At 46.5% G+C, this 71,333-nt stretch overlaps 2 protein-coding genes across 3 annotated transcripts; both read left to right on the top strand.

Annotated features, from left to right (window-relative positions):
* The first annotated feature begins 3,791 nt into the window (after positions 1-3,791).
* arglu1a (arginine and glutamate rich 1a) lies at positions 3,792-11,791 on the top strand. The gene is made up of 4 exons (XM_076746563.1): positions 3,792-4,360; positions 6,262-6,487; positions 9,412-9,495; positions 10,206-11,791. Exons 1-4 carry the CDS (start codon positions 4,029-4,031, stop codon positions 10,368-10,370), a joined length of 807 nt encoding a protein of 268 aa, XP_076602678.1. The 5' UTR covers positions 3,792-4,028; the 3' UTR covers positions 10,371-11,791.
* Positions 11,792-15,128: 3,337 nt separating this feature from the next.
* efnb2a (ephrin-B2a) lies at positions 15,129-42,184 on the top strand. Of its 2 annotated transcripts, XM_076746932.1 has the most exons (6): positions 15,152-15,243; positions 15,368-15,984; positions 25,873-26,156; positions 34,547-34,639; positions 36,065-36,175; positions 38,092-42,184. In XM_076746932.1, exons 2-6 carry the CDS (start codon positions 15,872-15,874, stop codon positions 38,496-38,498), a joined length of 1,008 nt encoding a protein of 335 aa, XP_076603047.1. In that variant the 5' UTR covers positions 15,152-15,243; positions 15,368-15,871; the 3' UTR covers positions 38,499-42,184. The 2 variants fall into 2 exon arrangements, with proteins under 2 accessions (XP_076603046.1, XP_076603047.1); XM_076746931.1 differs by having other exon boundaries at positions 15,129-15,984.
* The last annotated feature ends 29,149 nt before the right edge of the window (positions 42,185-71,333 follow it).

Raw genomic sequence — 71,333 nt, 5'->3', positions numbered from 1 at the left:
ATTCATGAATGCTTTTTGAGTTTGAAATGATCTTGACTGGTAAGATTATTGAGGTTTATCTCAGTCTGGATGTTAATGGGATCAGCAGAAGCTCCCTCTGGAGTAGCAGCACATACACCTCCTTTGTTTCCACTGCCGCATGTAAACAGGAAGTGGTGTAATCCCATTTAATAGTTCATGATGAATTTAGTGACTTTCTAAATACCTAAATTACAACACCTAGTTTAAGTAGAACAGCTGTTTCATCGACGCTCGCTGTTCTGCCCGTCAGACACGTTCACTGCAGAGCTGCAGGATCGTCCAGAAACTGTCAAATGTCACATCAGTGACATGCGTCACACCTTTCCATGGCTGACATGTTCCTTCATTTCCATTTAACACACAGTTTAGTTTATTTTAACTCGATCCAACCTGGACTCAAAATCTGTATTCATCTGCAGCTGAAGATTTTTGCAAAACTTCATTATTTCCGTTAACATTTGCTAACATCAGTTACATCTGTGCAAATATCCTGCTCAATGTTACATATTTTTACTGTTCTTATGCATATGTTTTACTGTGTTATGGTACAAAAACTCTGTATTTTATTATCCATATCTTTCTAATGTGCAATTTAAAATTTTCCATCGTGAAACTGAGCCGTCCCACACGAAGCAGCGTTATTTTTATATTCATTTTGTCTATAATGTACACAAATATATTTGTTTTTATTTAGTATCCTTGTTATTGTCCCTTTGTTCTTCTTCTATGTCTCCTTTTTATTCTTGCTGTCTGTAACAGCTAAATTTCCTTTGTGTGGGATCAATGAAGTTTTATCTTATCTTAAAAAAGACAGAACAGATGCAGTAGTTCCTCCTGTTTGATTAGCGTTACACTCTACTTTACTGTACTACACTGTGTACTCTAAACACAGAAGAGTGAATGGATGAACGGATGATCACGACACCACAGTCTGAGAAGTGATGCGTGAAGTCCGCAGTCACAGTAAACCCGTTTTCTGACTTTCAAACAACACGTCACCTGTTAGCTTGTCACATAATGACTGTGAAACATAGGAGAAGCGTTTGGGTCCTGGAGGACTCTGAGCCGCTTTGGGCCTCAGCAGACAGGAAGGACCCGAGCCACGTCCGTCCCTCTCAGCTGTGGAGACCTCGATGGAGGACGGGCCTCACATCATGCGTCCAAATCATCACTGTGGCTACAACTTCTCCCACCAAAGCGAAGGCTGGTGCTCCTGTGACACACGCCTTTAAGCCTTGACTGACATGTGATTATCAGTGACATATCCAAACTGTTTCTGCTCTGCACGGCGTCCTTTCAAACGCGGATTAGAGAAATACGAAACTTTCTCTTTGGGCTCTTTGAAACCCTCTCCAACCCCATCTTCCCCATGCATGTGACTGCCTCTCCTTCAACAGTCACCCCATACCACCCAGGAGCGAAGCAGACAAACTCTGCAAATTCTTTCATTTACACATCCCCTGCTTCTCCAGTTCGGCTGCTTTTTTCCCAGCGGAGCCGCACTGGAACTCTTTTCCTCTCCACCTCCATGAAACATTTTCTATTATTCATCAAAAGGGGCTCTAAGCACCTCTCCCTTCCCGTTACACGAGTGAAAAACAAGACATCTCTGGCTCTTTAATGCTGATTCCTCTCATCTCCGGGAACAGAATTTGTGGATCATTAAAATAAAACACAACCGCAGTTACAGAAAATTGATTCTTTGGCTTCGAGCACAGGAACCAGAGAAGGGGGGAGGCAGACGGGGGAAGCTGTTCCTGGACGGATGAACTGAGACTTGCCCTCAATTTCTGGCACTAAAATCACATCATTTCTCTCTTTGCTTTAATTCTGATGAAATTTGTATTTCTGCGGTGGTGCTCACACGCAGCCTGACAATACAGGCTCTTGGATGAACGCACATGTTACTCAACACAAGGGCCTTTTCATCTGCGCGAGCATTAAAGTGACTCATCTGACAACCGTTATCAGTTCACACGAACTAAAAGTATTCTTGATCTACAATGGAAGCCGCACAAAGCGTGACTCCGTGTGAACAAATCATCCCTTTCTACTAAAATTAGACGCTGAAAGCTGCAGGTAATTAGAAAAAACTAGATGACAAAAAAAAAAAAATCCTTCTGAAGTTGGAGCACTTTCATTTTTAGCTTGAGCGGTGTGACCTTTTTAAGCTGATTCACTGGGCTTTTGAGTTATGTGTTTTTAAATATAGTAATGCCAGTTTATTTCGAGCGCAGCAGCACTCAGGGGAGACTTATCACAATGGCCTCATTTTACCAGAGTGGGACGGCAATCTTTTAGTGCAGGACTGTGTCATTGTCAAGTTGCGTTTTTTTTTTCTTCCTCGTTCTGTCTGTTGGTTGGTTATCTGATGTTCTTGTCGCTATATTTACAAGCTCTGATAAAAGCATCATTTTAGCCCCTGATAATGCATGAAAACAGCATTTAAAAATGGACGCAGGAAAGATTAAATATAGGTCAAAAAGGCGGAGAAATTTAAATCAGTGCTGTCAGTAAAGGAGCTTCCAAGGTTCATTTAAGTCAATAGTTTAAGCGGGGAACTATTTTACTGTTAAAGACAACAGGAAGTGACAGAGTTATTTGTTCATTTTAAGATGTTCGTGTTTCCTGTAAATGTTTTTCTCTTCATTTTGTCAAAGGCATTCATACTTATACAGTATAAAATAAATTAGAAATCATTTTGGATGATTTGCATGGCAAGATTAATTTAGGAAGGTGTTTTTGCTCTACTTCTGGTGTGTGTTTGGCTTTGGATGTCAAAATAATTTACTCTTAACACATCTATGACACACTCTGCAGGACTAACTCAAGAACTTTCCCAAAAGTTATTGAATTGTGTTGAACTGGAGGGTTTAGACACAGTGTAGACTGACTGAAGAGGACGAGGCCGGCATACAGTTACTGTATTTTATGTTACTTCAGTAAAAAGAAGATTACAAATGGATGACATTATACACGGTCTGATGCTGTTTACTTAACACTGAAAAGGTTTATGTGAGCTTCATAGCAGCCAAACTGAGCAAGTACAGCGGAAAGAGTGTCCCGAGTGGCACAGTGATGGAAGAAGTACTCATATCTTTTGCTTGAGCAGTAACACCACAGTGTAGAAATACTACAAGGAAAAGTCCTGCATTCAAAATTTGACTTCACTAAATGTAGATATCAGCATAAAAATCGACTTAAAGTACAAAAACTGAAGTTATATATTGTGCATTATTCAATTTGAAAGTTCAAGTGCATGAATGAGTAATTTGTACACACTATGTATTAATTTGAGAGCATAAATTTGTCATGCAAACAAATCAGACTTTTTTCCCTCCATAATAGGCTCAACAGGATTAAAATACATTACAAAAAGCTAAAATTAAAATATAAACTATCACAAGCTGCATGGAAGGGAATGGCAATTCATCATATATATATATTAAAAAAATGACTTCACACTGCAACAATAGCAGCAGCTGGCTCAATTATTTGTAGTTGGACGCAGCAACACAAGTATTAGGCCAACCATTTAATTTTAGAACAAATGTAATATTGACACATTTTATTAGGGATTGATCCAAAAGCAGACTGCACACACACTTTGCCCAGCAGATTACTTAATGCCTATTTTCCAAACCATTTCTGTAAGGTAAAGGCAAGTTTGGGGACAGTACATTTGGACCATGGATACGAGTGGACGGATGCATGTGACCGGGATCCCGAAAACCGCCGGGAAACACCGAAAGCCGCGGTGCCTGCTGGGTAATTACAGAGTCGACAAACCGCCATCTTTCTTTAGCGAGTTAGTAGGGCAAAATAACAACCAGTTTGAAATGGTTATTTCTCCAAAATAGAACCATTGAAGCGATTCCACTTGTTCATTTATTGTAAATAACAAGTTAAAAGAAGAGCGAGTGGAACGGAACTCCAGATACTGTGCACATATCCGCCATAAGACACAGCAGTTTGGTGTAGGCGCTCGACTAGTGGTGGTGGTCAACATGGGCCGCTCTCGGAGCCGCAGCTCGTCCCGGTCCAAACACTCCAAAAGCAGCAAGCACAGCAAGAAACGGAGCCGGTCTCGGTCGCGGTCCAGAGACAGGGAGAGGTCCAAGAAGCGGTCCAAGTCCAGAGAATCGAAAAGGAACCGCCGCAGAGAATCTCGCTCTCGTTCACGGTCCACCACAGCTTCGTCCCGCAGAGACAGGGCAGCCTCGCCGCCGGAGCGCATCGACATCTTCGGCAGGACGCTAAGCAAGAGAAATGCCCTGGACGAGAAGCAGAAGAAGGAAGAGGAGGAAAGAAGGGCAGAAATGGAAAGACAAAGGAAGATGTAAGTATATTTTAATATAAGCCTCTGCACCTGTAACGTTATATAACCTTGCCCTGCAAGAGCGTGCTAAGCTAAGTGCTAGGCTAGCTGCATTCAATTGTATAGATAGCGTTAGCTCTTTGCATTAGCATGCTGATGCTAACAAGTGAGCCGCAAAGCATGCTAACGTCAGCCAGGCTCCACAGGGCCTTGTCTGCACGGGAGATAATTATCCCTGTCAGAGCAGACAGCAGCACCACAGGGACCAGTTCAGTTCAGCTGGATTCCTCCTCAAGTTTTATTTTAGTTATGAGGCCATTTGGATTTTGATATAATTGATACCTAAACATTGTTATCTTAAGATTCATATCATGCACAAATATCACAGTTGTGATGAGGGTGTGTTCTATATATTGTTTACAGACGTTGCAACCTATGAACAACAAAGTAATCATCCCTCAGTAATCCAAAGTAGATTTAGTCACTTAGTGAGCAACTATACTAAGCATTTGTGCAGCCACAGATGTAACCTCATAAAACAATAAAATGCATTAAGTTGAACACTGAAGGTGTTTTGGGTGCGCGTTTGCTTTAAGGTAGATATTAGAAATAAGATTGATGCGTGGATTGGTATGGAAATAATAGTTGGTAGCAGCCTGAAATAATAAATCATTATATTTGCTAAAAATTGATATCCAGTTTATATACTGTGCATGCAGGGAAGCATGTTTACAGTATCTGAGCCTTAACCTTTCAGCAGTGTGCTCCTGCTAATGTTAAACATTCATGTGTCTGACTAAACAGCTGCTGCAACAAGTTGCTGCCTCAGGATGTGCTGAGTGACGTGCAACTCTGTCACTACTCTGCACTGAAGCTCGTCAGTGGTTACCACACATAATGACCATGGGCTGCTTATTGTCTGCTGGCAGGTTCTGTTGGACAGGGAAGCTGCTATTGTGAAAGTGTGTGTGGTAGCCAGAGGCACAGAGACACCTGAGATCTGAGCCGCAGCCCCACACCTGGCCTCCTGAGTGCCTCTTTTTTTACTGCTTAATAGCCACAGGGCCACTTAACCAGGCATACAAATGTAAATATCACGACATGGAGACCTTGTAGATAAGGAAGGAGTTGGGTCTGGGTTGGGGAAGGTCTCCGGTTTCTCAGTGGCTGACAGGATGAAATCAAATACAGGGCGGGCAGGTTGTGTGTTTACAGTTGTGCCAGAATCAATGTGACAACACACCTCCCAGCTCTTAATAGCTTCCTTTTCAGAGTGCAGTTGGAGGGAAAAAAGAACAATTTAAAAGCATTTTCAATAGGCAACCAGGAGGACACCTGGACCCCCCCCCCCCTGCATTAACCCCTCAGTCTGCTGCTGTAGGTCAAATTTCTACACAACAACCAAAACATTTAGGATATTGACTAAGTTTCATGCTCGATCACACATATTGACCCAATTTGCTGTCCTGAGGACAGATGTGGCCTGGGCCCCTCTCCTACGCAGGGCCTGACAGGAGCTCCTGCACTCAGTGGGGAACGACCGCAGCGACCCGCAGCTTTGTGGCCCTGTGGTCGGCCCTGCTGCGTTAATTACAGTGACACTATGTGTAATGTAACTGACTGACAGATCACTGATGGAGCCCCATAATGAAGAAACAATGCTGCACAGGGCAGAGCTTAAAAGTGACAAATACTTCTTTTTTTGAGGTGTGGTAGCTTCTACTTACTGAGTAGGATATGGTTTTTAAAAGGTTAAACATTTCCAGAAATTATGTTTTTAACTCACTTTCTTTTCATATGTTTGTGTGAATGTATGAGAGCAGATCAGCTTTATGAAAAAATCATTCCACCCCTGATTTCCTGTAACACATCCCTCCTCTATGTCTTTCTTCCCTCCATTTTCTCCTTCCTCTGTCCTCCAGCCGGCAGCAGGAGATCGAAGAGAAGCTGATCGAGGAGGAGACCGCACGGCGAGTGGAGGAGCTGGTGGCCAAGCGGGTGGAGGAGGAGCTGGAGAAGCGGAAGGATGAGATAGAGCGGGAGGTGCTGCGACGTGTGGAGGAGGCGAAGCGCATCATGGAGCGGCAGCTGCTGGAGGAGCTGGAGAGGCAGCGGCAGGCTGAGTTGGCAGCGCAGAAGGCCAGAGAGGTAACGCTCGGTCGTTTGGAACGCAGCCCCTCCTTTCCCTACATACCTCCTCAACCCCTTACCCCCTTTCCCCATCTCCCTCACCAGTCACCTGCTCTGACTGGTGCCTTTCTGTGGGACATGGTGGAGGTAGAGGGACCTCCCGCCTCTCCCTGTTTACCTTTCAGAGAGTAATCCAGCCATGGTACAAGTTTCACTGCAGGGAGGGTAGATGCAGAGCCTGGAAGTGGCCGTGCTGCAGCTGAAGTTGTATTTTAAACATTACCATGAATTTCTCTGCGTATAAGTAAGAGCAACCACGCAGTTTGAGTCTGTTGACTCATCAAGCACTCCCTGGAGGTGTGTTTATCCACCGAGCTGTAGCTCCTTCCCAAGTAACAGAAAATATCAGAGTGTAAATATTTAATATGGTAATTTCTCACAGTTTCAAGTATGTCAGATAAAACCTGCAGGATCTCAAGTGCACACGAAATAAATCAAAATAAAGGAACTTCCTGCGCCTAAAATTGTTGCTCTCTCGTCACCACTTACCAGGTTTTGCACCGAGAAGTTAGAAGTGGAAGAATTTGGGTTTCTGACAGCAGGAATCTTGCTGAAACTCAAGTCAGTGTGGGCTTTAAAGGTGGTGATTGTTTCATGCTCAGAGGTGGAGGATGAATCGCCACAGTTAATCTCTCTGTCTCGAGACGCTTCCCCGACCTGCCAGTGAGAGTTTTGCCATGGCAGAGTTACAGAAATGGAGTGACTGCATTCTTTTTCATATTTTGTCCCTGGATCGGCTTGATCTTTTGCTTTGATATGTGTAAGCATCTCTGTTGATGTCTGTAATAAAGAGCTTTTTTTTTCTTTTTTATTTAGAGATGACACTTTTGTTTTACATTCACCGTCTCTGTGCATCACTGGCCATTTTTAAATGTTTGCCAAATGCCTAAAATTGACAACTCCTTTAAAGACGTAGTCATGCATCAGGTCAGCCAGGCTTGAGTTCAGGTTCAGCGCTGAAACGGCCTTTTTAATGCAGCTCTCAAAGGAAGCTGCTCGGCCTTCTTTAAAGTTAGCACTGTTAGCCCCTTTGCTTCTTCCTTTGCTTCTTTTCTTTTGCGTTTTAGAGAGGAAAGGTAGACAGCTGTCTGACAAGCCCTGTGCCCGACCTCCCCAGGCATCATTAAGAAAAGGAGGTTTGTTTTCACTACAGTAATACTGCATTGTGAATGAGAGGGGCAGCTAAAGCCTAGTGACCCTGACTCGCACAGGGAGCAGCCAGTGGCTCAGCACTAATAGGGTGAGAAATGTAGTCCGAGCACGCCTCCTTTACCTACTAGGACTTACTGGGTCTCCCCTCTCCTGCCCCTCTGTCTCTATGCTACCACTCTGCTCTTTCTAAATCTCCCGCTGTCAGTCGTAGACGCTGTTTACCGACAGAACCGTAGAACTAACAAACCGAGAGGTCGAGGTCAGCCTCAGTAAGCTTCAGCCAGGAGGCGCCGGTCCAGGCTGTACCGAGGGGAGATCTCCTGTCTCTGTTACTCTGATGTGTAGAAATGTTAATCACATTTGTTTGACTCACAGACAGTTTGTCCTGTACAGGTTTTCTTTACCCCCCTCCCCCCTTACCTTCTCTTTAACAAGCCTTGTTTTGAGACTCTTCTGCTCTGGGATACATAATGACGGACCGCTACGCTTCCTGTTTCCTGTTTGACACGGTTAACTATCTGTGGTCTAACCTCTATCTGTTACCATATATTTTTTAATACTCATTATTTTACACGTTTAAAGAACTTTTTCTCCCTGGAAAAAACAAACAAATGTACTGTGTTATGTACTCATGACTTGCTTCTCCTATAGGGTTGCTGCCAAGTTTGCTATTTTTTTGTAAAGACATTTGTGTTGTTTTTATTTTGGAAACACAACTCACCACCTTCCTAACTAGCACTTGACCTGAGCTGGCCTGCAGCCTTTCAGCTCACCTGTGACTTGTGTCCTGTACTGTAAGTGTACCGTGGTCCGGTCCTCCTCGATCACTCGCAGACACCGCTTTGTGCTGTGCTCTCCTTCGCTCTGCTATCGTCTCAATGGGGACTGAGCCGCTGTAAAGAGAAGGATAAACTTTAAAAAAGCGAACGTGAGCTGTGGCTGCAGGTTAAGCAATACAGAGATCAGAGTTATAAAGAGGAATGCCGTGGGCGCAGTATGGCAGAATCCCCCCATACCTACCCACCCACCCACCCCAGGAGCGCTTCTCTGTCTCTGCAGGGGCCACACAGTCCGGACGAGACAGTAAATATTCAACCGTTTAATGCCGAATGCTTTCACCAGTTGTGTAGGTACACAGGCAAGGAAAATGCGTAGGTATACGTGCATTGGTGAGCCAAAACTATTCCCTCCTTTATTTGTATCCATTTTTCTCTTGCTTATAATGATGTTAAAGAAACAGCAATTGTATTTTCTTCTAGATTGTTTTGTCTGTCATTTATATCTGTCTTCTATTGATGAGTGTGATGAGTGGGTTTCCCCCTTTTTTAATTCTTGTGCTTAAGTTTTAATGTCTGTCACAGTAATGCAGCGAGTGCCCTAGGTGTGGCTTAGCTTTTAATTTCTCTACCAGGGTGTTAGCGGCCGTAGCGGGAGGGAACAGCATAGCGGGTTCATTTTCCCCCCACAGTTTCTTTAAGGCTTTTTGCCCCCCCTTTGAATTTTTAAGACAATTCAGGCTGACTGCAAAGAATGCCACAGTGTGGTCATGTGCGAGAGGCTGAACAAACTTCTCTGTGGTGTAATGAGTTAGCTGTGTATGTGTGTGTGTGCTGGTGGCGAGTGTGTGTGACAATTAGAGGGCAAGCGTGTGTGTGTGTGTGTGTGTACATAAAGTGCTTTGTGGCTGTCGCCTGTTCGTGCGCTAACATGGAACCGTGTCGCCCGTCTAGGAGGAAGAAAAATCTAAGCGGGAGGAGCTGGAAAAAATCCTGGAGGAGAATAACCGCAAGATCGCCGAGGCTCAGGCCAAGCTGGTACGCCCTCACTGTGACCGCCGCACATCGCTTCCTGCTGCTTTGTGGAGGCATTTCTCTCAAACTCATAGCCCTCAGTTTAGTTTTGAGCACGCTGTCCTGGTCGCACACGAAATGATGAGCACAGAAAGCTAGAAAATAACATTTCTGTTTGTGTAACGGTGTTTTCTTGCTTCATGCTACTTTAGTTTTCACAGCATATTTAAATCTGAAATTTAATTTTTTACGCTGATCCCGTCCAATCATAAACAGTCACTCATATCAGCACAATAAGAAAACTTGACACTCATCATCTCCGGTTTGCATGCTTTAATATCACTTATGTGTCTTTAATTACAAGTATCTGTCCTCCACTGATTGAAACCTCGAGGCTTCACTTCACCAAATAACTTAATAGTCCTTTGGCAGGACGCTCCTCCATTGAGCGGCTCTGAGCTGATGGTTATCAGCTGTGGTTAACAATCCGGTGGGTTTTTTCCCCTCTTGGCTGTATGAGCTTGAGTTTGTCTAATTTGTAAAGCAGTGTTTGTTTGATTCAGGCTTGATTTGTACAAGCTGAGGCTCAATCAAACAGCTGCACCCAAAAAGAAAAGCACACGCTGTAACGGGCGAAGGACAGAGCGCCAGCAGTGTGCGGGCACTTGGCTCGGAGGACGCCGTTTCCCGTCCTTGTCTGACCTTCTTGTTTCTGCTCTGTGTCCGTCCGACAGGCTGAGGATCAGTTGCGAATTGTGGAGGAGCAGAGAAAGATTCACGAGGAACGCATGAAGCTGGAACAGGACCGTCAGAGGCAGCAGAAGGAGGAGCAGAAAATCATCCTCGGCAAAGGCAAGTCCAGGCCCAAGCTGTCCTTCTCCCTCAAGGCCACCGAATGAGACTGCTCCCCCTTCGTCCACGTGTCACGCCCTGCCTTCATCCCCATCCAGCTCCCCCTCCTCATCGCTCGACCCCGCTCCTCCTCCTCCTCCGTGGAACGCTCGCTTCGTTTTGGAAGTGCTGAAGGAAGGCCGAGGAAAGGGGGCGCGACCCGCCTGCGAGGGCCCGTGCCGCTCCTCTCGGCCTTGAAGAGGAGGCAGCTCTTCGCCCCTGAAGGACCTGACTGCTCCCTCCATCCCTCCTCGCCCCCACCGCACAGATGACTCTTGTTTGTGCTTTTTTTTTTTTCTGTTTTTAGGGAACTTGAACTTTTGATGTAGAATGCTATAACATGTCCCTCGCCCCCCCCCCACAAGTCTTAACAGCGAGCCTGTGCTCTTCTTACGTCTTCACAGCCAGCAAACTACGACAGGACGCAGTCCCTCATGTGGAAGAGTGTGTGACTGTGTTTAGTTCAGCTTAACTGTAACAGCTCATGTGCAGCCTGGGAGTCGGCCTGTGGTTTCCCCGTCTTCTGTCCTTTTTTTTTTTTTTTTTTTTTTGAGAATCAGGTCCTTAAAATGGCTGACGCAGTGGTAACAAATCACAGCACAGCCTGTAAAAGCACAGCTAACTTCCCGTCCAGCTGACAGGTTTGTGTCTTCCACCTTGCTCACTTCCTTTGCCCGTAAGCTCTGCTCACCGTATCAGTCTCCAGCTTGTCTCCTTATTGCTTCAGCTGCCTGCCATGTATATATTTTTTCCTAAAGGCCACAGCAGCATGTAGAGAGGAAACACGAAGCCCGTGTTAGGTTTAAGTCGCCGCGGCGCAGGTGAACTCGGCCTCGACTCCCAGGCCGCCCATGACCCAACCACAAAGTTACGGCAGGATATGTGTCTCGTCTGCGATAAGAGGGTAGCGGAGGAGACCGAGGACGTTTCCTGTGTGATGTAATGTTATTAGCCTTGCTGTGATGTCCTGACTCCCTCTCCTGCCCCACTTCAGATTGTGTTATGAAATTGATCCACGATTAGGCAACAAAGAGCCACAGTGACGGTGAATACTTGAGTTTTATTGGTACATACTTGAGTTTTGTTTTGTCAGACGGGGAAAAAGGTGACTTGTACGCAAACACCCGACCACGCAGTCCGTGTTCTCTCCCTGAGTTTTGTGGTAGTAAATTAACTGGGCGAGGCGCCTGCAGTGGTAAGTCTTGATTCGTAGAAGGATGGACAAGTTCAGGTAAGATAAGGTTTGAGGTCAGCCTCTGTGCGAATGTGTGCGTGTGTGCATGTGTGTGTGTGAGTGTGTGAGAGACAGGCTGGCCTCAGGTGGGTATAATGATTTTTTCCGTTGTTGTGGGATCTTGAATTTGTTGTGTAATTTCCCCCCCAATTGTCAAGGGACTGAACACTTCAATAAATCCATTGAATGCCTCCACTGGTGTGTGTGTGTGTGTGATGCTCTTAGTGCACTCATTTATTTTTCCAGCAGAGATTTAAAGTGGAAATGTTGAGCGTAAACTCACCTGAGCTCTGTTTACCTGCCTGGCCTAAACTCAGACTGAACTCACTTCACACAATCAGTCGAAATAAGCAGTGCTTTGACCTGGTCAGAGACGACTTTTAATGGTCTTACTGGCACCGGCTCGTGTTTTGTCAGAGGGTTTTTGCACACCACGATCCATTTTCTACCCTTGAGGCGCGCGGGACCAATACATCAACGTCAAGTTAACGAAATCCCTGTAATAACAGCCCCTAATTAGCTGGCAGCTCCGGTTTGAGACTTGTGCAGCCGCTGCTTTGTTTCCAGCCCGTGGAGGCTGGCGTGAGTGAGATCACTGCAACCCGACCGTGAGTTCAGCCGCGCGGCCTCGCCTGCTCCTCCTGCGCGCTGGACTCCAGCCGACGACAAACAACCTCAGCAAGTCCAGAAGTGCGTGAGGACACAGTTTGATTTAAGGCCGAACAGCCGATTCTAAAACCAGTCAATCCAGTTGTAGCTGTGTGTGTGTTTAAAGGTGAAGCAGTGATGAAGACGTGAATGTTTGATTCATGAATTATTAAAGGCAGGTCACAGATTCCAGGAGCTCTGGTCTCCTCTTCAGTCACACTGCTGATTATTTTCATCTCTCACCACAAACTCACTGCTTTATCAACATGTGTGACCCGCACACAGCCAGAGGAGTGTCGGTGAGGAGAAGCTGGAAGTCCCGCGTCCCCCGCTCACCCACAGACCCCGGAGCCCGACGCGCTCCGGTGCGCTCCTGCGTAAACAGGCGCTCCTCCGCGGCCTGAGTGCCGTTTCAGCCCCGCACAGCAGAGCGGAGGCCGGTCATTACAGCAAGGAGGAGTTAAAGCTGGTAAAGTCAGCTGGCTTTGGAAACTTTTTCCTCCCAACAAACCAGTTTTAGAGAGAAATGTCAAAGAATTCGTCCGATTATTAGAGTTATTATTATAGTTATTATTAATCTTATTGTTAATACTAATGTTAATATTATTATTGTTATTATAAGCTACTTTTTCAAATTTATTTCCTGTGCAAACTGTGAGCTTCAGTCACTTTGTGTGTTTATTAGAATGAAATTAATGGAAATTTTCCTGACGACAGACTGATAATTTTCATTATCTTTTAACGTTGTAATAACGGTTCAAGTCTCATCCAAACTGTTTTTTTGTGTGTTTGCAAGCCTCATAGATTCACAGCTGACTCCCTCCCTGTGTGAGAGTGTGTGTGTGTGTGTGTGTGTGTGTGTGTGTGTGTGTGTGTGTGTGTGTTTCCCAGTCCTCTGTGAGCCGGGCTGATCTTCAGGAAAGACTCCGCAGCCTTCACTGCCCGGCGGGTTGAGGGACTTGTTTCAGCGGCGCTGCGGCAGGAAGAGGTTTGAAAATAAAGAAACTCATAACTTCCTCTGCGCTGTCAAACACAGGACTCACCACGAAACACATTTAAGGGCACAAGAAAACTGCAAGCTGACGTGAAGTTAAAACAAGGTGAGGCTGAGTAGGCCTGTGGTCCAGACGGTTAAACCAGCTTTTAAAAAAAAGTCCCTTAATGAGCAGGTTTTAGGAATATTTTACAGCGAGGAGAAAATACATCGTTGGCTTTTTTCAGCCACTTTTACACTTAATTTATTTTACAGATGATCAGAGAAAACAGCACATAAACCTTTCAAATCTTTCTAAACACACACACACACACACACACACACACACACACACACACACACCCTTTATATTAAAGTCCCTGCAGAAATATTAAATGAATATTTAGGGATTTTATTTTTCTTCTCCAACCAGGACAGAAACCAAAACACTTAAATATTTAGAGAAAGCTCCTCGCGGCTCCGCTCAGAGCAGCACGTGTCAGCCGTGTTAATCTAATACATTCAGTCTCTGAATGAAATCAATCTAATGCTGCAATAAACATCCAGGCGGTGGTGGAGGCTTGTGCCCCTCTCTGTGTTTATTCCCGGCCAGGAAGGAGGGAGGTGGGCTCGGACTCCTCGGTTATCTGCTGGCGTTCTATCAGCCTGATTATCAGCAAACAGCCGCAATCCACAGCGGCCGCCGCTAAAAAAGCGCCTGATCGAATTAAGTCGTTAAAAAGTGCCAAAAGTTCACACGTTACATTCAGAGAGCTGCAATCCACGGCGGAGTGTGTGTGTGTGTGTGTGTGTGTGTGTGTGTGTGTGTGTGTGTGTGTGTGTGTGCTCGTCAAATTAGAGGTCATTGACTAAAAAGTCAGTGTTTGCAGAAAAGTGTGAATGCATTTGAGGCTTTGGAGGAACTTTAACGCACGTTAAATAAAGTGTGAGCGATCAGAGCAGCAGCGCCGGCCTGCAGCCTCAGACAGTCTGTTCTGAAGGGAAGAACCAGAAATGGGTCGATTTGTTCGTTAGAGACTGAATCCAGCAAAAATATCAAACATGCAAAAACTCTTTTAACTTCTTAAAAGCTACAGAACAAGTGAATTTCCCTTTGAAACGGCCTCTGAGTTGGGAACAAAATCAGCTTTACATCCAAAATGTTCCTTTTTATTGGTTATGAATTAATACACTCTATTCTGTGAGTTTTATGCTTCATTTAGATGGAAAAATAAAACAGATTTCCATTGTTTCTGGCTTTCCTCAGACGGCTCCAGAGAGGATTTTCCGCTAGTGGGCGCTCTTGTCTTTCGAAAAAGCTGCGTCGTAGTGCACCCGGCGGAGACACATGCAGCACCGAGGCTCTGCACGGTCCCGCGGACGAGCCTTACGGGAGCCAATGTTTGCTCGTTGTTTTTCATTATGGGGCTATTCACAGACACCATAAACACGCGAGAAGTGCGCGTTATGCGTTGTTTGGAGGCTGTAATGCTTTCATGAGGAGTGAAAACACGCGTAATTTACATGAGGTCTGGTCTGCTCACTTCACCTGCTGTCATCTTTTCACAGTGTTCCCATTGTGGCGGAATTCACCTTTATTGTGTTTAATATTATTGGACTAATTCCATTTATGATGTCATATGTGGCACTCTTGTTATGTCCTAATTAGACAAAAAGCCATTTATTCGTCTTCCAGTCTTATTCATCCACCTGCCTGTCTGACAGAAGTAGGATTCGGCTGTAATTCCTCCCTTTTTGCTCACCACTAGTCACCGTACTGAACCAGTTGCCCTCTTTGACTGACAGCTGAGCTCCTATTGACTTCCCCGCCGAGGGACCAATCAGCGTCGGCGCGGGGCGGGGCCTGGGCAAAACCAGCTCCACCAAATATTCCCAGTCGCGGTCCCTTGCAGTTACTTTCCATCCAGGTTTCGGAGCAGCGCTGAGGCATCACCCCTGCGTCGTCTGCGGGCGTTCGGGACGGATCTGCAGGAACCAGCCGCAGCGCTCGTTTTGGGGACCTCTAGTATGAGAACTTCCATTCCAGCTCCTTTGATTTCTTTCATTCTCATATTTGATCATTTTCTTAATTTTGACCATCCGACCTCATTGTTTCGCCCTTCTCATTCTGCTGCTGCTGTCACCCACAGTTTGTCGCTCACCACCACCACCAGCACCAGCTGAAAGGGGAATATCTCACCATTCCACCACCAGCCATCACTGTCCTTCTCTCTGCTGCCGCTCTGGATTTTGGCGTGCACTGCTGGACTGTAACGCAGTGGGATTTATATTTGTATTGATTTCCATCTGCCGCCCGGTCCACAGCGGACACCGTCACTTTTTCTCTCTGAGGGATGTATTACAGCGGGTTGAAGTCTGCGCGCTGAACAGGGAGAATATATACGCACTGTCCGCTGAATGAACTGCTGCCGTGCGCCTTTGGTTTTTGGAGCAGGTCTCTCATCTGGAGATGCTCTCGTATATCTGATCTGGGTTTGTGGTCCGTGCGCATCCCACTGGATCGGGATATAAGGTGAAGAAATTGCCGCCGTCAGCCCTTTCTGGAGCGCTTGACCTCTGATTTATTTTTTTGTGGACATATTTGGTTGTTTTGAGAAGGATTGTGCACCCACCCGGAGGCGCGCAGGCTAACCATGGGGGACTCGATGTGGAGATATTATTTTGGAGTTTTGTTTATTGCCTTCAAAGTGGACTTGTGCCGGGCGCTCATCCTGGAGTCCATCTACTGGAACACAACAAATACCAAGTAAGTAGAGCACAAGCCGCGCTGATTACTGGCCCCCGTAGAGCCGTACGCTCTCCCGTGTGGAGACGATTTCATGCCAGACTCCGTTGAAAAATCTTGCAATTTTATGTTGGCTTGCTCGCCGCCCTTGGCTTGTATACGTAAAATAAAACGGGTTAACACTGGGTAGCTTTTTCAGAGACAGCTCTTCAGTTCAGCTCACATTCAGTGGAACAAAGAGCTCTCAGAGTAGCGTGACTGAAAATTAGAATTTACCTTCGCTGTTATTCTCGCAGTCATTTTCCACGACAGTGCACCGTGGCGGCTCGAAAGTGAGATTTTGTCAGAATAAATTGGGCTGAGTCGACCATCTGCACGCCGAGTTTTCACAGAACCTCAGCGGTTCGTAAAAATCCGAAATGAATGTGTACCCGCTCTGCAGCTTCGCTCCCACAGCTTTTGAAATGAGTTTGGGCTTTTATTACCGAGAAGCATCGGGGTTAACCACGCAGGATAAAAAAGAAGCCTTAAATGATAAAGCCATCATCCAAAACACCTGTCAAGATAAAGGAAGCTGTATTTAGCTCTGCTCACTGCTGCAGCGCTGTACTGGTAGATTTACTGTTTGTGTCTTGTCGCCGTTGGGGAATATTTACGCGCAGTGGACAGCCGGGGCCCGCTCGGCCGTGCGTCATGGTGGCACTCCACAGCACTCAAACCCGCCTGAGGAAGAACCGGCTCAGTACCGAGTGCGATCCATCGATTATTGTTGTTTATTGGAGGCTTTCTGTGCAGATGGTCACATGTGGCTGTGCGCTGGGGGTTTGAAGTAAAATGAATTTTGAAGGTAACTTTACGCCTCGCTTCCTCAGTCATTAATAACTTGGACTCGGCAGATTGTAATTCATATCTGAGCGTCAGTGGCCCGAATCTGGTAAAAATAGCAGACCTTTGAAGCTGTATTGAGCTCATTAGCAGGCCCGTATATTTGCTAGCAGATGTGTTTCCACAGGATCAATTATTGAATGTTATTTTTATCCTCCGTGATGAAAATTATATTAAGGAGAAAGTGAGGAGGAATGGATCCGAACATGACGAGGCGGAGGCTGCATGGAGCTGCTGGGACGCTCCGCCGGGCCTCTGATGCTCTGACGCGGTTTCCAACACTTTGTGTGGACAGAATTAAATAATTAACTGAACAATGAGCCAAATTTTAGGGCGGATTATGTTGGAAACATGGTCGCTGTGGTGAAAACTTTCAATAGACCGTCGTGCCCGCAGCTCTCCGACCGTTTAAAACAATTTCTGGGATGCGTCAGAAGCTTGAACGTAAAATGTGATGTGGAATTTCAGGAGGTCCCGTACATGCAGTTGTGTGTATTTTCTTTATTAATCGTGCATCTAAAACCATAGGTGGTGATTATTAGGAACCAAGGCGAGCTGGGGGTTTTTTTGTTTTTTTTTTCAAATCACATTCATCTGTCTAAGATCATCTCCCCCCTCCATGTGCCTCCTAAATATTCCTGCAGGCCAAGAGAGGCGGTTAAAGTCTTTTTCAGCAAATAATAATGTGTCTTTCTCCTCCTCGACACCCCTGGTCTCAGCCCTGCGGGGGGCGCCCCTCTTTGTGGCGGTTTCGTCACGGCCAAACTCCAACTCGCTCAATAATTCAGCTTTTGGCCCTCGTGCAGCCAGAAAGCCCCTCTCCCTCTCCGTCTCCTGTTTTCCCTCCGTGAGACACACACAATGCAGACGCGACGATGGTCTAACAGGTGTCTATTGTTGCGTGGCTGCTGGAAATAAACATTAACTTGCGGTGTGCGTAACCGCGCGCACTCGCTTGTTTGTTTGTTTGTTGTGCCGGGTCTTTCGGTCTATGTGCAGAGAGGATTTGCTGTGTTGTGGCGTAAACAGAGCTCCGATGCTCTATATGCGGCGGCCTCGGCCTCCTCGCCTCTTGACTGCCACGGCCATCTGTGTCCCGGCCCAGACTGTGCGCCCAGTGACGCACTAATGTATACCCGTAATTCATTTCACGACAGAGAGGCAACACAAACGCGTTTACGACCCTTATTATCCGTCGAGGATGCACTTTGCAACCTTATATATTTTCTCCATATATTTCAGCCCCGATGGTTCTGTGCTCTGATGCAGTCAGTGGTTGTGTTAAGGTCCCATTTGACGGTGACGACAAGAAAAACCCCAAAATGGCTTTAGCACAAAAATGTGTGCAGATAATTTATCACAGCAAATGGACACAGTGCAGAGAAATGTCTTGCTGTGTGAGGACACACTGCAGCCTGCTTTGCGGGAAGCTTTCTTTCTATAAAGAGATCACCCAACAAGTTATTTGCTGCTTTTAAAATACCCTCCTCACAGAGCCAGAACATGAAACCTGCTCCATTTTGGAGCTGCAGCCCTTCAAAATTAGTATGTCATTTCACTTGGCGCGTCACTTCTGATTTGGAAAAGGAGGAAAAAACAAAGAGGAGAGCGCGTCCACCCTCGGAGCAAGTATAGGCCTCGGGCTGCCGCAGACGCAGCGGGCATTCCGCGGAATTAGCGTGTGCATGTGCGCATTCTTTACGTGCTGTCTGGGTGAGGAGTTCAGAGGTAAAAGGCCACAGAGTGATATCATTGTGTGACCGGACACCTCATTCTTTTCAGCTAAATCCCCCTTTCTGCCTCTGTTTGCAGCAGAGAACAGTTTGTAGTTCAAGTTCTGCGGCGGAAATGAACCTCAGCTCAACATACAAGCTGAGAATATTTGAGACGTTTGACACGAAGCAGAAAACTTTGAATTTCTTTATTGTCATTAGGGGGGAGCAGACGTTGGTAGAATCTCAGGATGGAAAATGTGCCTCTCGGCTTTCACACAGCTAATGTCTGATAAATAACTTTCCTGCGAGCGTCCGTTGAATAAAAGCACCCAAACTTTTGATTATCCCTTTTCACAGCTCGTTCAAAGTCCTCATGCCTGCGTGTCAGTTATTCCTCCTCAGTAACAGAGAACCCCAAAGGGTGAATATCTTTATTCAGCGGGTCAGCAATATGCTCGACAGCCCAAGTTGTCCCTGCCTCCGCGTCCCTCTTAGTTTGTGTTAGTCCTCCTCTTTGACTATTCAGGGAAGGATGAATGTTAGAAATGTGAAGGCTGTGGGCCAGTCTAATGCCTTTGTGTGTGTAGGCCGGGGGAGAGCATAAAGAAACAGCCAGCCTCTCTCTCTCTGTATACTAAGTGTGTGTGCATCTATAAAAAAAATCCCTCCGCAGGGCCCACGGCTGTGTCGATTAAACCTCATTGTTGTTTGCGCTTTACTACTTTACTGCCCTTATGCATGAACCTCCTAAGAAAAAAAAAACAAGAGAACGACTCCACTGCCCCCCCACCCCCCGACCTCCCCAACACACACACACACACACACACACACACACACACACACACACACACACACACACAGACACATCACATCACACCACACACACCTCCTTCTTCTGGTAATCCATTTTGTAGTTGGGAGGGAGAAACAAAAGAGAGGCCTGCTTTACATGGTTTATGTAAAAGGAGCGCTCCCTCTCTTCCAATGCAGTTCATTAAGAGATTACATAGAAGCCCAGAGACCCTTTGTGACCGGGCAGTGACGGGGGCACCTCTGTGGGTCCTTTTGTGAATGCAGGGGGGTTAAGAAGGGGGGGCACAGAGATGCAGGTCCATCATGAATGACTGACGAGGCCTTGTGCTGAATGTCGTAACGATGCCCGCCCTCTTCCTCCGGCTATCCCTCCTTCCAAATCCCCCGCAGTGCCTCTAATTTCGCCTCTTCCCTTTTCTTTCTGGAGCTGAGAGAGAGATCAGTTGTTTTAATTTAACTACATCGACGGCAGCGAGGGAGAAACTGAGGGAGAGGAAGCGAAACGCTGCCATGTTCGACACAGGGCGACAGAGGCTGACGTGGCTTTTTAATGATTACTGCCAAGAGAAAGGTTGATGATTAAGATTGTGGAATAAAAGAGCAGGGAGAGAAAGAATAGAAGGAAAACTGAGAGAAATGAAACAGAGAGGGGAGAAGAAAGCGCCGGGGCCCCTTGGGGCAAGGAGGGTAATTATGTCTAGGCCTGCTCAGATCCCACAGGCCTGGATTACTGGATGAAAGGTGGGGCCGAAGGCACGGAGCGCAGACGGAACCGGAGAGAGGACGAGGGGGGATTGGGTGACAGACCTCCATCCCTCGGCCAACAGAGGGCGAAAGCCGGGGCGCTGCGGAGAATCGCCGGTGGATTAACCCTCGCTCTGCCTCGCCGTGGCCTCTTTGTCTGCCGCCTTAATGAATCCTCACATTGCAGCTGGGATTCAGAGTCAAACAGTTGCTCTTGATCTGCTGTGAATATTCACCCTCCCCTCCATCCGCTTTGTTTTCTCATAACTTCAGGGCCACAGGAAGAGAGCGGAGGGGAGATTCGGATGGGGGATTAGACCGGGCGGCCACCGCGGTTTTGTTTTGTCACACACAAATCCAACAATCCAGTGGTTTAAAGAGAGCCTGAAAGGGAGACATGGCAGAGAGGAGAGAGGGGGGGCAGAGATGTGCAGACAGGAGGATGCAGGGAAAACAGAGAGAGGCCACAAAGGTTCAGAGGCGCACCACTGAACTCAGGTTTTGGTGTTTTTTCACTGGCGACAGATGCGACGGTCGTAACCTCTCAGGAAGTAGGTCTCCTCCTCCTCCTCCTCCTCCTCCTCCTCCTCCTTTTTTCCTTTTGCCCCAATCATTTCCTCTGTCCTCCCCAAACCCCTCCACACACACACACACACACACACACCAAAACACACACCAAACCTAAAGGTGAAGAAGAGTGGTGAGAAGATGAAGTGAAAAACAGATGTCGCCCACCTGTGCGTCTGGATCTGAGAAGCAGCCTTAATTCCACTTTCACTCAGTTTGAAAAGTGCCATCGACGTCAGATTTACGACCCCGCAGATCCCAAACAAAACAGAACATTTCATCGATGTGTGTGCTGCTCTTTTGTAAAAGTCCCAGCCCTCACAAACAAAGTCACAGCTCTAAAATCTCTTTCCTGAGCGAAGCCGCGAGGGCTTTTTGTTCGCCCAAAATTGCTGCTGTCTGATTTTGCCATTTCATTATAAAAACCTCCTCAGCATCATAAAAGGCCTTTTTTTCTCGCTCTGACAGACGTGGAGAGAGTTCAGCCACCTGTGGCTGTTCTCACCTTCCCACCAAATGTCCTGACAGCGTGGTTAGAGATGAGAGGAGGGAGGCCGGCGGCTCGGCTCGGCCTCTGTTCGCTCCTCTGCCGGCTTGGTCGGAGCAGTCGGTGGGGGAGGCGGAGGGAGCGGAGAGAGGGATGAACAGTGACGAGAGGAGGAAGTGCTGGTATCTGCCGCTCTCCTCACCTCCTCTGCAGGGTCACACTTTTCGGGGAGCGCCGCCCTCATTGAGCGTGACACGACAGAAAACTGCAAGAAACACGAGCGAGAGATTCAGACTGCAGCTTCGTCTGATCCGTTCGAGCTGTCCATTAAGTGTTTAGTCACACTTCACAAGTTCAAACCCCCAAATATTCAGTTTAAAACGATAAGAAACACAAAAGCAACAAATCCTCACATTTAAGAAGCAGCGAATGTTTAAAATAAACGTAATCGATTAATGGATGATTCGATTCACAACATGAAGCTTTTCTGTTTTCACTTTATTCTGCGAGTCAGACGTGATGTTTTCATCTGGACAATTCAAAGGAATCAGCTGTTGATTCTTTGTTTTGGCACAATTTGTGTTTTCTTTATATCTACACACACACACACACACACACACACACACACAGCTGCTAATAAAAGCCTGGAACGTAAAGCAGATATTTCTCAAACAAAGCGATGATTTTTTCGACGCTCGTGACGAATTTGTTTTAAAGCAGTGAGACGTTTTTCATAAAGTTTAATTTGCCGTGTGTTTAAAGAAAATAACCAGAAAAAGAAAAGTTATTTTATCAACATACAAACATTCAGCGGCCTGGACGGCGGCCTTTAAACGTTCATGAGCGAACACGCTGACAGTCGTTAGCCGTCCGTTGTTTCCATACTGACTGAACAGCCTTTAATGCTTCTGCTCTGCACTGAAATGCCCTTTGGTTCAGGAATATTTATGGTGGGGGGGACGGGGACGGGGGGATGCTCTGAAGAAGGGGTTTTTAGTCTGAGGAGGAGCTGAGGAGGAGCGCTGGGAAACAGGAGGGGTGAAGGGCCAAGTGTGCCTTAAAGCAGGCTGGGGGGCCAGAAGAGGGTGGGGGTCAAACGCATTTACAATCATGAGATGGCGGCGCAGGCTGGTATTTGTTTTGCGCCCCTCCCCTCGTTTGCTCACCCTTTCCGTCCTGGCGGGGCCGAGCGGGCTCCTCGGCCGTCGCCGTGACCTCGTGTACCTGCTGTTTTGTTGTAATGGCTGCCATCGAGCCAGGTGTCTGGTGTCCAACACGCTCATTTAGCATCGCGCTGAGGGAGGAGCGGAACAAATGAATGAGTGTCCGACTCGACAATCTCTGTCTTCATCTCTTCTCGCGTTCCTCGCCATTTTCCCTTCCCTTTGTGTTTATTCTGAGGGACAATCCAGAATAGCTCACATTCGCCCTGATCAGCCTCTTGGCAGCTTATCTTTAAACCCACATTTTAACAGTTTTATTCTTCTTTGTCAGCACTCACTGAATGCTTTCATTATCAGGACTTTGCTGTAAGTCAGCTGGCTAAAACACGAGCGTGGAGGAGAGAAGGAGGTGTTTGTTGTGGTGTTTCTTCGCCCCCGGTGGAGGCCGAGCTCAGGTTTGAGCCGTAAAGACGGTGGACGAACAGGAAACAGCACATATTCACAGTGTGTGTGTAAGAGGGACGGCTGAGGACACTTCCTCTGTGTGTGTGTGTGTGTGTGTGTGTGTGTGTGTGTGTGTTAAGTCTCCTGCTAGCTCCCGTAGAGATAGCATTCATGCTAGCGGAGCAGGAGTGAAAATGAAATGATTCACCTGCTCGCCACGTATGCGTGCGTGCAGCAGGTGTGTCTGCGTGTGCACGTTTGTTGTCACAGTTTCACTTCCTGGTCGCCTTGAATTTGGCTGTCGGACATTTTGTTTTGTTTTGCCGTTGCTCCCCCTGACTGCACTGAAGCTAAAGCTAATTCCAGCCGTCTTAATTTTCGATATTGAGACAATTTTGGGAAATTTGTTCAGCGTGAGAGGAGATTAATATCCGTTTTATTCCTGTTTGTCAAATACGCAGCGACGCTCACAGTGTGTTTAGCCTAGCTTAGCAGAAGGACAGAGAAAAGGCTTCCAAAGCTGTTTAATCCACAGTGTCTCTTATTTGTTTAACCTGCACGAGGAGAAATGTTAAAACAACAACATGTGTTTTTATGTGTCCAATATATTTACATTGAAAAGCAGCTGATTCAGCGCTTCTGTGCAGCTGCAGACAGACAGACAGACAGACAGACAGACAGACAATCCGCTCAGCTTTAGGATGGTGAGACAGGCTAACTGTTTCCCTGTGGCTGCAGCTAAAAGTGTCCTGACTGAACACACACACACACACACACACACAGAGCGATAAGACGAGGAGCTGCATGACGAAGAGCTGCTGCTCACCTCTCCTCATTATGGAAGCGAAGCTAAATCTGAAGCACTTCTAGATTAACCTCTCTGGATAAATAATGGCCACGCTACTGACACACTAACGCACGCACACACATTTAAAGTAAGCACATGCATGCACGCGCTCACCCCTGTGTAAACACACATGCCCACTTGCACGCATGAATGGATGCTCACACACACACACACACACACACACACATGCAAGGTTAATGCATACACATACAATTCCACAGCGTTTGTGTAGAAATGAAGCCCCCCCCCCCCAGGCTTTTCTGAGGACCTTTCCCCTCTATCTCTCTCTCTCTTTGCTCTACTTCTCCCCTCTCATCCCCCCTTCCTCCACACCCACACACACACACACACACACACACACACACACAGACGATAAGATGATGCCAGATGGCGCTGCAATGCATAGACATACATCTCTTCTTCTCTGTGTCCGTCAGTGGACGCACTGTACCGCCGCTGAGTGTGTCTCCAGGGGGCAGGAAAAATGCTCGCTCGGCCTAGTTAGCCGCCGCGTGCACGAGCGTGAGCCTGCGTTTGTGTGTACGCGTGTGCGCGTTCATCTTCGTGCTCACGCCGGAAGCAAAGGAGAAGATGCACGTTGTTGTTGCAGAAGGAGAAATCCTGCACGTCTGAAAGACAAAGAGCGCGCGTGTGACGGGGCTGCATGTTTATACGTATTAAACTGATTATGGCTGAATTTCCCCCCGCTATTTCATTTAGCTCTTTGTTAATTATGAATCGACTGTGCCTTGCCACCGGTCCCCCGTGTGAAGGCTCCCCTGCCGCCCCGCGGTGGCTGTCTTTGTAGTCAGAAAAAAACCAGTCGAAGCCCGACGCTGGTGCTCAGTCCTCACTGGGAGAGCGAAGAGACGACGCGTCTCTCCTGTTCTGTCTTCCAGGAAAAGAGGTCAAAGTTCACGTGGAGATGCTTGGCCTGCACACACCTAAAGACACTCGTGTTTACAGTGTTACACACATGTATGATTGGCTGCTGGCTCGTGGAGGACAGGAAAAAAGAAGAATTGATCATCAGAATCTGATCATTTATTAAGTCATCTATCAGTCGATCTGCTCCTTTTCTCTCATTTATTTCACTGGAAATAACGAAGTTCACTGCAGCTGCAATTATCTTTATTTTTTCAATTAATCATTTAATTGTTTGGTTTGTAAAATGTGACAGAAAAAATACCCGTAATTCCCTGAAGTCCAGTGTGACATCATCAAATGTCTTATCTGACCAAAAAAATCCTCACAGCTGATGTTTGAAAAATGAATTCAAATCGATTGATCAGCTTATTATTTAAGATCTAGATCACCTTCCAGGCCTGAAATCCATCCTCACACACACACACACACACACACACACACACACACAGAGTGCATATGTTAAACCTAAATGCTCCCACTCGATGTTCATGAGTATTTGCGCTGCGTTCCTGTCTTATTTACTTGCACCAGGATTCGCTGCGCGCCATAAAAAATCCTCCTGGGTCTCCACGGTTAACATTTCAAATTGTATTCAAGCGTGGGGCAAATTCGTTTAGCAGATAAATACAAGGTTTCACCTCCAACTCGAGCTCCAGCTGTGAGTGTGTGTGTGTGTGTGAGTGTGTGTGTGCAGTCACAGGAATGCTGCAGGGGCTCTCAGTACTTGGAGACTAAATGGCAGCGTTATTTTACTTTTGGGAAGAATTTAGGGAAATTCAACTACACTCGCAGTCAAACCCCTCCAGGCGCTCTGTCTGTGTGTGTGTTGCTGCTCCTGTTGTTGTGATTTTGCTTCACCAAGATGGGCTTTTATTGTTTTTTAATTTTCTGTTTTGTATGCCAACGCCGTTCTGCCATTTCCGCTCGCATCCGGGATGTGTGCCGCCTTCTCCTCGTTTATCCGGTTAATTATTCTTCCGTTCCATCGCTGCCGCAGCGCTGAAGAAAAGCCCCGTGATTTCATCCTCAGATATGGGGTCACTTTGCACCCAACACACACACACACACACACACACACACACACACACACACACATATGCATACATCACACAATCCGCCATTATCCTTCATCATCTAAAATTAATGGACACAATCAGTAATTACCACATCAATAATTAAGCCGACTTCTCTTTTTTTTGGAGAGGCTCGATGGCGAACACTCCAATCTGAAATGCATAATGAATGACTTATCATCGGTTTCTCTGCAGCTAACTAACATCCCTCTTTCTCTGCTGTGTTCCCTGCGTCTCCTTTCAGATTCGTGCAAGGCCAAGGCGTGGTATTGTACCCCCAGATCGGGGATAAGTTGGACATTGTGTGCCCCCGCGTGGACGGCGGGGTGACCGATGGCGTGGAGTATTACAAGGTGTACATGGTGCCCAGGGAGCAGCTGGAGAGCTGCACCATAACCAAGGCCGACACGCCGCTCCTCAACTGCGTCAAGCCCGACCAGGACGTCAAGTTCACCCTCAAGTTTCAGGAGTTCAGCCCGAATCTGTGGGGCCTGGAGTTCTTCAGGGGCAGAGACTACTACATCATCTGTGAGTACTTGTCTCTCCCTGAAGGGATAATAAATTAGGCCTTGCATAATTTAAGGGGAAAATGGCCGTAAACAGTTCAGCAAGGTTTAAGATCCAGCTGCTGGTGACATGCCTCAAATTTGTGTGTGAAATTTGGAGTGTGGTGTTCATTTTTTCTCATTGTAGTCAATAACGGCTCAGATAGATGTGCTGACATCAGCATGAGGCGTCATTCTTTGAAGACTCGGACGTTTCAGTCAGCATTGCATTCACTGTTGCTCTACCTACATACAGTTCAGTGCAAGTCCACACAGCCTCCCCAGATGTGGCAGATGGGCATTCTGAGGTATATGAGAGGCTGAGGTAAATGAGGCTGAGGTTGAGGCGAAAGTCGCTTCATTGCCAGACAACTGAGAGTTTCTTGAACATCACAGATCAAAAGTATCCAGAGATGGTTTTTCCCTCGAGAGCGTATAGATAGAAAGTTATGCATTCAAAGGAGTCTGTAGTGTTTTCAAAGATTCTCCCTGTGGGATTTACTTCTTGTAGAAATCAACCCGTTAGCGAGACCCAATCACAAAATAACCATTCAGAGTTGTAGGAAAACTTTGCTCGGGGTTGTTCTGATGTTCAAAGACCCAGTCAGATCGTGACACAGCATCTGTTGTAGGAGTTCGGACGACCGCCTGCTTTGATTAAAGCATATTAAACCTTTAAGGGTCCTTAGCTGTGAGACCCCAGGCAGCTCAGACTCCTCACAGTCACCCTTCATCCCTCTGGCTAAGAAATGACTCATCACCCAGTGTCATGGTGCAGGTGTGGCCACTCCGCTCTGCCGATTGCCTGTGATGTACTAACGCCATCCTGGGAGGAAGTTCTGATGGGGTTTAGTGACGGCCCCCTGGTTTGAAACATGGGAGGTGGACTGAACCATCTGTGTGGTGCTGATGGGGGGTGCGCCGCAGATAGGACCATCTGTGAGGCTCTGCCACAGCCATCTGTGAGCTGTCACAGTAGTGGAAGGCCATATTTCTGACTGAGTAGAAAGAAAGAGAGTGAAGAGGAGGAACGGCGAGCAGGAAATACCTCTTCTCATCCAAACAATCCACTATGGTAGAGGAAGTTGCATTTTGCATAACAAATATGCACGGCAACAGTGCACCGTACTGTATAAATCCCACTTTAAACTGCCTGCAGTAGACGACTCCTGCAAATTCAAATTTTCCTCTGAGCTCCGCAGTACTCTGAAGTCCCGCAGAGAGATCTGTCAAGCAGCTGTTTCAGAAAAACAGGTTCAGCGACACAATATGCTCATTCAGTTCTACTTAAATTAGTTTTAAACCAAACAGGCAACAGTGGCTGCTCTGTCACTAATGTGTTATAGCTGCAGGATATTTGCATGGCGCGGCATGCCTCGCTGTGTTTGAGTTGAACAGGTACTTTGTGGTTTTGCAGGTGTGACATGTATTCTGACAAATATGTTGGAACACATAAAGCAGTTCAGAGCCTTGAAAATGACTCACAAGTGCAAAAGTTTAGCGGCACATAGAGTGCACGGGGCGACCTGCCCGGGGTGGACGCACACACTGATACACCTGTGCAAGAGCACACGTGCACGAGCATCCACACCCGCAGAGGCCGAGCACGCCGTTAGATGTGGTTTGTGTGTGTTGAAGGACTACAAAGGCTTCTGGCTGAAGGGGCGCAGACGCGATCACCTCCCTCGACTCCTCCTCGGCTCCCTCCACCCAAACGCCGCAGTTAATTATTGATGAGCCGGGGCTCGTGTTTACTTACCTCTGTTCTCCCGCTGCTCTGCCTGAGATCCTGCCGCTGAGTGTGATCACGGTGTGGAGGATCAGAATCAGAGCAGAAGATGGCGTGAAGTTCAGTTTGATGAAGGACATTGAAAAGTGCAGGTACGTGTGCTTTGGAGAGGAAACGTTGATAATTCACACATGCACGTCGTCCCTCAGGAGGCCGCAGCTGCAGGTTCTCTGTGCACACACAGCAGCACCGGTGCAAACGTCCTGTGACAACAGTCTTCCTCACTCTATCTGCGGCTGTCCGTCACAACCCGAGCAGACGAGAATATTCAATTTCCCAAAGCCCTCCTCTTCATCAGCCTGCCGAGTCGACAAGTTGGAACAGAAAGAGTGGTGGGGAAGTTCAACTCCTAACTTTAAAAAGAGGGGTTGGAAAATCCAATTTTGCAGTTCTTGCAAATTCCCTTTCCACCGACATCCCCACCCCTCTGCCGCCTCCCCACCTCTCTTCACAGCTACAAAAAATGCTAATGTGCAGCCTAAAGAGGGGAGAGAGGGAGCTGTTTCTCCACTGGAGTGTGTCTCGTTTTGCTGTTAATTGCCTCTTCTTGGCTAGCTCTGGCCCCAGTTCTGCAGCTTTAACAGCCCACTGCAGTTGCATTGTGGCGCTATGTTGTGTACTTAGTGCCGTTCCTTTTTATTTTGAACCGGCCGCTTGGAGAAGCTCCAGCCGTGCATGGGTAAACACCGAGAGTGAAGCACAAACAAACACCAAAAAAAAAGAGAGACAGAATGAGAGAAACGCGCAGAGGTGTGCGTAGGCGGAGTCGGATTCATGGTTGTTTATACCTTGCAGTGTAGTGAGCCAATGTGCGAATGTTTGCTCGTGGGCGTAACTGCATGTGTCTGCGTGCTGGGTGAACAACGTATGGGAATTAATAGATAGCCTACATATACATACTCATGGCTTGACTTGCCCTGTGCACCTCTACAAGACAGCATCTCCATCTTGTTATCTGTGCCTCTGTGTGTGTGTGTGTGTGTGTGTGTGTGTGTGTGTGTGTGTGTGTGTGTGTGTGTCCCATCCCTGCCTCCCTTCCAGCACTGCTGTCCAAGATCCATCCGAGTGTGACACTGCCTCACAAAGTTCACCGTGAGGTTTTCATTAGTCTTTTGGAGTGAGCACTCGATACGTAATTAATTAACCGCCGTTTAATCCTCCATTTCTTCTCACAATTGCCAAGGCCCCCACATCAATGCTACGGATCTCCACCAATTGGATTAGCGCTGCCTTGTGTCGAGTATTGTGCCAAGGCTAGACCTAGATTAGATGGGCACGCTCGACCCCCCCAAACTTCAAAACCACGTCTTTGGATTCAAACAGCTGCGACATCAGGCCTCAGCGCTCGACTGTCTCTTCCTGCACTGTCCCGCAGTGAAGACTGACAGGTGGTCTGATCTGCTTCCTGTGCACCAATGAAAAAAGGACACGTGTGTAAATCAGTGTGTATTCATGGTCAGCTCGTGTGTGTGTGTGTGTGTGTGTGTGTGTGTGCATTCCGTGTGGTTGTGAGTTTGGACTTTGTGTCCTGTGTTTGCTTGGATGCGTAGAAGTGGCTGCTGTATATCTGCAGATTTCTTACATGCGTGCACGTTTGTGTATTCGTGCATCTGTGTGTGTGTGTGTGTGTGTGTGTGTGCGCACGTGCGTGTGCCTTTTGAAAGTGGCCGTGCACAATGCTGCTCCAGTTGAGAGCAGATGAGTCTGATGTGATTGTTTGCGGCAGCATGGCCTGCAGCCGAGAACCTAGTGAGCTAGATGATTACATGAGCTAAAGAGGGAGAGGGAGATGAATAAGGAGGGAAAGGGGGCAGAAAGAGTGACGAAAGCGAAAGGGAGCTAACGAGGAAGGGAAGGAGGGAGAGGGAAAAGGCAAGGGAGCTGAAGAGAGAGAGCGAGAGAGGGAGGGAGGGAGGAGAAATGGAGCTAAAGGGAATGGGGTCATAGCAAGAGAGGGAACGAGAGATGAGCTAAAGAGGGCAGAAGAAGGACAAGGCTGAGTTTACAGTCAGAGCAGACATTTCATCAGGCTTTAATCACCCTCTGCCTCGGTCACAACAGGAAACAGCTCGGTCACCTCGCCGCTGCCTCATCGTGTAGATCTAACCTGAGCGCCGAGGGGGGAAACTCCTCTCATTAACTCTGACGTGGATTTAAAATGAGCTGAAACGTCCGATTGAAACGATCGGTTCTTTGTTCACTCCAGTGCGTCCAGGTTCACGGCGCTAGATTGATGCTCGTTATTGCATTATGAAAATGGGTGGATTCATCAGCGACGGGCTAAAAACAAGTGGATTTTTCCACAACTCCCAGTCAAACTGTGCTTTTTCCACCCAAAATTATAATTGAACCACTTATCACTGCTGCCGTAATTGAGTGTTAAATATGTAACTTAAACTTAAGTGGATTTAATTAAGGGATTTGACATGTTTGTGTGTTTGTGGTGACCCGGCTCTGCCCCAGCCTGTGTCTGAGGGTCGAGATGCGAAGGCGCCCCCTGTCACGGGCGATTAGGGCGCCGGGTGGTGATGGGTATTAACCAGCCTGTAACCTCGGCACTGCGATGATGGCTTCACGCTCCACAGCAACCCGACGGATGGCAATTACGCTCAGCGTTTAGATTATAGCTGCCTTTGTCTGTCTTCTTCTTCTCTTTCTGTCTTTCTGGGACACGTCCATCCGTCCATTCTTTAGCTCTCTCACTGTGCGCTCTGTTCTTCCTCTTACTATGTGTCTTTCTGAGTTGCCTCTTCAGTTGTTGCCATGCTCTGTTTCACTGTTTATGAGCGGCCCAGCATTGTCTTCCGGCAGTGCATTGTGTATTCATTTTCCCTGCAGTTTTTGGCAAATGTAGTAAAGCAGCATTCAAAGAGCAGTTTTTTCAAGCTTTACGAGGCTTTTCATACTGACTACAGACAGTTCACTTTGTTTTAACTCACAGTTCTGTTAAGTATCTGTAAAAAAAGCTCAAATCTTAAACCTGACATGCAGAACGATGAGATATCCTGTTTAATATCCAGTAAAACTAAACCTTTGTCTTACAGCTAATTAAAACGAGAAAAATGCCGTTAATCTCTAACAACACTTGAGTGTCACGTTAGCCAAACTGCCACGTGGTACTCTAAAACTAGCTGCACATGCTAGCGCAGGTATCTGCAGTATTGGAGGTTTTTCTTGCGGGTTAAATTAGGAGCAAGCAGGAAATATCTGGATTGCAGCTCACAATTGACTGTCTCATTAAGCGCAGGGTGATTTTCCACTCTCTTAATTTGATAAACAGGAGAAAATTAAGTTAAGGAGGTTAAATTAAGTTATGGAGGGTAAATTAAGTTAAGGGGGGGAAGGGGCGAGGGGGGGCTTGTGGTGTGTTTACAATGTGGGGGGTGGGGTTGGTGTGCTGCATGCTCGTTGTATGCTAGTGCTACTTTTACAGGTGTGTGTGACACTCAAAGCGAGGACACTTTGACACACTTCTACCATTTGTTTGAGACTACATGTGGCTGAAGGTGAGTGTGTGTGTGTGTGTGTGTGTGTGTGTGAGTGTGAGTGTAAATGTGTGTGTGTGTGTGTGTGTGTGTGTGTGTGTGTGTGTGCGCACTGGAACATTTTTTAGCGGCCCACTCAAGCTGTCGCTTTGGTCTCGAGCGGTGCTTTGTCACAGCCGCTGACTGATTTTTCCTGATGGCCTTCTCTCCCTGTCGCAGGGCCTGTTTTTGCATGGCTGTGCTCACGGGACCAGGTTTTGGTCTGAACCGCGTCAGCAGTGAGAAAACAGACTCTGTAATTCACAGTGACGATGGAGGAAAATCAGAGGGAGCTTCTCTTTTTCCTCGCTGTTTCTCTGTGAGTCTCTGCAGAAGGTCACACAAGCTGAAGCAGCGGGTTAATCTTTCTCACTATTTCTCCTCCTTCTTCCTCCCTCTGTTCCTCCACCCCTCTCCCTTTCCCCCCCATCCTTGAGTCTTATCTGCTGCTGTAATGCCAGCGGTAGTTGGAGACTAAATCCATTTGTGAGGGTCTTGTATGAACCAGGTCTACCCCAGCCCCCTCCTCCAACGTGTTCCCGCAGCATTAAGGATTAGCTGGTTAACTCTAGCCAGCTAGTCTGTCAGCCCGTCCAGCCTGGCCTTGTCTGGCTGGGCCGAGGAGGGCCAAGTCATTCAGCCAGCCTTAGCCGATTCAACAATCACATTCTGTTTAAATCCAAGTCAGGCTTGCCTGGACTGCAGCCTTGGCATAGTGAGTGTGTGTTTTACTCCGCATTTAAAGGGGAAGAAGAATTTAAAGTTTAAAATGACTCCAGACTGAAAGATGATTTCGATTTCCTCTAAATGTCAAGGAAACGCTGCAGCCGAGTTTAAAGGAGATGCTTTTGGAGGCTTGACGAGGAGGATGTGTCTGTTTCTTTAGCAGACGGGTGCTGATGTGTTCATGATTTAACGGGCCAAAAGGCAGGAGGGAGCGAGGAAGGGAGGAGAGAATGAAGGAAGGAGGTGACACAAGTGGTGAAGTATGTGGCAGATGAGACCTACATACACCTTCTGTGCGGTTCAGCGCCCTTCACGCCCTTTGAACTCTGACCTCTCAGGCACAAGTGGCTTTGAGCACCTCAACATCACACAACTGCTCACACACACCACCGCCGTGCCGCCGCTCATAAAGCAAACAGTGTTGAGATGGTTAATGACATCCTGCAGGATTGTAAAATTCATGTGTGTTGTGCTAACAGGTTTATGAAATGAACACATGCACGCTCACACGTGCACACAGGAGCACAAGCCTTTAAGGAGCTTTGTCTGTAATGTGCTTTTCGGTCTCCACTGGAAAGCCATAGGTCAGCGAGAGAAGGAGACGGGGGGAGAGAGGAGGAGAGATGGAGGCTGGGAAGGAGGGAGGGAGTCCTTGTTAACATGCTCTTTGTGTCCGCTCCCATCACCGTCTTATTGAAGCAAGGGGATTCGGATCAAAATGATTGGTAGCTGGGAGGGCGGAAAAGGAGGAAAAAAAGAAAAGGGGCTGGGAGGAGGAGAAAGAGAAAGTGGCAGACTATGCAGGGTGAAATTTTTCAAAGCTATTTCAATCTGAATCTGAGTGAAGCACCTGCCTTCCAATTCCCTCGCAGCTGATGGACGACGTTCGGCTGCAGCAGGAATGTGTCGAGGTGGCGGCGAGGAGGGGCGGCGGCAAGTTCAGGGTAAAGAGGTTCAGAGAAGAAGGGAGCTGCTGCAAGGTGGTCGCTCCGGAGAGGAGGAAACTGAGGATGATGGGGTTCAAGGGAGGGGAGAGAGGAGGAGAGGCTGGAGAGGAAGCCGAGGGGAGGGGATGGGGGTCAGTCGTAGTGAATGCGGGCCACTGCGCGCTGGCGGGAAGCCAAGCCGCTAAGCCCCGGCAGCTCGTTAGCCTCTGTGTTACTGACCTGATAGACCACAAGCCCCGCTCCCCCCGCCTCCCCCTTCCTCGCCTGTTTCCTGTCCCACTCACGGTCCAAGCTAGCTGCAGTTCTGCCCAGCGGCCTCCGGGGGCAGCGCACATAAAAGCAGGCGAGGAGGGAGGCGGAGCGGCGGCTAATGGGCTTGAAAGCATTGCGCCGATGGAGCTGCGGCAGGGCAGCTTTGTGTTTGTGTGCGTGTGGCCCACATCTGTACAAGTTTGACACAAGCAGAGATTTCTTTTATCAAAGTGCGGTTTCCTTTTATAGACGGCCCTCGCAGCATCTGCTCGCAGGCCCGTTTTGTTGCTCCTGTCACATGTGGGATGTCTCGCACCACCCCTCCAGATTCCTCTCCCAACATCTGCTGCTGTCCCTTAAACACAGTGTTTAAGCGGTGCACGTCTGTTTTCTCCTGTGTTTAAATGCTTTTTTAGATCCTTTAAGCTCTTTTCATCTAAGGGCCATTGAGGTATTTACCGCCTCCCTCTGTTGCCTTCATTTCGCTGCCTCTCCTGGAGAAGTGCCCTGTTTTTTTAAACCATCCCCTCCTGTTGACATCCCTGAATATTTTTTTTTTCATGTTGTCAGCAGATCTCTCCTTCTTCATAAGCCTGGCAGCAAGTTTGCCTTTTAGATCTGAGCATTTGAGGGCTTTTAAAATCCAAAAGTGTGTTCTTTAATAACCGGCTACCACTCTCTGGAGTGTCGTTAGCACTAATACACGATAAGCCGGCGAATTTCCCGCGGCTTGCCAAGATGGCCACTGTCAAGGCAGTCGTCGTGGTTTCTCTCCCTCTCAGTGTCTCCCCTCTCCTCACCTCCCTTAACTGCCTCCTTCATGAGGCCCATCAGCACAGTTAGAGATATTACAGTCACAATTACTCAAGCTAATTGACTTTGGGGATGTGAAATATTCCGCCGGAGTGGAGCGGCTGAGGTGATGAACGGGTGAATTGTGGTTTTATTAAGGGGGTATGACTCATATCCTTCCTCGGCGGAAGGCTTTCAGCGCCTCTGTTGTCTTTGGGAACTGGCTGTTTTTCCGAGATAGGCTGAAGGCATATATGGCAACACAATTTCCCTGACACGTCTCTTCTGCACCAAATGCTCGCTGCTGATTCTAACCTTGTTCCTCTCTCTCTGTCTGCCGTAGCTACATCCAACGGCACCATGGAGGGCATCGACAACCAGGAGGGGGGAGTGTGCAAGACCAAGTCCATGAAGATAATCATGAAAGTGGGACAAAGTGAGTATTGTATTATTGAATTACAGCGGTGAGCGCCCGCAGGCACGAGCAGGCAGCCGCGATGCAGCGCTCGTACATTCTGTAAAATTGTGCGAGCCTCTGAAAATGTCCTAATAAGGTCATAGGAGGCTGTGCAGCATACAGCTCCATCGTCTCCATGACACCTGGGGCTGCGAGGGGGCAGGAGATGTAATCTAGCGGAAGCCCTAATGCGCTGAAACATACACACACGCTCACACACGATTGTGTATGCCTGCACGCACACGTGCACTTGAAGCATCTGCTGTTACACGCACTCGAAGGCTTTCTGCACATGCAGGGTGAAGGTGCACACAAACACCTAATGCTCATGAGCTGTGAAGCTGTGTGTGTGACACCTACACACTCCCCGAGCGAGCAGTCTACACACTATCTGCAGCACACACACACAGTCAGATAGCACGGACCCTTTCCTTGATTATAGCCATAATTATTCAGAAATCATTTGCCCGGCTGCCACCCACAGTGGTCTTTTCCTGGGGCTGACCCTCTCGTCAACACCGGCTTCAGCGCTTTAGAGAATGGCTGAAGGTCAGGGAAGTAATCGAAGCTGCTGCACTCTGAGGAAGAAAAGAACAGGTGCTGATTTACAGGCCTGGAAATTGGTTCTGCCACTTAACAGTGCTGAAAATCATCTCCAGCTTTCTGAGGAGCTGCTGACAAATCAGCGGATTCGTTAAATGAAATGTAATATTAAGTGTAGCTTCGGTGCGGTTGAGCTTGACGGCGCAGCTCAACCTGAGAGTACTCGTGGTTTTAACAGCAGTGAATTACTCCAACATTTAGCGTGACCGTTTTGGAGCCTGCTCAGCGTTAGAAGACAAAACAGATACACTGACAGACATGTTCGCAGCATTTAGAACCAAATGTTCCCAACCAAAAACAGCCTTTAGCTCCTCCAGTCAGGTCAAGTCTGCATGATGAGCTTCAGTTTCCCAGTTTTTCCTCTACACACATTTCGCTGTTCAGGGATGAAATGTTTTTTCAAGATTATATAAATGAATCAGTGAAAGGAGAGTTACCTTCGTGCAGTTCTGACATGCCTGTGTGTACGTTGAAGGAGTGATTGATGGCTGTTATTGTTCCTCCTGCCTGTGCAAGTCAAGTGTGCACAGCAAAATCCATATGACCCAATCAGTGCAATCCGGCCAATATGAGTTAGACAGTCGACAAGTAAGACAAATTAAGTGAGACTCTTCCAAAATTAAGATTTTCAAATGAGTGTTTGTTTGCCTTTTTGTAAGAAATCTGTTTCCTTGTGACCTGCTGCAGACAGATCATCCTGATCTGAACCCGCCCAGAAACATGACTGTTAACAACATGGACGCACACTGCGGTGACAAAGAACTCCTCATTAACTCGATGCATCGTGTCTGCATTTTTCAGATCCCTCTGACCCTATTTCACCCAAAGACAACCCCACCAGAGTACCCTACTCTCCCAAGCACTCAGATGGCAAGGATTCCTACAACCCCAACGATGTACTGGAGAAACCAGGTGAGTTCACCTGTTCGCAGCTTAAATCCTGGGAAAGCGGTAATTGAGTCGAGGATTTATTAGAACAATTTGGCATTTGGGCGGATGACTGTTCGGCCAGCTAAGAGCAGATAGCGCTAAGCGTGCGTGTGTGTGTTTGTGAGAGTCAATGGGGTGTGTGTGTGAAAGTGAAGGAAAGAAAGGTCAGCGATTCATCAGCCAGTAATTGAATGTTGCCCATAAAACTGATAGGCATCTCCGGCCTCTCAAGGACTTATAAGGTATCTCCACGCTGGCCCCCTTCCAGCCTTAACCCGCCGCTTAAGTGACATTTTCAGGAAAATGATCTGATCGCTGTCTGCCATCTTTTTAACGACCTGTTCTTCGTACAGACGCACGCTTGTTTCTTCACCGAACCACAACTCAGACAGACGTGCGGCTTCGTGCAGACCACTCTTATCTCTGCTATTATATTGCAGTTAAAAATCTCCTGAGAAGAAAATCAGACCGGCAATTTCCGCAGCGAGCAGAAAAGAGAAACAGGAAAGCCCGAGAACAAAAACAAGCTGACCTATATTAACAGTCCTGCCGTCCGTCCCCCTGCGTCCTGGTTCATCGAGGGCGTGGCCCCACCTTTCTGGTTTCACTCCCAAATCTGTCAGACGCAGAGCATGCAAATCTGCCGTCCCACCCGATAAACCCTTGCTGGCACCGTGTACTGTAGGCATCAGCATCTTGCTCTCTCCATTCCTGCCCTCTCTCGTGCTTTTTCGTGTCTCATCCCTCCATCCCGGCCGCTAGCAGGAGCATATGGGCGTCAGAGTGCTGTGGGCAGAGCGTCTGAGGCAGCATAATCCCCTTGTAAAACAAGGGAAGGGTCCTTGCTTCGGGCCGCCTGCCATCCCGCATCCACTCCCCCTGCCACAGCAAAAGCACTTGCAGGCCCTCAGGAGAGCGGCGGCAGACAGGGAGACGCAGTAATCCCGCCCGCTCAGGGACCGCGCTCTCGTCCCGGGGAGAGCAGGACACGTCGGCCCCTGAGTGTTGGACGTGGACCAGAATGTGCATCGCTGGGAGTCAGAGCACAGCTTGGCTTTCATAATTCATGTCTCATGATGACATCAAATATTTCTTTCTTATTTTCTTCCCTCTGGGGCTGTTAGTTAGAAAATTAAGTTACTTTTTATGTCTTTCAAAATGCAATTTATCTAAGTGCCATTTACCTGTATCTACCGCAGCCATTGTATCTCCTATCAGGCTGCGCTCGCCCTAGTTTCAAGGTTGCAGTCTTCACCTTCTGAATTTGAATAGCCACCGATCGAACGTGACCTTTACACAAAAGCCTTCTATAGGCAGGCTTCACTCTCAGCCACTGTGCTGCTGGCTCGGCCCTCACAGCTCCAGTGTGACATGATGAAATGACTGCGAGGAGGGGGGGGGGGGCAGGGAAAGAGATGCCGCTAAAGACAACGCTGCCGCCTCCTTGTCTTTCCTCTACAGGCGTCATTATGCCTCACACACACACACCTTCCTGATGTCTGAATTGCAGCACTGTCAGAATCACATTGTCGGGACTCTCCAAATTCCGTCCCACTTCACGCAGTGACTGGTCCTCATTTGAGCTTCTCTCTTCTTATGGGCAAAACCTTGAACGCCTTCGAGGAAATATCTTCCAAAAGCGTCCTTGTTTAGATGAATATCAGATTTGTGAAGGCACGCTCTGCAGTGCGACCACTGTGGAACAGGTTTAAAGCCTTCAGACGTGGTCGGATGGCGTTTTGTGGAAGCTCCAGTAGTTTGTTTTAATCAATCCTCGACTCTTCGAGCTGAGTCTGTGTTATTTATGATGGAACTTCAGGTTTTCATATATTCAGTAAACCTGCACACACAGAGCAGATTTGCCCTCATACTCACCTCTGCTTCCCTCCGTCTTTCAGGTGTAGCATCCAGAGAAAGCAACGACAACGACAATAACGGAAAATCCTCCAGCGTCATCGGCTCCGAGGTGGCCATCTTTGTCGGCATCGCTTCGGGCAGCGTCATTTTCATCATCATCATCATCATGCTGGTCCTGCTGCTGCTCAAGTACAGGCGGCGGCACCGCAAGCACTCGCCGCAGCACGCCGCCACGCTGTCTCTAAGCACCCTGGCCACGCCCAAACGGAGCGGCGGCGGCGGAAACAATAACGGCTCGGAGCCCAGCGACATCATCATCCCGCTCAGGACTGCTGACAGCGTCTTCTGCCCGCACTACGAGAAGGTCAGCGGCGACTACGGCCACCCGGTCTACATAGTGCAGGAGATGCCGCCTCAGAGCCCGGCCAACATCTATTACAAAGTCTGAGGTGGAACTTTTTACAGCAAGAGAGGAAGTGGAACAATCCCCCGGGCAGAGCGGGATTTGTGTTTCGCCTGACGCCGCCGACATGCCCGTGGACACTCTTGCTCTTTCTCTCTCTGTCTCTCTCACTCTGTCGACTCCTCCTCCTCTCCTCTGATGTTTTGTCACTATCGTTTTCTTTCTCGAAGTTTTGCTGATACCTTGTCGCTCCGGTTTGGTCGCAGTTGGCGCAGACGGGGCGGGCGGAGGGCCGGAGAGGAGGCCACCGCCGCCGCTGCTGCAGCTGCTCTCTGGGGCTGCTGGGAAATAGAGAGACGATCTCTTCCTTCGCCGACGTGGCCCCCTGTTTTGTTTTGTGCACCGCGGCCGGCGTTTGAGGGGAACTGAGCGTGTGCGATGGTAAAGTTAGACGCTGCTTGGATGGACAGACGGATGTATGGACGTGACGGTTTCCTGGCACGAGAGGAGGGGGAATGAATTTTTGGCCTCACCTTAAGAGAGACTACTGCTCGGAAAAAGAGAGGGAAAGAGACAAAAAACCGAGTGAGGAGGAGAGGTAAAGGAGAACATGGGCTGACCGTGAACTCAATGAACGGCCGCCCTCCCTCGATGCTCACTAGCCGGAGAGACTCTGTGGATTTACCAGCTGGACGAGGAAAAAGGAGAGAGATTCTCACACCGATCCTCTCTGGGACTTTCCTGACTGACTCACGGAGATCACCCATTCACCCGCCACCCACATCCTCACCATCACATATACACACATTCACCCACTCGCACAGACACACTGTCTCGCCGGTCAATGTGAACTGTTTGGGTTTAAGTGTGGACTGCACCGTTTCTCCTCATTCCCAGACACGCTTTCAGCAACCGTTTCTTTCACGTGTTACTTGAAGGTTTTAAGGAAAAACTTTGTTTTTGTACTGATCTTGTTTTTGGTCGGATCTGGTTTTCATATCCTGGTGTAGTTGGAATGCAGGTAGAAGTTTTCTTTTCCTTTAGTGACATGTCATAATGTACGTGACGTTCAAACACAAGTGACCCAACGGTGTCTCGGAGTGGCGAGGGCGTGAAAGGAAGGCGTGAGGGTCTTTTCAGTTTCGCGCCCTCTCGTTAGGGGACAGGGTGCATGTCAGGCCTGCCCAGGCGGCTCCTGGGAAGAGTGGAGGACTTTCATATTCATAGAGCAGCACTTTTAACCCCTTTCTGGTACCTCCACTCTTCACAGCGGTCAGAGAGAGACACAGTGATAGCTAGAGATGGGAGAGCAGCTGTATCCCGTCAGATTTAGTCACGAGGGCTCGCCTCAGCTTCTGGAGAACCTGGGCTTTTCACAGGCAGGCGTCGGGGCAATAAGAAATCCAGTTCGCCTTACTGCCGATTTTTGCGTCAGGTGAAGACGAGGCCGAAGATCTAGTTGAGGTTAGCGTAGCTGGCTGAAACAGCTCTAGGTACTGTAATGTTTACCCCTAGGGGTCCAGTGATGATAAAGGGTGCCCGAAGGGCCCAAAATCACCGTGACCGGTGCTCTCCTATTCTTGTTCGAAAAAAGCACAGGGACATCTATTTACATTGTCACTGTTTCTCAGTCTCCATTAGCATTTCCATATTGTGAGTTTTTCATTTACTTCTTTTTTTTTTTTTTTACAAAATAGATGTACATTTAAAAAAGGACATTACAAAGATGAAAAATTAAAAAAAATAAATAAAAAGCAGAATTTATTTATGATAGACACATAGAGCACAGGTGTTGTCAGGCGGTATGGAGAAGAAGAAGAAGAAGAAGAAGAAGAAGAAGAAGAAGAAGAAGAAGTAATGTTAATATATTATGGTATAAGTGCACATTATGCAATCTAGGTTTTTGATTATTTGATATCTCTCGACCCACTGAGTCCCGTACGTTGACGGCCCATCGCCCGCAGACGCAGGGCTCGGCCCCGGGAAGGAGGGCCAGGGGAGGGCGGCCTGGGCCCCGGCCCCGGCCCCGGCCCCGGCCCCGAGGGCAGCAGGGTTAACTGACCCAAAAATAGCTCACATTGGTGTACACAAGGGCAGAGTAGCTGTGTCTCCCACACTCACTCAGTGTAGCATCTCCCAAAGGAAAATTCCCATGAACACCCAGTGCCCCCGATTCTCCTCATACACACCCTTCATGTTCTCTGTGCATGTGTGTGTATGTGTGTGTGCGTGTGTGCGTGTGTTGAGCAAGTCTATATTTCAGTGACTTCACATCCATTAAAATCTTTGGCTTAGGATCAAAATCGTGACTTAAGCTGCCCCCCGAGCATGTATCAGCCCATCATTAACATTGTCATTTGTTCATGAAGAACATCAAATTTCACCGAAAAGCCAAGCCTTGTATGATCTGAGGTTTGTGCCTCTAAGAGGCTACAAAATCTGCAAATATGCAATTTTTATTTATTTTTTTAATCAATTCTGAGAAAAAAAAACACCTATGGAAAGTGTTCTTAACCACTGAAAGATGTAACAACAAACAAATGACACAAAACTAGCAAAGTTCGTCACACAAGCCTGCTGTTAGTTTGTTTTTCCTGCATTATTTCTAGTATTCTTTTAACCTTTTCTGTCTGAACTATGTGCCGTAGTACAAAGGTAAACTGTGAAAAACGAAACCATTAAAAAGCATATAATCACACCTGAACAGGTATTTAAGAAAAGATGAAAAGACACACACATACAACAAAGAACTGGCTGTTTAGTTGCTGTCTGTCTGCGGCAGAATATGACAATCTTATTAGTTTCTTTGAATCTGACGTCCTTTTCATAGCTGCCACTCGACTAACTCTCTCCCAACATTGACCAGGTTTGGCTCAACCTGTTATGAAATGTCGTAGCGATGCTGTGAGAGTCTTAGCACACGGGCTAGGAGAAGCACCTCAGGCTACTGTAAAATGCCTTGCTCGTATGGTCAGCCCTTGGTCACTTGACTCAGTAATTTTGCACCGTACTTCTGTAGGTAAGAAACTGTAAATACATTAATGTTTGTATTGTATATGGATCCTGGGTTGTTACAATAGCCTTATTCACCTTTTTAGGAAAGTAAATGGACAAAAAAAGTACAGAAAAAATGGAATACACTTCAGTAAAACAGAGCATACTACTTTTTTGGTAAATAGCTTATGTAAATATTGACCAGAACCCAATAAAACATTTTTTATAAACTCTTAAAGTAAGATGTTTTGTATAAAATTTGAATTTTTTGCTATGTATTTTAGCTAGCGCTCGATGGAAAGCCCGTGTCCTCCCCACTCCCTCCCCTTTTGCACTGTTTTCATGGTAATTTGGTTTAAAAAAAATGAGAGAAAAGTTGCCAAACCGACTGCTGCATATTTGTGCCATAAGTGTGTACCATAAATATTTATTGAATTAGTTTCTTTTTTTCTTTTTTTGTTCTGTTTTGGATTTAATTTCAGTCCAGTTTGTAAGTAACACAGTATTATATTTGCATTGTTTGTTCGTCTCCCCCCGTTTTCTTTAGTCACGTCATGGTTCCCGGGTGGCTGTCGCCCTCTTCCCCCCTCCCCTGCAGTATGAGATGGCCAGGCTGTGAAAAATGGTTTTAACATTCAAAAATCTAAAACAACGTTCAAAGTGAGGATAAATGACACACATTCCACCAGTCTGTTACAAACTGAAAATGTTTTTCAATAAAATGTTTTTCCTATGGACGCGCTGTCTGCCTGTGATGCTTCCGCCTTCACGCCGCGTCGATGAATAACGTCTGTTTCTACTGTTTCACTCAACATGACAGGAAATGAGTTCATGTGACTCCTTCGTTCACTTATTTTAGATGTTGTTCATCTCAGTGTGGAATCATTCCAGACCACAGACTTCACATACTGATTGTCATGATACTTAATATGTTTGTAGAAAATATTTAAAATCACATTTGCACATTGGATTCTTTACTTTAATAAGAGCTGAAATAAGAAACTAAAAGTCCAAATCTTCCATTTCCAAAATAACACAGCGTAGACACCATGTGTGATAATAAAACATCTCATTCTTAAGCCATTAACACGTCACTAACCAGGCGTCCAGAAGCTGAACCTGCTGCAGGGATCTGGTCCCGTTCAGCCGCAGCAGCATCGATGGGGTCCAGCACTGACTCTGGGTGCTGGTCTTTCTCGCTGTCAGAGCTCCCAGTTCTGAATGGACTCTAAGCAGCAGGACAGGGCAGATTTCAAAGAGTAAGGTCAAACTCGATGTCTTACGCTTTACACATATTTCACCCAGTCTAATAAAAACCCACGTGTTTGAAACTCAAACTTGATGGATCCCAAACAGACTGACCTCAGGTCAGGTCGAGGCTGGATTCTATTAGTTTTAAATGTAATTTATGAAGAAATTAGTCTCTTTCCCTCTCTGCTTGTGTGTCTACATGAATTGTGTGTTGGATGTTTGTGTACATGCACAAAAGTAGGTCATTAAAGTTAGTCAGACACGAAATGAAGCCGGAGATCGATTCAGGTCAAGCTCGGCTCTTAAATTTGGCAGCGCCAGTCAGACGTGCAGGTGTGACGTGTCCTGATCACCTGAGGGATTAACACGTTGATGATTAACCACCATGTCCCCAGTCTGAGTCCACCTGTGGGACTCTCCCATCAAGTCTGTGACTGAAATGACACAAAAATGTCAAGTTTGGGCCTCAGTTTTAGGTCCAAGCAGAGCACTAATTTAACTAATGATGACCTCATCACCAAAACATTATGATGTCACGGGTTAGGAGGTGGACGGTGGTGTCCACACAGTTTTGACCATGAATTGTCCAACACGAGGGATTAACGCAGTCTTACAACACGGAGCAGTGAAGGTGTGTCTGTGTGTGCTGCGGCCCACTCTTTGTTGATGTAATATGGAGCCAGTGATTAAGGGATCCTGTTTCCTATCAGTGGGATGATGGTCGCTCCCTGAAACAGAACCAGCACAGGGCCAAACTGTCACTAAGCCGGTGAGTCAGTCTTGTTGTTTTGTCGGCCAATATCTCCAGGCAACTAGCCTGTATAACCAGCCATTCTGCCAGTGAGTCAGGAGGAGAAGCTGCCAGAATACAGCCAGGCAGAGACTCAGCCATAGCAGGCCAGACATCCCGTCCACGATCGTGCCAGTCAGCCAGCCATCAAATCAGCTCTTATAGCCCATCAGCTCGCCACCGTAACTCTCTGTTCAGCCAAAGAGTCTACAAGCCAGGATATCGAGCAACAGGCAAGATTATAGCTGTGACAGCCAAGCGTCCAGCCAGCCAGCATTCTTGGCCAAGCCTCGATTAGGGCGGTCAGAGTCTTGGCTTTATTTTAGCATCAACACAAGGTCACTCGGTCTGCATTGGCTTTCTGAAAAAGACTGAAACTCTGGATTTGATAATAAAACCTTGCGACAAGGTCAGAATAAGTGTATTCATAATAAGTTTTAACCGTTTTTGGGTCATTGCAGCACTTTCTATGATTTTATGGATGAATACTTTGAATCTTGAACCTTGTGCAATCGAAAAAAGCCACAAGGACCCAACAAAGTAAGAGAAACACCTGACAGCATAAAGTAATCCTACACGATGCATCAGGCTCAGCAGCACGTCGGCGTCCAAGGGGAATTAAAGGTGCCCTCATGTAAATCCTCATCATTACGCAGAACTCAAAGTGGATCAATTTAAACTCAAACTAAACAGTTTCTGACGAGGGATCAGTCATGAACGATGTGGTGACTGAACAGGCTTTCATGACTGTACAATAAGAAGCCGTTTAGCTTAGCTTAGCACAAAGACTGGAAGCAGTCCAAGGCAACAGAATCAGTCAACACAACATGACCATGTTATATCTTGTTTCATTCATACACTTTCCTGTGGATTAACATGCTGTTTCACTCTCATCAGAAAGCAAATGAGTGCATTTCTCAAAATGTTGAATGTCCCTGTAGCCTAAACCTTTGCTCAACACCTGCGTTGCATTGGTGAAGCACTACATTGCAGGTCTTCCTGTTATTTTGGCGACCCCAGTATTTGACATTCAGCGCCTTGAAGCCATATCTATAAAAAGCCGCCTTGTTAGTACTAAGAAAAGAATCACGGCTAAAACCTTCAGTTAAAAATTCCTAATGGAGTGCAAAACCTCAGAGCTGAGAGTGCTCACAATCTCTCCTCGTCTTTTTCATCATTATCTAACACTGTTCTATTCTGTGCCAAATCCGTGGCGAGCATTAAAGATATTAAAGCCACTGGCTATATATTCATCACTTCTAACCACATTGTCTTCACAGCCCTCTGTTTATGAGGCTGCAGCTGAAAATGAAAATATCTGCACGGCGCTGGAGCTCAGCTCTCGACTGTTTATCAGGAAAAAAAGAGTGCCCGAGAAGCCAAGATGAAAAAGAAAAGCGGGAAACAAAAAGAGAAAACAAATTGTGAACCTCCCATCGCTCGCTCGCTCATGGTGGTCCGTCATCTCCTCGCATCTCGCTCTCACACTTTGATGAGGAAGAGGAGAGGCAGGGAGAAAACTTTCTGATGTTTTTCCTATTTAACGTTTCCGTTTTATCTCCCTCGCTTTCATGCCTTGGACCGCGGAGTGCTGTTGAGAGGCGACGAGGCGTTGCGGGTGTTTAATGGGTTTTTCGTTTTGAGGAGGCTGAAGAGTTTATCATTGGGGAGAAGGCATGTTTTTAGGCCCTTAACCTCGCTCCACATGTCTGTAATTTAACATTGTTCTGAGCCAGAGGGCCAGTGTCTTCAATGCCCGGGAGGCTCCTGTGTCAACGTTGATTATGTCTTCGGTAGGAAGACGACCGCTGGGACTTCGGTTTGAGTTGTTCGAGCAGCATGAAATCTCTCTGGAAGCTGCTTGGAATGCAGACCTGTGTGCATTGACACACTGTACATCTTTTTTGGTGGGTTTAAAAGGGGGAAAACACTCTTGAGAATGCTGCACAACAACTGAAAAATACTAAGCACAGAGGAGCCGGGATGCACGCTGCATTTCATGCTCCTCTGCAGCATCCGTGTGCTGAGACACGTGCACAGATTGGTTGATTACTCAGTCATGCATACGGTTTTGTCAGGTGACCGTGGCACTTCATCTTAGTTCTCGATATTTGGAGGTAGTAAACAAATAAGGATGCATCAGCATGTTACATTAAGAAGATAATCCAGACAGAAACTCTTGATTCCTGCTGCGTGACTCATGCAGGAATATGGATTCCACTCAGGGGTGTGCTCACACGGGAGATACTCGTCATGTCACTGGGGATTTTACATGTGTCTGTGCATGTTAGTTAGTCTAACCAGGCAACATTAGAGCTTACACAAAAGAGAAAACTGAGTCCGACAAGAGAGGAAACAGTAAGTAGCTTTTAGAGTGCAGAGGGAAATATTTCGTGTCTTTGGAGACCCTCATACGAAGATCAAGTTTTTAAACTATGAGTGAAATAAGAAATCAAGGCCATGGCTGAGCACTTCTGCCTTGGAACTGCAATGGACCAATCTCAAAAACATGGATTCATTCAGTCACGGTTTCATACATAACTAAGGAACCAATTGCGTCAACTTGCAGGTGGGGCTACCGTGAAATGAGGGGTATGAGGAGAAGCCGGGTGTAGCTAAGTTTTAATATTTTCAAACAATGACAGAAAAGTGTTCTCAGTTGCAAAGTTGCTAAAAAGGTTAGCCTTTTTGGTTAGCCTTCGTGTATTTCCAAACGATTCGAAAATCTGAGACTGAGAAAACTTAAATTGTGCTGCGGACACACGGAGGACAAACAACATGTTGCCATTTTTCTGTTTACTGCGTCAATAGATTGCAGTGTGCTTGATAATGTCAGCTAACGTTAGCCTGGCAGGTTCCATGATGATTCATGTCACATGCTGACGGGACAGTTTATTTGTCTTGGGCGTGTTGATGAAGAAAGTTACAGCAAACGTTACTCAAAACAGTTTGTCAGACAGCTAGACGGATGAAACAGATGATGGTTTTATTCATCCTGATAATTCAGCCAGAAAACTTTGGGGCTGTTCATGAAGAAAGGACGTAATGAGGTCGGCCTCATAGGCTGCTACTGTAGCGTTAGCAACAAGGTCACATGGGAGTTTTCCTTCAGGGCTTTTTGCCAGAAAGCAGTTTGTGTGCTTTGATGAGCTGAGTTGAAGGTGAGCAGGTACTCTGGAGCAGCAGGTGAGGGTGGGTGGGGCTAGAATATTTGCATTGTCATAGATCCGTGCATGCCAAATGTTTGTGTTCTGTCGAGTTTGAGTGAGGTGTCTTTTATGAGCAAACTTGGCAATTAAGCTTGATTTAAAGAGAGAAAGGTGAATTCAGAAGGTGTACGGTTCTACAGTTTATAGAACATTTCTTTTCTTGACATGTTGTGAGTTTATTTTGTTTATTTATGAGACTAAAAAGCTAAAAGTGCTGGTGAAACATAGCAAAGTTCTCGCAGCTGAAACTACAGTGAGATCTGACCATCAGCCTCTTGAGGTAAAAGGTGGTATCACGAGACAAGACGGGCTGGAGCTAGCTGGTTAGCATGCTAATTTCAGTAGATATCTCTGCTACACAATACAGAAACATCAGAACTGTCACTTCTTCACATCCTGTTGAAAGTATCAGTTAATTTTTTTGTTCCTTTCAAACTAAAATTCTTTCCATATCTTACACTCTGCACCTTTAAACAGTGCCAGGAGAAGAAATTTAAGGCTGCATTTATTGATTTTTGGAAACTTGAGGTCAGCTGAAAGCAGCATTGACAAATTATCACCATATCAAGGTGTTAAGATAAATTCACACCTCACACGTCCAGCAGACGCAGAGCAACATTAGCATTCTTTTGGCGCAGTGTTTGTGTCATCCTGATGAATGTAAGTCCGATATTCATTTTGGTTTTAGCATCGTCGGTCTCCAGCTACTCCTGCGGGAAATATCCGCCTCCTCGGACGCTAAATGCTCCTCTAAGTTACGGCTAGTCGCTAACTTCATCTGCTGTTTGGTGCTGATTGATACACACACACACACACACACACACACACACACACACACACACACACACACAATAAGCTTACTTCTTAGCAGATACATTCAGTGTTTGTTTGGTGTTTTTATGGGATTTATTGACATTAAAAAACAGGCTGAATATCAACATGCTTATTAAAACTTACTTAAAAGGGCTTTTTGAATTTAAAGATATAATGCTGATGAATAAAGAGCAGCTTTAGCTCAGCGTTCAGTGATTACAACAGAACACTTTGTACTCTTAAGGTGATGTATATGAAATACTTTAATCCATACTCACTAAGCAGTGAGGTCCAGTTTCAGTAAATGGTGGTGGATCATAACAAACCCAGCGGTGTGACTCAGGGACATTTGGGTGGCGACCTTGGTGACGTGCCACAGAGGTATGTAAATACAGCCACCACCTTCAGCTAATGGGAGAGCAGCCTAACCAAGCACGTACACACACCTGTCAGAAATGTGCTTCCCTCAGCTGCTGTGGGTATCGCAGAGAAAGCCAGCTCCACCCCTCGCTTTGTGTGGATGAATGGAAGGTGTTTGCATCTCTGGCTCACAGCGTTACCAGCAGAAAAACGAACAAAAGAAAAAGCTCAGCGATCACTTAATCCCTTCAGCATGCCTCTTCAGCCGGCTTTACCTCCTCCCAGCATGCACCTTCACTCTCGTTTGTCATTTTCGACCACGTCACAGCCCAGAATCATCATCTGTCGTCTGTTCTCAGGTTCAGTCTTGCAGTTTGGACATCATCGGTCTGACGTAGAGAAACTCTTCAAGAAGAAGCACTCCCAGATTACCTGGTTTGATTGTGATGTGAATAAATACGACGTCTGTGTGGGCAAACATGAACCTGTGATCCCCTGTTACTGATAAATCTGCACTGTTTACTGACTCAGTGCTTTTTCACCTAGAACTATTTGGTTAAAGGCAGGAGAAGACTGTGCTACATATGGCACATGTTGATTTATGTGATCACATTTCCAATAAAATGTAGCTGTGAGAAATAACTCAGGTTAGATTAAGGGAAGATTGTGGTCATGGTTTATTTTATGACAGTGGAGACGATGGTCCAAGTCACATGCTTTGTTGAGCCAACCGTCCACCACAGCAGGTCCTTGTCAGGTGAATGTGAACGCCTTCCTTCATGAGCAGTGCAGTCATTTTTGTGGTCCGATCAGCCTCAACTGAACTATTCCTTCAGTAGAAAGAAGGTCCAATTAAAACCAGCAAAGTCCAGGTCTGCAGACCACCTTGTTGTTTCTGGAAATACACACGGCTGCTGAGTTTTTGAAGTGGCCTTTTACTGGACCACAGCCTGTAACCACCAAAGACAGTTTGACCAGCTGATGGTGGGACGCTGAGACGAGCTGAGCTGCAGCCATGTCACCGTCACGTGTCAATCAAGCTCACCGACAGCAAATGAAGGGGTGCATCGGTGCAGGAGTCCCTCCCCCCCGCTGTCCACGGCGACCCGGGAGCCGTCACTCATCCTGTTGTCATGGGACTTTGGCTGCCTTGAACTGCTCGTCTACCTCTGCTGCCAGAGTCACATCAGCATCATTAGAAGCGCATCAGTCCCACCTTAATGGACCCCCGAGGAGCCCCGGCGCTGTTTGAAGTTCACTGTGCTCTGCTGCTGTCCCAGCGGTGCAACACAAACACACACTCACTGCTGTCGCTGTTTGGGAGATTTCTGTGTTGCAGGAGGGAGATTTCATGATGTTAGGAAGAGTCTTAAATATTCTGAATTTCAGGAAATGAGCCAAAAATCCAGTGACTCTTTTCTGACTTCCTGGAAAGTTGATATTTGAAGTTTTTCCTCGCTGACAGCCGACAGAGACCAGGACACGTTTCCAGATAAAGTCTGGCTGATGTCATTCAGCTCTTTGTTTTCTAATCTGAGCGTTTCTTTTAGCTCAGTTCACTGTTTTACCTCTCAGTCACAGCCAGTTTCAACAGTTTCAGTGAGTCACTCCCAGTAAAGCCACAGCTGCTTGCTTTTGCTCTTCAGATTAAACAAACGAGATGTAACATGTTAATTTCTAATCTTTAGAGACGTTTGTGGGCAGATATGTTTTTTAACTTTTGGAACAACCAGGCTAGCTGTTTCTTAGCTGTCTCCACTCTTTAGGCTAAGATAATCTTACCTATCAATCATCTCATCTGAAGCTGGACAAGCAAGGAAATGAGCATATTGGCCAAAATGTTAACTGATTAGTGATACAATTAGTCAAATGACATACAGCCGTTTTAGGGGTCCCTGGGGGTCTGGGTCCTGAGTAATCCAGCCTTGGCGACAGTAATGTACTTCTGACATGGACTGTATGTTCACAGTGGTAGTTTCATTTCAAGGATCTGTCAACTACCTGCAGGTTGATTTTCATGTTCTTCCATGAATGAAAACCGGCTGCTGAAAGGAAGGACTTTCACTTAATGGGCCAAAACAGTTCAGCTGAGAGAAAAAGCTGCGTTTAAGGCCGCGTTGAAGCTTTAATAGAAGCATTGCAGCATCCATGTGAGCGTTTCAGGGAAATCGGAAATGTTCCGGCCGTGTATGTGTGGAGGCATTATTGAAAGACTTTCTGTAAGCTGCTGCTCGGCCACCAGTGTTTTTGAAATTGAATGTGACCACTGCATTGCGGTTTTGGAAAGGAAAAAAATTGGATTGTGGCGTAATGTGTCTGAAATACTTCCTCACGCCATCACCATTCCAAAAACTAATCCCCATCACCTCGGAGAGGATCATCTCACAGCATGGAGAAAGGGGGAATGCTACCCGAGCTGCGGCCGGCTATTTTGCCTTCACTTACCTGCTTTTCCCGGTTCCTTCTCCCCGACATTTCCAAAAGTGGATTGACCTTCTTACTCCAGTCAGCACCACAGAGTCGTCTTTCATCCAAGGCTGAAAACTCATCTCTTCAAGAAGTACCTCATGCTACCCTGTCTGCACATAATCATATCCCTTCACCTCGTCTGCTACTTCTGATGTGATCAGACAAAAGAAAAAAAATCCCTCTCACCTCGTCTTTACTCCTTTTCTTCTTACCGCCTACTTTTTCCAATTCTTTTCTCATCACCGCTCTCTGAAATCATCGCTTGACGGTGACAGTTTATTACTCAGAAAGCCTGAATCTTACGATGATGCTGTCTTCTCTCAGATAATAATTTTCTTAACTTGGAAGGTAAAAGTTTAAAGCTTAAATGTCTGATATTCAGACTGTTGAGGATGTGGCTTTAAAACAGAACATTTGATAAACAAACACATGAACATGGGGTGAGAACTACAGTCTTTCTATTCTGCTGGTGTTGGAGCAAACTGACCCAATTTGGATGGTTAGATCAATTTAGATGAATCAATAATACCCGAGTGCACTGAGATAAAGTTGGTCTTGCAACTTCCAGAAACTCTGCTAAAGGAAATGAAAATTACTGCATGTTTCCATCCAAGACTGTTGAGCAAATATCATGAGCTGGTCTCATTGACATAAATGACAATAATCCTGGAGGTGAGTGCCATTAAACAGAAGAAGAAGAAGTGAGCAGATGACGTGGTTAAAAGAGCACCAATCAGACCTCAAATGATGGAAAACCATGTGCAAAATGTGATGACAGCGACTTTTAAAGGTGCAGCGAGATGATTGGCTCACAGTGGTCAAGGCGAGACGTGATAGGCTTGACTGAAAGAGTGAAATAGATAACAAATAACGAGGGTGCTAAGCTTCATTTTTAGATCCACATTCAAATTCCATCGATTAAAAATCTTTATTCTGGTATCTTACTTTTCCTTGATGAGCTGCATTGTTCCCAAACTTGTCTGCATACTTCGTTCATGCCGGTAGAGTTGAAAAACATCCACTAGGGGGCAGACGAGTGCTGAATCATCCCTGGCTAACTGAAACATGACTCAACAGTGGTGACTTTTAGCGTAGCACTTCTTAATCGACGGTCTAATTTCATTCAGGATTCTCTGGTTAGCCGCGATACAAACATGTAGCGTAGTTAAACTCTGAGACTGCTGAGTGAACTCATGAAAGTAAATCATTGCTGATAACTTCCTGTATCAACAGAAACTTTAGCAAAGAAGTTGGACAAAATTAAGAATCTAAATGAAACGATCAGTTCGACCTTTGGGCGCCTGGAAATTAAAAACAGATTTCTTTTGTACTTTTAAAGTCGTTCAAGGTGATTACGACGTTTGTTTGGGAGCGGGGTTAATGTAGTTGTTCTTACGCAAAAAAACAAATGAATAAAATCATTATTTCCACCTCTTGCATGGCGACATATACCCCTGATTTTTGTTCTGTTCTAATTAGCTCATTAGTTCCATTCTATTGTGAAAAAGTCACTGAATTGTCTGCGTCGATACAGAGAATTGAACCTCTTGAAGTCATGAATTAACTTCTACCCTCATCACAGACCTCAGCGTCATTCTGTGACGTTCGTGTTTCAGATTTATTTAAATCCAGGTTCAGTCTCTCCTTGTCCCTGTTTCCTCTCAGTCCACCTTTTTCTGCCCTCGCCGCTGAGATCACGGACCTCTTTTGTCGGTCTTATCGGCTCACGCCGGTTTTATTATTTCCTAATGTTCGCTGGCGCATGACTACGGCACAAAGGTTCAGATCCACATCTATCTGAGGGTTTTGGGGATAGAGAAAAAGAGACAAATTAACAAAGCAACTCAATTTCATTTGCATTGTTTTAATGGCAGAGTGAAAGGGGTTTTGCATACATAAATATAAATGGATGAATTAGCTCTTTTGGCTTAGCGAGTGAAAGCGTCGGCGGCAGGTTTGGTCCATTGTGGTTGAGACAGAAAAAGGAGTGAGTCCAAAAACAATAGCTTGCTTTTCTTTCCTCACGCTTCAGCCGGATCATCGGCACTGATCCGTATGATTGGCTGATGATGAGGTGTCTCACGCACACACATACACCACGAGCCGGGATGCAGCGCTAATCGCAAGCAGGGTGACAGACAATTGGATATTATGGTGGGATAATGAGAGGACTCATGGAGGACAGTGAAGATGGGAGACGAGGTAGACTTCAGAGGAGAGATGAGATGAAGGATGGATGTCTTGTAATGTAAAAAAATAAGATATCATGGCTGGATCAACCTATTAGGCCACATTTCCAGTCGGGTTCGGTTCAGTTCATTTCACAGCGAAACTGTTCTTTTCACGTCTCCATTGTCAAAAGTTGTGGATGGTACAAATAGAGCGACTCCATTTCCCTGATAGTTTGTTAGCCCTCTGCTGAAGAACCTCCACATTGATCCGGTCTTTACAGGTGGAGCTAGAGCACTGCAGTCCGTTGACTGGTCCGAGAAAATCGGCGCAAGCAGAGTCGTCTCGTCGTCCGATGTAGGATTTCCCAACTCTCTTGTCTTTATCAGCAGGCTTTGGTGACGCTGCCTGCAGCCTTTTCTCAAACAGAGCTTCTCCCTTTGTTGTAACAAACAAACACACTGAGAGGAAAGAACACAGAACAATTGGTGGCCTCGGTCGCGTTCTTGTTTTCGTAGCATTGCTCAGAGCGAGTGTGAGGTTCAGCGAGTGGAAGGCGAGCGGCAGTGAAGTGACGGTGAAAACCAGCAGAGGGAAAACTTGGCAGGAAGTTAAATGTCCAGTGAAGACGGTGCAGACTGACTCGACCTGTAGTTTGGACAGCAGAAAAAACGCCAGTTCAAAAGGAAAATGCTAGCGACCTGATATCATGCTGGCACCAGTGAGCAACAATCATGACTGTAAGTCAAGCTAACTAGCATGCTAACTCACTCAGTCATTAGTGGCTAGTTGGTGCAAATTTGGGGATCAAAGTTCACCAACGTTGACAGGAAAGATTTGCTCCACAACAGTAAAGTTGTCCGTCTAAGCGCTGGTGTGACTGGGCCATTAACTGGGCCAACATGCTAACTTCATTAATACGATTGGGTTAGGCTACGGCTAATTTGCTAGCCGCCGTTTTAGACAGCAGAGATTCTGATAGTCAAGGTTATAGACTTTACTTCAGAAGTCCAGCTACAAGTTGAACTGATCTCAGTTCAGGAGCTCAAACAGTTGATTTTCAGCTGAATCATTTCTGTTGGTCTGGAGGTTGTTTGCTGTGTATGAGCACAATAATGACTAGATTTTGACAGACGGCCTTCTATAGAACAAACAATAAGCTAATAATGCAGGACCACCTCGATCAATACTGTACTTTAATTTAAATGACCAAACAAATTTGCAATTAATCAAACGACTTACAGCCAGTCTGCGCTGAGCAATGCGGAGGCTTTGTGATCTCTGCATTTCCCTTCCCATGCTTGGTAATCCAGCCTTGACAGACAGAAAGAAAAGCAGAAATAAAGAAATTCAACAAGCGTAACAGACAAAGGATACAAGAGAAAGCTACAAGAGAAGAGAAATAAAAGACTGCAAAGGACAAAGGAGGAGAGGGGGAGAAGGGGCTTCATGTCTTTATCTCATCGCATGCATTCATTATGTATGAATAACTTTACATACAGCTCAGTCCCCAGCGCCGGAGGCTGCATCTTCTTCAGTGTGAGCTTTAAAGGTACAGCCATGAAATTATATGGTCATATATGTAGATAACTATAAATATCAGCCAGTGTTGTGTTGCCTGTCTTAGTGAATGTAATCCTATGGAGTAATGTGTCAGAATCCCTGGAGTCTATGCAATGAGAATCACTTCCCCCTGACTGCGCTGCATTAAAGTGAAAATAATCCAGGCTAAAACTGGGTTTGCATACATTACCCTGCTGAGCTCAGCCTGTTTTATTAAGCACATAAACAAGTCTGCCTCACTCAAGCTGCAGTCCACAGGCCCCACAGTTCATTTGTGATGTGACCCGTGAGACGAAACGTGGAGCTGATCCACGGAGACTCATCCGGAGGCAGACCGGAGAGTTATGGTGCGTTTACATCAAGGATGTCGAGGCTTAATGAGACTCCTCGGCTCCTCCAAATAACCACACCCAAATGGCTGCAAGTGTGGGTTTCAGCCATCTTCCAGGAAAACTGTGAGACTTTTATCCGAGCCAAAAAGGAAACCGATGCCAGACCGATGAGAGCTGATGGGTAAAAGGAGGCAGATGATGGTGGGATGACAGGTTACCGAAACTCTCTGGAATAAACAAACTGTGTGACTCACAATGCGAATTGTGTTTTTAAGCTCTGGCTCTTGAATCTGGGCGCTTTTCCACAGTGGATCTAACAAATGAAAAACAAAAAGTTGGTGTTGCCTCAAATGAGGTTGCACCTAACAGATTCTCGTCATTAAAAGCGCCTGGATTAAAAATAGCATTCATCTGGGCGACGCCGATCGACTGTGAGAGGAGCAGATTGAGGATTCGTCCCTCCAGGAACACGTTAAGGGAAACTATGGTTGTTCAGTAACAGCATTGATTGAAATAGATCAGATGAGGCAACAAACGAGTTTAAATTCAGGGGCAGCAAAGTTTAAACACTGAAGGCCTCATATGAAGCAACATTTACACATCCAGCACAAACAGACCGACATTCATTCGTTTGTTTCTGTCTGTTTGCTTCAATATTGTCCCTCTTTTAGCTCTGTTTTTGGTCTCCACCAGCTCCTGAGGGAAATATCTGTCTCTCATTCTCATTTGATCCATTGTTAGAGTAAAAATATTGATTGGTGCATCTTCTGATCAGTCGCTCGGAGAGACAAAACAAGCCCAAATTGTCCCTCTGTTGCAATTCTGTAGACAATATATTGTTGATATTGGTACATATTTACACCAATAAACAGACTTATTCCATGATTCAGATGAATAACATCCAACATCCCAGGGGTTCCTCACAGAATGTGTCTTAATGCGTTCTATCATGTTTTCAGTGTGATTCAATGGAAGCGGTGATAAATTTACCTCCCTGTGTGGATACTGTAGGCAGATAAGCATAAAAATTGGATTATACAACCTCCACTCTACATGGACTCCTATAATGTTCATAAAATGATGTGCACTTAGCGTTCAGGCCCACAGACTTTGGTTTTGCATCCACCTGAGGCGCCGCTGTTAATTGTACATCTGTTCCTTTTTCTGTTGCGAGGCGAAAGCACATCTTGCCGTAATCTGTGTCTTGCAGCAGCGCAATGTCAGTTTGAGTTTAGCCTACTTTTAGGTTTATTTGCACGGTGGAAAAAAAAAAAATGTTGAACATGACAACAAAATAAGGATAAAAATACACCACAGAGAGACAGAGAGAGAGAGAGAAGGCAAGAAAATAACAAACTGGCTCAGGTGAGATTAAAATACACCAGGGGATGATGAAGACGCTTCCAAAAAACAAACCGCACAACAACACAAGAACAAATATTAAAATTAAGAACAAACGTAGACACGAGGAAGGAAAGGCTTCTTGTTTATGTTCTCAAATTAAAGCTCCAAAAAAACATTTTGGGCATGGCGGCTTCTGAAAAAGCTGTGTGTGTGTGTGTGTGTGTGTGTGTGTGTGTGTGTGTGTGTGTGTGTGGTGCAGCCTTCCCACCTCCTGACACACCAGTCTATCCATCGAGTGTCTGAGAGGTCGGTGTCTGACAGGCGGCGGCCATGGCTGACTGAGCTCCACCGCTGAACGTCTCTCTACTCCGACCAGCTCTGGCACATTCTAATCTATGCTGGACACACACACTCCTTCCAACTGAGACCGCGTACTGGGACGGACATGTAATTGATGTGTGTGAGTGTGTTTTCTGTGTGTGTGAGAGAGACAAAGAGCTGGAGAGCGAGCCGGCTGTCTGGGCTCTCAGACAGCCCAGCACGATTACAGGACCTCCTCGCCTCTAATGACTCCACTTTGACTTTCCTCCCGCAGAACTGGATCAGTCACCTGCCAATCATCCTGCAGGAGTTAAAGCCCACCCACACACGGTCAGCTCGGCCTGTTCACAGCCCCGCCCTGAGACAGGGTGTCAAATGTCTTCAGGTACGGTCACCTGACGCTGAATTCCTGCAAACATCGTCTTTGTCTCGCGTGCACAGCGGTCGAAGTGTGCACCGGTTAGAAACACTGAAGAATGTGTGAAGGTCAAAGGTCATCCTGTTCCACCAAAACCGCTAACCAGGAAAAGACGTCAAATTGTCCAATCAAACTGCAGCTTTGTTTGTGAAACAGTGAATGAGTGAAGGGATTTCAGACACTGTTTTAAATTCAGACCCGGAGGCCTCTGATCTGAACGCAGGTAGACTTCCTGAAGAGGTTCCTGCTGTGGAAAAGGTCCATTAAACTCGCTGAAGCTCAGACTTTGGTTCTGGATCATTGTCTTTTTATTACGGTTGGGACGTGAAGATGCCGCTGATATGAAGCGATAGTGATGTTGAACAGATGTCTTTGAGCAGAGACGATAACAAATCGTCTTTTTTGATGTAGTCACGTGTTGCCGTGTGTCTCTGAGGTTCTGGGATGTGAAGCCTGTTTGAACTGAGGCGTTCTGGATGCTGATGCTGGATCGGCCGAGCTGCTGTCGGTGCAGAGGTTCTGACACAGCCTGCATTAACATGTTTAACACTGAAGCGCTCACGAACGTCCATTCTGCAGTCATGCACACGTCTGGCACGCAGACAGCACCTTGCTCAAGGACACGCGGGCGTCCTGGGTGAGAAAATGCGACTCCTTCACTCCCCTAACCTGGATCTGCTCCATTTACACACAATGAAACACACACATGAATTAAAGCAGAGCTACAGGATAAATAAATCAAGCACGTGAAAAGAGACTGAAGCTGGTTAAACAATCTGCATTATTAGAGAGCGTCTGTAAACGTGTGTTTTAAGAAGTGATTCAAAGGATTACAGTGGTATCTACTGCTGATCTTGGCATTAAACACTCAGAGTTTTTCATTCCCATTCAGATCTTGTTCCAGCGGGGAGGGTATTGATCACCCTGTGAGCCGTAACGCAGTCCAGCATTAACATCTGCATCATGTTAATGTCGAATGAAAACATTCCTGGACACAGTTTGATGTACACGAGTGCAACGAGCTGGCAGAAACAGAGACGTGCAAACCCCAGAACAAAGTGCTCCCGTTTCTTTTTTCGCCTTTTATTCTTTTAATAGATGCATGTGAGGTCTAATAAGTAAGATCGTTCCTCATTGTGACAGTTTTCAGAGATATTAGCCCAGTATAACCCAGTTTAAACATGAATTTGAATGGGCTCTCTGGGAGGTGCAGAGTGACCCGGTTGTGTACACTCATACATACAGATAATATGCATCAAAGAGGAGGTGGGAGAGAGGGGAGATCTTCACGTTACCAGGCTCATAACTCAAATCACGACAGCTACTTATAAGCCAAAAAATCTCTTTTTGATAGTAATGTATGCGGCTGTGAGAGGAAGACTAATGCAGCGGCTGATTTATGTGTCGAGCTCTCGCACAACACAAACGCTGAAGGCTGAAGTCGCCTGGCTCATCACGACGACGCTGCTCCGAGCAGGTGGAGAAACGTCTGAGGAGCTTCTTCATGTCTGAGCAAAGGTCTGGGCTTCTCAGTGATGGTTGCATCGTGGGAAATGTAGTTTTTGGATGCCCTGCTGTGAATGTGGATGTTATTCGGTTTCTAACGCGTTGCGTTCAACAGGAAGGATTTCAAAGTGTTGTGAAGTCGTTGCAGGACCATATTTTCCTCATTGATGACGAATCTCGTCCTGTCTACGCATCACAGCCTGATGGATCTTCTTCCTCTGAGCCAAAGAACTCCACTGTGGTCCAAAAACTATTAGAAGCACATAAACGAGCCACACTGTTGCACTGGATCTCCCTCCCTCTCTCAAAACAGTCCCAAATAAAGGCACTATTTCCTCTTGTTTGAGTAACGTTTGCTGAATGAATGAAGCATGAATTCATCATTTATTATCTTCTGATTATAACAAGCTTCTATCTATGAACTCCTTTCATAATATTTTTAAACACTTTAAAAAAGAACATTTTCTCTTCTCAGGTCAGAGAACATAAAGAGAAACGAGGATTTCTTTGCTGTGAATAAAACGGATTGTGCTGCATATTGTCCATGTTTGGGCGTGAGGTTGTAACTGTGGCGTGACGGCTCGTGTGACCGCTGCTTCAGTCGATGCTTGTTGTTGGACTGAGGTTTTGCCTTTGATGTTTCAACATGCAGCGAAATCTGTGAAACCTCTGAACAAGACGGGATGAAAACATTCGTGAGCAGGTTTGAGACGCCGCTGTGGTGAACGCAGCTTGTTTCCTCCAGCTGTTCGTCGGTACACAGACGAGTGAGTGATGATGGTAACTGTAATGGTTCCTCCTGGTGACTGAAGACGTGACTGTGAAAGTTGCTTCTAATTTTCCCTTTTCTCCGCTTAGCGTGTCTCTATCTTTGTCTTTCTCGACCCGCTGAGACGAACCATCAGAGGACGCGTCGCTGCCTTTCTGTGCTTTTCATGTGCTTTTTCATCTCCCGTTGCTGAACACTGAAGTTATTTTTCTAACAGCTCAGGATGTGTGCTCATCAGCCACGTTTGGGGCAGTTTGCTTGGACTCTGGAGCGTTTGCTCTTTTAGCGCAGCTTGTTTGGCCCGTGGAGACAAAGACACTTGAATCTGAGAGGCTTCAAACAGCAGAAATAACTGAGCAGTCTCCTGTGAGGAGGATGTGGTGTGTTTTGGAAGAAGCGACAGCATAAACAGAGGGCAAAAGTTCATGGAGGTGTCCCACTGTGGCCCTGATATGAGCTTCCCTCTTCTCTCCATAACTTCCCATAAGTAACTCCAAGTGCTTAGCAGGTGAGGTAAGCATCCATGCATTCTGCTCCACGCTTTCAAAAAAGGCCTCTGTGTAAATCTCCTGTACGTCCACCGACTTCCCCCGAGGATTTCTGAAAACTGCCGATTTTCTCTGTCTTGATTTACACCTCTCATTTCTCCATGTTTCAGAAATTCCATGAGCAACGAGAAACCTGGCGAGTGAGCGCAGCGTAAACAGAGGAGAGAGCTGGAGGACGAAAACAAAGCCAGGCCTGTGCAGCTAGCGATGATAGCATCACCGCCCCAGTCAAAGACCCGGTCTGTCCGCCTGAGCTCTCAGAAGCCCGGCCAATGAGGGAGACAGATAGAGAGAGAGAGAGAGAGATGGACGAAAGAGGACAGAGAGATGAGACAGAGCGAGTCCACATTCTGCGCAGCGCGGTGATGACATGTAGACCTCATTAATTATCATTGTTTGAGTGTGATCTCAGCTGTTTGACGAGCTGTCTTCAACTCTGTGTGGACAACACAGCAGCGACTTAGCTTACGAGCTAACGTTAGCCACGAAACCATTAGCAAGCAGCTGATGGTGCATTCGGCCTAAGAATCAATAGTTAATGTAAAAATACTTCTTTACTGAAATAACTCCCTCATACACCATCCCGCACCCCGCAGTCACTAAAACACTGAATGTGTATTAATCCTCTGCTGAAAATAGTCCCAGACAAATGCATTTCCTCCTGTTTGAGTCCCGTTAGCTAAAAACTACAAAGCCCAGCTGTTTTAGGGCCTGTTTTAAAAATGAACCGTATGTTTGTGAGCTGTTTTTTGAGGTTGAGGCCTTCAGTGGAAGCGGTGGACCTGCGGCTGGATGCTGCAGGGCGGGTAGGGGAGTCAGAAAGACTACTGAACACATTGTTGGTTTTTTCCTTTCATTTGATTTGTTGACTATTTGTCTCCACCAGCTCCCGAGGGAAACATCTGGCTCTTAATCTGCTAAACGCTCCACTTTGTTCACCAGCGAGTCTCTAACTGTGTCAGCCCGCTGTTTGGTGCTGGGCAGCCTGCGTACAATGTGTTTCTCAGAGCTTTTTCACTGGAAACAGCTGCCTGCAGTTTGTGAGCCGTAAAACCAAAACAATGAGCTGGAAGATAGAAAAATCTCTGCAGAGCTGCAGATTGGCTGCGGGTTCATCACCATGACCAACTTCTTTCACATCACAGTCGTTTCATTCAGTGTTAATACAAACAAACTGACCAGTGCAGCTTTTAATTCAACATGGAGAATGAATCTGCTTAATCAGATTCCAGAACAGCTTTAAAACATTAAAGCATGCAGTTCACTGCTGAAACAGGATATGATTGAAGTCAATTCACCACCAATAACACACGAAATGTTTTGGATATTTGAACTTCACCTCCACGTATCGGCCTCTGTCGGTCGGCTCAGACGCTTTCTGCCGTCATTCGTTATTAACATGTTGTTTGGGACATTTTCACTGGAGCCTTTTACAAAACCTGAAAACAAAATCTGCTTTCTGTGAAACAATGGAGATCTTGATGATTTACAGAATTGATTGTGAGCTGAGACAAAATCAAATTGTAATTCAGAGGCGTATTGATCCCTTTCTCTCGGCTTCACTTCCCTCTAGTTTGACAGGATTGTTCTGCCAGACCAAAACAGAAAGAAGAAAAGAATAACTGCTCACTGTTTACCAATCGATTTGGTTTATTTGACTCCATTGTTCTTTATTCTCTCTGAACTGACGTTGTACGTCGTGTGTAGATGTTGAGAAATCTGTTTAGATGACCACAAATTCAGAAAGTGAACACTTTCTCTTGGTGAGAGGTGTTGAAGTGATGGACAGTTGGTCCCATGCCGGTGTGCGAGCTGAAATCTCCACACCTCTCTCCCCAGAAACATCTGAGCATTTTCTCTCCTCCTGAAGCAGGAATTAGCCGTCGTATCGTAATTGTTTGGCCTCGGCATGAGTCACTGTGCTGCGAACAAATGGAGCTCCGTCTCTGCTCTGTCATCTTTGACGCATCCAGACAAAGAAATCTGTTTATCCCGTCAAAATGTGAGCTCTCTGCAAAACCAATTAAATGCCCATTTACTCAACTGCTCCAACCATGCACGCCCACAGATAATGCACACAAACATCAATGTATGCACACGCACACGCGCTGGACAATTTGCTTGAATGCTCCGCGGCAGATGATGGCCATTTCCTGTCTACGCTCATAATGGGAACGTATTTAATAATCTCTGTTTCGGGGGAATCCCATAGAACAAGCCTCCATCTGCCGCCGTCCTCTTTCTGCCACTTCAACCACACTTGGCAGGAGTTTCTCTTAAACTGGCAGATGAAATATGTTTAGGCTCGCATAAAGCTCAAGAAAATACCAAATCATTTACCAACCAATTTGGATTTGGCTCTCAAATTCCTGCAGCCAAGCCTCGAAAACCCTGTTTTTAAACGTATGGACTGAGCTGGACTCCACCTGGCGGAGGCATCGGCACATTTTCTCCTACAAAGACACAGCTGATCCCTTTTGGCCACAGCGTTAACCCTGATACACTGTCTGTAATCTCACCTGGCCCCGCGGGGCTCCCAGGGACAATAAGGAGAAGAATAATCCTTGTAATTAACTTTAAGCTGAGAGGAACTCCACTAAAGAGGAGTGTCCCCGCGCTCTGTCCATCAAGCACCGTCTCACACGGGACTGTGAGCTGAGGCGGCAGCGTGGGGTGCGTCAGGATTTAACTGGAGCTCATATAAACCTCGTGTGTGAGGACGTCTACTTTCTTTTCAGACATGCTGACCTTTGATTCTCATCCTAACGAGCCAATTCATCAGACAACCGTTTATCTAGCTGTTTGGTTCACTCTTCAGGCTCTCAAAGCGTCGTTTCCAGCAGCTGTTTAAGCTCCAAAAATACTACGACTACCTGCAAGACAGACACAGCTGGTGAGCACAGTGCAGCTGAAGGACCAGATATGTTCTTTGAGGAGTTGGTGGAGACCAAAAACAGAGCAAACAGAGTGAATATTGGATGAGGTCATCAGAGCCGTGACCGAACGTTCACCATACTCACTCTAAAGGTGACGATATATCTCGTTCACAATTAGTTTCAGCTGCTGCCAAACGGACATTAAAGGCAAACTGAATGTTTAATATTAGGAAAAGAGGAAAGGTGTGGTTGTGGTTAGGAAACTAAAACACTGCTTAAGGTTATGGAATGACTGCGGTTGCAGTAACAAACAGAAAATGACACATTACCTCCTGAGGTGTGGATTTGCCGAATGTGAACTTCATCCTTCCGTCGCTGTCACAGTTTTTGGCCGCTCAGCCGTGCCGAACATTGCTGCTCACGCTAACTAGTTCTTCTACCACGACTTACTCATCAGGTTACTGGAGTAAAGGGTAATGAGCCGTCGACTTGGTTGAAATGCACCACAGAAACAGAGCACATCACTTCTGGTGCATTTCGTTTTCCCCCTCAGTGACTCCAAACCTCGCAGAGATAAAAGCCTTCATCAACTGGGTGGAGTCTGAATCTCTATCGTGTCAATAACGGCGATCAAAATGGCATTTATTCCTGTGAAAACAGGGCAGATTGGTACTTAAACTCTCAGATAACTTTCCGCAGGCTGTGCTGGTGCAACGCTAACTCGAACAAACAAACAAAGCCAAGGAATAACAATCAGGAGCCAAATAATGTCTATGCACAGCCATCAGTGTAGATGTTAATTGCTGGGAGATGATATGCATGCATCTGAAGAGGTAAGGGTGTGTGGGTGTATGTAAATCTGTGCAGGCAGATGAACCTCAGAGACGATTTATTGTTTGCACAGTATGACCATATGCTTTCCCACTTTTAATGGGTTTTTCTGTGTAGCTGCGGCTTATTTATACATCTCTACAAATAATACGCACCTTATGTGTGCATGGAGACGCACCCACAGAGATATATACACACACACGCAACAGACACCTGCAAATAACATGGAGGAATTCCCAGGATACATACATATATGTATGTGTGTATAAAAATGATGTGTGTGCTCGGTCTTACTGCCTGAGTATGTGCACCATCTGTATACATTACCTGTGTTTATGTGTGTGTGCGGTTGAAGTGTAAAGTGGGGGTTTATACGAGTGGTTCTGTGTCGTAGGAGTAAGTTGATGCTGGTGGACAGATAAGGCTCCGCTCAGACAAAGGCGCCCTTTGTGAGCCAGGACTGCTCTCAGCCGCTGCAAGACGATCTGCTGCAGCCCCCAGGAGCATGAAAAGCCTGCCGTGTCCCAAACCGAGCGAAACAAAGTGGCTCCAGACCCGCTAACAAGAGCCAGGAGCCACTTCCGTACACTGGGGGACGGGGCTGGACGGGAAAATGGGTGGAAAGACTTTGGGTCCTTACAGTTGCAGGGCGAAGGACAAAGCCAGGTTGGGGCTCTTTAGCCATGCTAGTGGGGCGACTCCTTGGATGCTACAGCCAGTCAGGCAAATTTGGGCCAGACTGAAATATTTCAAAAACTACAGGGCGGGCTGTCAGAAACTTTGGTTTTGATATTCATGACTCCCAGAGGATGAATCATAATGCTTTGGTGACTTTTCCTGCAAAACAGCTTTGTGTTTGCTGCTAATTTACAAATGTTAGCATGCTAATAAGCAAGACTAAGACTGCTGAAAACAGTATTGTAAGCATGTTAGCATCCTGATGTTACAGCCATCGTGCTGCTAGCGTCACCGCCGACTCTCCGTCTTGTTGAAGTTCAAGGACGAGCTCCACGAGTTTTCTAAAGATGGCCACGATGCAGAAAAGAGATAAAGGGCATTCAGTTTTCCAGCCAAGACAGAAAGTTTGTGCACAAGTGGGATGAAAAGAGGTCTGAGGGTAGACAGAGAAATCTGGAGTGGGCGTGAGAGCACAATTAAAAGTTGTCTTGTAAAATTAGAGCGGAGCTGTGCTGGATCACAGTCTACATCTAATGAAGTGCATCTACATGACACACTGCTCTCTCACTTTGCTGCTTCCCTCTGTGTTGGAGCGCAGGTCATCTTCTGCTGGGCTGAAATGCTGCCTCTGCTTTGTTAGAGGTCATCTTAAACAGAAAATGGTGTAAATTAAGTTATGAAATGTTTTAAAAAGCCGCTTGGAAAATATGCCTCTTTTACGAGTAATAAGATTTTCCATTTATAATAATGCTTGTATTTCATTTTGAAATACTAATGAATATCAATAATTGGCTTTGGGGGTTGGACGGGGGTTAATTGTCATCCTGCGCCCTCGAGGTCAAATTATAAGATGCATTGCTTCTGTTAATTACAGGTTTGAAGTTGAAGCGAAGGAGAAAAGTCCCTGGTTACCATCAGTCATTGAACTGGAACAAATCACCCACAGGGAGAGCTATTTCGAGCCGTCCTACCAGAGAAACCAGCCGCACGTGTGCGATGTGTGTGTGTGTGTGTGTGTGTGTGTGTGTGTGTGTGTGTGTGTGTGTGTGTGTCTGGGAGAGGGGTGGAATGCAAAGGAAAGGTGGAGGAGGCGATGGGGTTAGGTGGGGGAGGGTGAACGATGGGACGGATGCAGATCTGTTAACTCAAATCCATTTTTTTTAACTGTTAGAGGATGAACCAATGACAGAGCTTTTACACAAAGCTGAAGAGAAAAGACGAGGACGAGGTTCATCTGGTTGAACCGGATTTACTGTAAAGTCTGAGAGGAACCCGGCACGTGAAACCACAAGTTCAGCCTCGACCCGTGACTTCCTGTTTGTAGTCAGGAAAACTCCACCGGCTGTGAGTGATGGATCTCCAACACGTCAGAAAAACAGTGAATCGAATCGTTTCTCTGTAACTCTACTCTCAGGACTACTGTGACGCCTCCACCGTCTTCACATGTGACCCTTTAAAAGCTCCAAATTAATGATAAAGACGGCGTGTGTGACACCACCTAATGAGACGCTTGGTGCTCAAACAGCTGCTGGGGCAGAGCAGACGTGGAATACAGATCAGGAGGTACGCTGTTCATCTGATACTGCGTGATAATATATATAAACTCTCATTATCCATCACATCCTGTGCAATATTTTATTAATTTGTTGTATATTTTATTCATCTGTGCAAATCAATGTCCTCTTCATGCAAATTCAACATATGGCTTTGGCAGTTTTCTCATAAGCAATTAGTATTTTTATAATCTGTACATACAGTTCTTATACACAGCTGATTTTTTATTCTGTATGTTTTCTACTTTTTATCTTGACCCTTCTGTGCCTCTGTTCTTGCTTTTTTAATACTTGCTGGCTGTAACGACTTAATTTCCCCGGTGTGGGCTCAATAAAGTCTTATCTTATCTTATCTTATGTCGTGTTTCTCTCCAGATTCTAATAGAAGCCGAGCTGAATGACAAACTGGAACACAACAAACCTCTGTTTTGTCCCAGCCTTTGGAGAAAACTGGAGAGCCCATAAATAAAACAGGACTGAAACTAAAATTACCAAAGCAATTAGAAACGTCTGCACGAGCCCTGATCCCCACATACCGCTGCTTGCTTGTCGGAGGCGGAGTTCAAGAGTAAGTTTCACACTTTTGGAAGTCTGAGCCGGGGTCAAGGTTTCAGTCTGGACCGCTGGATGAGGAGATTCTGTCACAGAGCCTGAAAATACATTAGAGCGAGTTAAGTGTGCTGGCTCAAAGAACGGCCACCTGTTTTCAATGGAGTCGTCATCAGGCTCGCAGTGAAAGCGGCGATGCATCAAGTCTCACATAAACACACAGGAACACTCACACACATGCCCACTCACAGATATATGGCATACACAGGGAATGAGACGCACATGTACACACACACACACACACACCCATTGTACCCGCACATGTGGTGATGCATTCAGGGCCACAGAAAAGAAATGCACATGCAGGCATTTAGACACTTGCACATATGAATGCACAACAAATACATGCGGCGTCCATGCAGCGGGTCAAGTTCAACGTCTCTGGCGTGTGTGTGTGTGTGTGTGTGTGTGTGTGCGTGTGCGTGTGCGTATGTGTGTGCGTGCGTGTGCGTGTGTGCGTGCAGTAAACGGAGCGTGGCGGCTGTGGAGAGCTGTAGTGCTTTGGGGTGTTCTGCTGCCGCCCACTGCCCTGATCTCTCTTTGAACTTTGCCATCAAGCAGCTTCTCAGCAAAACACAACAGTGTGACTTTGTTGTGAGAGACTTGAAGAAAGACAAAGGAGAGAAAAAGAAGGAGGAGAGAGGAGGTAGAGAAACTATCCAGCACGATTTCAAAGGCGCTGACTTATGTTACCATCTGTGTGTGCGTGTGTGTTTTATTGCAGTCTGGCATTATGTGTGTGTGGAGCTGCGTGGGAGCGTGTGGGCTGAGTTATTGTGGTGAACGTATGTATTAATTTAATGAACAATCATTTCTGAGCATCAGCACAGGGGGACAGAGACACGAAGGCAGCGTCCTGGTTGTGCATCGTTAGCTCTGTTTAACCGCTCAATGTACAATCTGACCCTTTAATTTCTCCTGAAAACGCACCAAGATGTGGTACAATGACACTTTGTCACTCACTGTGATGAAGCTGCAGCTTTCTGGAGCTCACTGTTTATCTGTCCGGACACAATTTCACTGTTGTGCTTCACTCTTTGGGCTCTCATCGCGTCGTTGCCACAGAAAAAGCTGTAAAAATACAAAAAAAAAAAAAAAAAAACAGTTCACTTCCTGCTGAGCAGCAAACAGCAGACGGACACAGTTAGCTGGAAATAAACAACTGTCTGCGAACAAGTTCACCACGGCAACGTAAAAGTGACGATACGTCCGTGTTGTGTTTTGGCGAAACGGCCGAAAAGGTCTGTTTCTGCAGGTTTAAGGTCTGAAAAGTCTTTTTCACATCGTCTGACGGCCTCTTTTATACTCTTTTGTTTCCTCCAACTCTTCATTGATGCTTTTGTTCACGCTGAGTGAAACAGAGACACACGCTGCTGCTCAGCTCCTGAAACTCTCCTTCATTGGTCTTTGTGAAACAGTGAAACGTATCAATATCTGCAGCATTCACGGCCTTTTTCATCTCCGTTCAACAACGATAAGCGTGTTTGTGTAGAGGGAAAGTGTTTGTAATACATCCCTGCACATGCCTGCTGGTTTCTGTCTTACCCATAATCCACCTGTGCTGCCCTCAAACGACATCTTTCAAACGTTTTATCTGTAACTTCAGTCAAAACTAACAACAACAAGTATTACATGAATTCATTCATGCATGAATACACATGTGCAGTAATCTGAGCTGCTCTGTTGTTTGTGGTATTTCAACTGTTTACTCATGTTCCTCCAATAAAAAAAGAAAAAACTCGCCCGGCACACTTCCTGCAGTTCCCCTGTAGTGATGTATTTCCTCTCCTGCCTCATCTGAGGTGTTGATTTTTGATTGATTATTTATTTTTGTCTTGCCTGTGACTCTAAAGAAGGTTCTTACACCTGATGATAAAGTCTAAATCTGGACTAAACTCTGCTCTCTGTGCTCTGCAGAGGAGGCCTGCCTCTAAAACACGTCGACCAATAGCTTCCTGTCCCACCTGTGTCGCTGTAGATCTCTAAACTCGTTTCAGAGGAGGGAACGGTTACTGGCTCCACTGTGACAAATCAAATCAAACATGTCAGACAGCCGGAGACGACAGGATTCGACAATGATTTTCCATCCAGTTTAAAAAAGGAAATAAGGCTCAAGTTTTAATGATCCCACGTAACGATGCAGATCAGACGTCCTCTGTGGCTCCTGCTAACCGTCCTCTGTTAGCTCTGCTGTCTTTTCGTCCTCTGATCTGCTGTTTCTTAAGTCTTTCTCTGGCTGGCTACGACCCTTAACAACAAGCGGCAGAGGAGTGTAAGTGGGCCTGTGAAGCAGACAGGCGTGGGGAGAGGGGCAGGTGGGTGGTGTGCATGTGTCTGGGTATCTGGGTGTTGGTCAAAAAGAAGAGAACAGTGGGAGAGGGGAAGAAGAAAGGAAGAGGAGAGGGCTGATGTCATGTGGCGAACTGAAAGACAGACTCCCGAGATGAAAGACTGGCATCTGCAGGGAAGGAGACAACTAAAAAAAAAAAAGGGGTGGGGTGGGGGATGGGGGGGGCAGAGCGCTGGATTGGAACCAGTGTGGGATATCATTGAGGGGGAGCCCCTCCACCACTTCACTTTAACAGGCCCACCGTGACAAACAGGTCCTGGTTTCTGAGAGCGAACAGAGAGGAGGAAAAGGGAGGCTCAGTCATCCCGGTGACAGAAAAGCATTCTGGGAAATAAGTCCATTCGCTTTCGCTTGGAGAACAAAATGAGAAGAAATCTTATGACTCAGAACGTGGTTAGCCTAGCTTAGCATACCGGAGGGAACAAGCAGCCTCTGAAGCTCTCCAGTTCACCCCGTTATGCTAACTGTGAGACGCCAGGCTGACATCAGTCGTCTCGTCTCATTCGTGTGCGTCTGAGGCTGAGACACAACAGGCTTTGCTTGTGTTTAAGACGCTGACGAGTGTAAGACAGAGCTACAGAGACACGGAGGACGTCCGCGTGCTTCTCTGTGTAAACGTGTGAAATGCAGATGAATATGAATGTATACAACAAATGTGAGTGCGTCTCATCAGCGTGTCAGAGCTGCGTCCTGTCCTCCTGCAGAGACGAGACGGACCAGTGGAAACAAGTTCCTGTGTCTTTTTGTCCTTGACGGTTGTGTATCAGGGGTTTCAACCTGTGCATCAACCACTTGCTATTTTAACTTTCAGATCAATCGAATTTAATCTAATCTAGCTTCATTTACATGGCCACTATCTCCGTCCTGTGTCTGTCTCTCAGTAGGCAAGGACGTTCAGTCCCTGAACTCTCTATCTGCCTCCATCCATTTCTTTTTATTCCTCTTTCTTCTTCTCTCTCTGAGAGGACGCTTGTCCCTCTGCTGTCCCTTCCTTCCTCTCTCACGTCCTGCTCGACACCTGCTCTGTTCAGTCTTAATGGTGATTTCAGTGATTCTGCATCAAACCGCTGCGACTCAAACAACTCTCGGATTTGTGAAAATAAAGACAGAAAAGGTATTAAAGTCGCGACGTGGATCAGAGAACAGTCCTTTAAAGCTCCTGAATGGTCTGGTGCGTCCTCACAGGGTCTCCGTGGGACCACAAAGAGCTCGGCTACATAAAAAAAACATTTTCTCATATTTCACAGTGGAGTGAACACACAAACACGCAAACACTGACATTACTATACTTTGGAGGACCTGCTCTGTCTTTTCTCTGTCTGTCCTCCTCTCATCTAAAACCACGACAAGACCAGAACCAGCAGGGACCTGATCCCACCAACAAGCGCTGGGTGTGTGGAGACTGAAAAGTCTTCGTCCTCTGTTGTCCAACAACTATTAAAAAGCCACACTGCTGCAGTGGGTCACATGTTTCTCCATTACAATGAACACACACACACACACACACACACACACACACAAACACACACACACACACACACACACACACAAACATTTCCTCCTCTTTGAGTAACGTTTGCTAAAAACAGCTGTTTCGCTCATAAACACAGCAGCTTCACTTCAGATCTCATAGCTTCTGTTGTGGCCACAGCTGGAGAAAAGACGAGAAGCTCCAGGACCTCCAGAAGCCGACGGACGCTCCAAACGTCTTCAGTTTGTCCAAAAACACGACCGAAACTGCCGAAACTCCCCAAAACGACAGCGGAGATGACACATCTGTTTGTTCATGCTGGCCTGCACACAGTGGAGCTGAGCAGAGCACAGCCGAGTTTCAAGGACCACATGATCTTTACTGCGCTGGTTCATTTGGCTTTGGCATGTAAATGATAAAAATAAAAAAAAAATGTAAGTGTTTGTTAGTTTTAAAACAGATTACACTCTGAAAAGTGTACAAGCAACATGAATTGAATGGAGAGCTTGATATAAATGGCAGAAATGAAGGGAAAGCAGGAGGAAACGCTCGCGCCTTTACGGGTTAACGGCCCTGAAAACCTGCTGTCTCAAACAGCCTGTTGGTACGAGGGATGAATCCTGCATGAAACGAAGCTTTCTGAGCAGTTTACTTACTTCACACGAGAGGTTTCTGTTTGTGATTCTTCTCACAGTTCCTCCATGAGCCAATCAAGGCTGAGCAGCATCTGAATCAGAGCGTGTTTACAGGTGTGGCTCATGTTTGCAGACGGTCGGTCAAATGACATGAAACCACAAAGTCCTGACACAACAAATGGGTTTTCAGAGTTAACCTCCTACAGACAAGTTTCTGCTCAGGTATGTCACACTGAAACCTGTTTCTGTTACACCTTAAAACAAAGTGTCACAGCAGGAAGTCAGCAAACTCTCACGTTAGCTAACATTAGCTGCCACACGATAGCGGTCATACCAGAGCAGGTAAGACTGTAGCAGGAACTGACCAAATGCTCTCATGTGGTTGTATTTAGAATACTTGTGAGGACCTCCACTGACACACTGCAGTGCACTCCTTCGGCCGAAATGTCCTCCCTTCCCGCTAACGTCCTCCCCGACATCCAGGACTGTCCTCACAAAGGTAGAACATGGAGCAGGCTCAGTCACCAGGTCGCTCAAGGACAGAGAACGACGAGATGAACGGAGGAGAGAACAGAGCAGCAGACGAAGGTGGAGGAGGAGGAGTGTAAGGATAACTCTGCAGACGTGCCCCCCAACCCCACCGCCCACCCACGCACACACACACACACACACACACACACACACTGCGGTTGCCATGGGGACTGGCCATGGCTGCAGATTGCTTCATGGTGGTGGGGGGTGCGGGGGTCCGGCTGAGATCAGAGAGTCTGACTGTCGTCATTTCGGATCAATATGCCCCCCTCTCAACACACACACACACACACACACACACACACACACACACACACACACACACACACACACACGCACACACACGCACGCACACGCACGCACACGCACACATACATTTTCTTGGTACAAACCCAACCTTGAGTCCACCCCCACCCCGCTGCCTGAGTGCTGATCCCATGTTACTGCACTGCTTCCCATTCATTCATTCATTCATTCACTCATTCACTCA

The sequence above is a fragment of the Chaetodon auriga genome, chromosome 13 (assembly GCF_051107435.1).
Source record: "Chaetodon auriga isolate fChaAug3 chromosome 13, fChaAug3.hap1, whole genome shotgun sequence".
NCBI lineage: Eukaryota > Metazoa > Chordata > Actinopteri > Chaetodontiformes > Chaetodontidae > Chaetodon > Chaetodon auriga.
Note: the sequence above shows the minus strand (reverse complement) of the source record. Positions and strands in the feature narration are given on the sequence as shown.

Excerpts from the sequence above, each read along its gene's own strand:
- arglu1a (XM_076746563.1), top strand. The coding sequence starts at position 4,029 with ATGGGCCGCTCTCGGAGCCGCAGCTCGTCCCGGTCCAAACACTCCAAA. Across the intron at positions 4,361-6,261 it reads ATGGAAAGACAAAGGAAGAT|CCGGCAGCAGGAGATCGAAG; the intron begins GTAAGTATATTT and ends TCTGTCCTCCAG. Across the intron at positions 9,496-10,205 it reads CCGAGGCTCAGGCCAAGCTG|GCTGAGGATCAGTTGCGAAT; the intron begins GTACGCCCTCAC and ends TCCGTCCGACAG.
- efnb2a (XM_076746931.1), top strand. The coding sequence starts at position 15,872 with ATGGGGGACTCGATGTGGAGATATTATTTTGGAGTTTTGTTTATTGCC. Across the intron at positions 26,157-34,546 it reads CAGAGACTACTACATCATCT|CTACATCCAACGGCACCATG; the intron begins GTGAGTACTTGT and ends TGTCTGCCGTAG. Across the intron at positions 36,176-38,091 it reads CGATGTACTGGAGAAACCAG|GTGTAGCATCCAGAGAAAGC; the intron begins GTGAGTTCACCT and ends TCCGTCTTTCAG.